The 72,089-nt window shown below is 40.4% G+C and overlaps 1 protein-coding gene and 2 pseudogenes across 1 annotated transcript; 1 reads left to right on the top strand and 2 right to left on the bottom strand.

Moving 5' to 3' along the window:
* Positions 1-3,410: 3,410 nt before the first annotated feature.
* Positions 3,411-4,012, top strand: LOC147437244 (uncharacterized; annotated as a pseudogene).
* A 30,366-nt stretch (positions 4,013-34,378) lies between these two features.
* On the bottom strand, positions 34,379-36,113 carry LOC147437243 (high affinity iron permease 1-like). Its single transcript, XM_086485886.1, has one exon. The coding sequence runs from the start codon at positions 35,790-35,792 to the stop codon at positions 34,875-34,877; it is 918 nt and encodes a 305-aa protein (XP_086342012.1). The 5' UTR covers positions 35,793-36,113; the 3' UTR covers positions 34,379-34,874.
* Positions 36,114-68,985: 32,872 nt separating this feature from the next.
* On the bottom strand, positions 68,986-69,594 carry LOC147437242 (uncharacterized; annotated as a pseudogene).
* Between the last annotated feature and the right edge of the window lie 2,495 nt (positions 69,595-72,089).

Genomic DNA, 72,089 nt, shown 5'->3' with positions numbered 1-72,089 from the left:
TCCCTTCTTTCATCTTCAAGTGAACAAGCTTCTTAAGCCATTATACCTGTGAAGCTGCACTCTGCTTCTCATAAAGATCACTCAGCGTTAACCATGCTTGATAAGCCGACATCTCGTCCGCTACATTGAAGTAAACGCTTTCTGCCAAAGTCAGCATAATGGTAGAAAGTGCCAATTCATCCATTTCGCTCCATTCATCTTCGTCCATATCTTCTGGTTTTATCCCCTTGAGCTTTATAGGTTTTATCTGCTTCTTTTGTACCAACACGTGTCAAATCTGCTTCTTCCACAATGGGAAATTGGTTCCATCCAGCTTCTTGATATTGTAAAGAGCAGTGTCCTGTGATCCAGCCATAGCTACGCTTCACAGTAGTTTAATTTTCTGGGAAAAATTCGGCAGAGTTTCCCCTGTAAACTGACCCTGAACCAATATCAACCTGTCAAATGAACCAAGAAAGCTTCAGATTCTGTAGAAATTTTGGCAGAGTCTCCTTTGTAAAATGGCTCTTGTGTACTAAAAACAGACCAAAAAACAGCTCAAAGAACACTGTCTCTCTGACACTGTAAGCTGTGGGTAAACCTGTCCTGCACCTGTACTGTCTCTCATTGTCCTATCACTGTCCTGTAAGGATAGACTACGACAATGCCTCAACGGCAGTAAAGCAAAGATGCAATCCCAACTGTCCAACTCACAGTCAATACATCCTAGCTGCCTATCTAAGGGTGCTCGAGGGATCGCTCCAAGACCTGTATCACCGAAAGGATCTCAACATTCGAGAATCCCCCAGCTCAATTAAACCTCACTCGACCCTCAACAAAGGCTGCAGTAAATCTGACAGTACATAGACTTCCCACAAAGTCATACATCCACAAATTTCCCACTATATGCTCTAACCGCTGCGGCGAATGTTTGCTGCGTGACTCACAACCAGCAAACCCTCAACAGACATACATCATCTCTGACAATACATCCCATGTGGAAGTACCTGCAATGTCAGGATGAAATCTGGAATATCAAGCAGCAAACACAAGCTACCTGATGAACTAGTGGATGTCGCCTACAGTCTGTGTGTAGATGCTCCCGTGTCGTATGTGACACGCCTCCAAGAACTGTGAGCCGTCCTTCGATATGTAGACAGCCACAAATCAACACTCTGGGAGTGTCGATATCCTCAGTACCTGCAATCGTAGGCCGAAAACCCCAAATTTGCAGATTCGGATCTGCACCCGTCGAGACCACGTAGTCGAAAAAGGCTTGCGCAGACCTTTGTTGACGCCGAACGGTGGCCGAGATGACCTCAAAATGAAATTCTGACAACAACGAGCCCTTCAAGTTCGCCCACGAGATTTGGGGCCGTGTCTTCGCTTGTCGAATTTCACTCCAATCTGAGCTGGTGGCTCTAGCCTCCTGCAGTGCTGCCCCGAGCCTCGATCTGAGCTCTAATACCAGTTGAAGGAGTACGAGCGCAAGTGCGACGCGAGAGAGAGTGCGAGAAGAAGAGCACGACGATATGGTGAACTCGCTCTACTGTAATGTGTAGACCATAGTGAGTTCTTATTAGGTTTTTACAAAAGAATATGTGTACATACCTGGCGACCCGCCCACTTACCTGGGCGACCACATTGGGCTTTATACCCCAACACTAATTAGATAAGATCGAGCTAATCTAAGCATCATAGGCAATCATAAGAAGCATGAGAGAGGCATAGTGAAAAAGAATGAATCATTGATTAGTGTTAGTCAAGTCTCATGAGCAAGGAGAATCTTAAGGACTCCACAGCCACACACCTCAAGAGCTCTCAACAAATGATCTTGAGAGCCCTAATATCTTTTACACACTGTCGTATATACCTATGGTAAAAAAATGCAATGTCCAAGCACCCGAGGCCTTTAGGGCTCCACCACTTACTGAATCAGCAATCTAGTCAAACTACTGACCTGTTCTTTACAGCTTGGAACTCCCACTGAGCCCGTAACACATAAACAATATTACAATGGCTTGAAATAAATTGGGAATTTACAATACGTGACCATTTTGGGAAAATGTGAAAAATGTGTATCTCCAATCTTTACTGCTTCTTTGTATTCATCTTCGATGTGCATCCATAAGGCTCAGGCCTTTAGCAGCTTCTGTTAGCTGATGTTGACTCAGTTAATAGTCTTGAAGAGTAGGACTCAAGGTTTTAGTACATAAGAAAAGTGGGAAATGTGGAATCTTGTTGCTCAACATCTGCTTGTTTGGGCAATCCATGATCAATCTTTAATGGAGGAGGCTGCTGTGCAGAGTGTAAATGTCTCCAATATCCGCAACACACTGGCTACTATCAGGCAGCCGGGTTAGGAGTTTTTTTTGAAGAATACAACATTGCAGATGATGTTGAATTCAAAGGAAAATATGCCTATTACAAAATTGTCCAGGGTCTTAAAAGTCAGCCGCCACACCTTGTTCAAGGCAAAATCATAGCGGGCGAAGCCTAGTGTCTATGGTCGATTGAATTCATTGGTTGCATATTGCAAGAAACACCATCATATCCCTATCACAAATGAAATTAAGAAATTGGTCTACACATTTTGGAGATTTGAGACTCGCGTTTCACCCAACAAGAAGGATGTTTGCTGAAAGAGAGGTGGGGAGGAAAAGCTACATTAAACACCCTCTGTATCTCCAAGACCAAGTTGAAGCTCTTCATCGATCATAAATATGTAGCTCATGGCAAGGACAACAATTCAAGGATTGTCTACTTTGGTTTCCAGATGATGTTGCTGTCTCAAATGTTGAGTTTGCCAAGAATTACCCCTTCAAGGAGCAAAATAGATTCAATCAATGCATTGGCACTCTAGTCAGGTAACCGTTTTTGTACACATAACATACTACCGCAAGGCAAGGGAGGTAGTCAAAACAATCCACTTCTTCATATTAGATGACAAGGTGCATGACACATTGTTTGTGTAACATTGCTTCATGCTACACCATGATTGGTTACAACAAGAGGGTGTCACTCCTATGCAATATTGGGAGTGGTCCGATGGCACGGCCTTGCAGTTCAATGGAGCCATGCCTTTCTATTTTGTTGCAAGATATGGTAGACTCACATGTATTGGGATGAGATGGTTCTTCTTTGGATCAGGGCATGGCATGGGCAAACATGATGGTGCAAGAGATGTTGCAAAAAGAACCTTGACCCATGAGCAACTAAAATCGCATGAAGCTATTTTGTCGTGTGCAGTAGATGTGATTGCCTATTGCCAGGCCAACACGTCGTAGGAAGCACCTGCATCATATCCTTCAAAAGAAAGAGAATGTGACCGTGTGTTCTAGGAGGTTAAAGAGGGGGATGTGAACAGGAAAGTCAAGTGGAATTGTGCCATTGCGGAAAAATCTCTCTCTCTCTGCATGCTTTGTGTGGTCACAACCCACATGATCCAATTTCCCTTTCAACAAGAAGCTTGGCATGGTTCTGTGATGCATGCATGCACGAAAGGTGGAATCGCTGCATCAATAAAGATCGCGTGAAATCTTGGGATAATCATATTTTGTTGCCATTATCTGATGAGGTTTGGGCAAATTTTGAGACAACAGATGAAGTTTCAACAAAGGAAGGCATTGGCTATGATGGCTTCACATATGAAGGTCATCATGATGTGTTGAGTAGTAGTCTATGTGCTGGCGACACTTTTGCTATAACTCCATATGCTTCAACCAATGACGAGGATGTGGATTTCTACCTCGTCAAGTGTGTTGCAGCAAAGGAGAAGGTGGAGAAGGGGTACATCGATGAATGGAGCAATGTAATGGACATAGGCTCATATGTTGTTCAAGTACTGTATTACAAACAATTGGATGCATACACCTTCAAGCTAGACCACAAGCAACCCATGGTCCACCTACTTTCACATCTAGTGTGATGTATCAAAATACCTATAGAGCACATCCCAAGGAGAAGGCAGGTGTACCCAATCACCCTAGAAAGCTATGAAGCAATATGTAATAGCATGCCCTTCAATTTTTAAGTTGTAACCATTGGATTATCAATATAATTCTTAATACAAACAATGCAATTTTATCATAAAATTGGTTCTATGTCACTTGTGCGCACTGTGTATACATGGCTTTGGTGTCTATAACAACCAGTAACTGAGTATGCTAGCTAGCATAAATACGTATGCTAACTAGAATATAGACTATTCTAACAAGAATACATAGAATAACTAGCATCAATGCTAACTAGCATAAGTGGGTATAGTAACTAGATTAACTGGGTATGCTGACCACCATAGCCACTATGCTAACTAGCATACATAGCATAAATAGCATGTATCCTAACTAGCATAAAACCCTATGCTAACTAGCATACAAACTCTCCTAACTTGCATACAGACTCTTCTAACTAGGATACATTGCATAACTAGCATGTATGTTGACTAGCATAACTGGGTATGCTAACTAGCATAGAGAGTACCATTCATGCTTGTTACAATGATCTATACTATCAACAAATTGGGTAAGTCAACTGGCTTATTGAGTGTGAAAAGCAGCCCTCAATATGCTACCATTGCATTTATATAATGTTAACAAGACCAAACGCCAACACAACACAAGGTATGGCCCCAAAAAATACAACGGTACAAAATTTGTAAACATTACTATTTGGAACGAAAGTCATAATAAATATGAACATTGTAAAGGCAATCTTGTCACAATATTACAACTTTTTATCATAGTGCATAAGTTTACAAGTATGCAAAGAGTCTGGACTACTCTTCAAAATGCTTGTGCTGCTTAGGGCGGTTGTACTTGTACCCAGTGTGCTTGTGCTCTTGGATTTGCTGAGCCTTTGTTTCTTGCATTGGCCTTTCTACTTCAAATTGCTACTGCTTCTCTAATATTTCCCTCTTGAGCCTTTCCCTCTCATGCCTTTTTTAAGCTTCTTCATGAGCCTTCCTTTGTTTGGGACACGTCTCTACCCTCCACTCAGCCTCATTGCTTTCTCATAGATCTGCTTGCAGCTTGTTGAAGACTGTATCAGAAAACACGTATGAGAAAATATCAAACCCATTGGTTGTTGTATATGATGCACGGTCCTCTGATTGCAGCCACAAAATCAGCCAGGGAGCCAAAGTGTCTACCAAAAACCGTTGTCATTGCTCAACAGTGTGGTCCTCTAACTTGGGAGTAATAAGCCAACTTTCTCCAAGGTTCTGGCACACTTTGTACTTACTGCCATCAATGATTAGAGTGTTTTTGGGATCGAGCTGCGTTAAGCCCCTCCAAAACATACTCATGTTCTTGAAGAAAACTATGTATCAGCCAAGGCACCTTACCACAATGCTCCTATGCCAAAACACCTATCATCCTTGCTTGTTGCAGTTTAAATATTGTGTCTAATATTGCATTTAATTTACGCTGCATGCTGGTGCTCCATATGTACACATGGAAACATTGGAGGCATTAATCCAAAAATTGGTGGGTGTCTTTGTGACAAAATACGCACCGCTATCTTCCATACAATACTTTATCATTTTCCCTACATATTCAGGGAAAACTTTATCTTGATTTGACCTACAAATTTAACCAGTAAGCCATTGAAATCAAGAACCAGAGAGCACTTCTCGTCAACCAACAACTTGGGTACCCATATTGGGTCCGACAGCAGATACTACTCGGCAAAAATAACTTCCCCTAAGGGATGAACAAAATTCAAGTACTCATCAAATTTTCTATGGTGTTTAAGGTAGTAGTCTAGGTGCTTCTGAATCTCATCTTTTTCTTTTCTCAGATGTCTGGCCTTGGTGATACATCTTTTTTGTATTTTTTTCAATACAATGGCAACATACATATCATGAAAGGCAATTTATTGTAGTTTCTCTTTCCCTGCAACACAATAAAGGTATCAAATGAATACATCATAAAGGACAAGAAAAAACTACTAAACTGTTGCACAGAGATATAATTATGCCAACAAGATTTTCTCCATTATAAATACTTAGAGAGATACATGCCATAAGATGTGCATCTTGCTAGCACCATAAAAACTGGGCACAAAAGAGAACAGATTCAACATAGTTTTGCCAAGCGCGTGAGTGAGTGGATTTGTTTTCACCTTTGGTAAGGTCGGTTAAGCCATCCTGGGTGATCTTTGGGGCAAAACAAGCATTCTCTCCAGGATCTTCTGGATTTTGTTCCAAGATACCTTTCCTCTTTACCTTCACTTTGTTTACAAAACCCAAGAAAGGGCTGTCATCACCGATGTCTTGCACATTTTTCCCACTTCCAGTCCTCATAGATTCCTCTTGCACACTCCTGACTGTTTCCTTTGAAACACTTATTTCATCAGCTGCAGTGGGCATGGGTTTGGCATGACTGATCGTGATGAAGTCATCATCGTCATCCATTTCTTTACTGTCTACAACACCCTTGGGTGAGTTTGCTTGCTGCGGTGTCACATTTATCACTTCATGCATTACTTCCAGCTCATCCAAGCCATCATTATAGGGATTCTCTTCTTCGATCCTTTTCTTGACTTGATCCTTGTCATGTATACTTCCCACATCATCAATTGCTGTGTATTCCTTTCAAACATTAATTATCATATCCAAATTGATAATAAAAATGCAAAACTGGATTGTTAACACAACAATTAGCATATTGAAAATGCTGTTATGCATGGGATGTGTGGTAGTTAACATAATGACTATGTCCATATATACAATATGCTACGTAGCATATCATTATGATTGCTTGTGTACTTAGAATGCCAATAATCATTCCAAGTTTTGCATTACATGTACTTGGAATGCTAATTAGCATAATTGGTTATGCTAACTAGCATACTGCGTCTGCTAGCCACCATACCCACTATACTAACTAACATACAAACTAAGCTAACTAGAAAAAAAAGCATGCGCCTTTAGTCTCTCACAGTATGCCAGCAAGCATATAATGTCATGACTAACATAACTGGGTATGCTAACTAGCATAAGTGGGTAACTAGCATACATACTATTCTAACAAGAATACATAGAATAACTAGCATAACTGCGTATGCTAGCCAACATACCCAATATGCTAACTAGCATACAAACTATTCTAACAAGCATACAAAGAATATCTAGCATAACTGGGTATGCTAGCCAACATATCTAGTATGCTGGCTATCATACATACTATGATGAATAGCATACATATCATAATAAGCATGTATGCTGACTAGCATACACAGTAGAATAACAAGCATAACTGTGTATGCTAACTAGCATAGAGACTATGTTGACTAGCATACACAATAGCATCTATGCTAACGAGCATACAGAGTACGTTGTATGCTAACTAGCATAACTGGCATGCTGGCCACCATAGCCAAGATTAGGAGGAGGTAAATGACAAGCTAAATGAGGCCAAAGGAGTGGATATGATGTTCAATACTAACGTGCCAAAAGTCAACTCCCTTAGGAGAGAATTTCAATGTGGTACAAAATGGTATGACTCTAGCTTCTAAACTTGAACATGTCAAATGCTCTATAACAAGTGAAGCAAGTGCACTCAATGAGCTTGAAACGATTGAATCCATGCAGCCAAAAATGGAACTTTTAGAGCAATCAAAGACTAATGAAGTGGTGGTGCATTGGCAAGAGAAAATGAAGGTACATGTGAAGGTAAAGGAGAAAATCACATTGGAGCTACAAACCCTTTGAGGAGCCAAGATCTATCAAAGACTCATGAAGCAAAACAAGCTGCTCTACAACCAATTGAGGAGTAAGGTAAGTTTTTACCCTATCAACTAGAGTCTACTAGGTCTCTAAGAGATATATTGGCTTCAAGGCCTATGCTCCACATAATTGAATGAGGGGTTAAGTATAGTTTCCTAGTGTACAAGACATGGATCCTTTGAGGTGAATCTAAGCTTGGACACTCTAAGTCTAGATCTAGCTTGGAAGATCTTCTTTATAAAGAAAGCTAGAGATTGCATTCTCCATTGGTTCTCACATTATAGGCAAAAGCTTCTAGCTCACATAACTAGGTAGCTTGTAAGATGATCTCATTCTAGTCAATGATTGTACTGATGATCATAGGAGCCTTCTTGCTATATCTGCATATCTTCTCTTTAAAAAACTTTCAACCAAGTCACTAAAACAAAATCCATCAAATCTACTACAATGAAATGAAAAAATAGGTGGTATATGTAGAAAAAGTGTTGCCTCAGAGTCCAATTTCCCTAAAAAATGCCAAATCATGGTAGCAACACACTCCTAAACAAAGGGATCTTAGTGGTCTTATCTACAATAACTCCACTTACAAGAATTTCCGTGGTGTTAGAATGTGGAAATGGAGCAAGCATCTAGTTCTTAGCTCTACTCAAATGTAAAGCAAAGTGAAACTTGATCGCTCACCAAATTTAGAACATACTCAGACTACATGCTTCAAAAAGAGTGTAATGATGACTATCCTCAACATCCAAAAGCACATAGAAAAGGTGCAAGGTCCAGTGAGGCTTACATAAGAGATAGTGGATGAAGTAGTTTTTGGGTCAAGATTGAACGGATCACCATCATAGCTACAAAGGGACCTTAATGCTACTACTATTGTTTCTTAAAGATAGTGAGCAACTACGACAAGTACCCTTACTGCAAGATGTTTAATTTAAATCTCCAAAGGCTTCTACATAAAACCTATATATATTGACAAGTGTAAAGCTAGAATGCATGCTCAACAAATGACTCTACAATATGTGCTATCTTATGCTTGTACAATGGAGAAATCTAGAGACTCATCTATCTTGAAGGCTTCATCCTATCTAAAGCCAAGGCTATCCAAAGCTAGATACTCACCTATCTTGAAGGCTTCACCCTCTCTAAAGCCAACTATCCACATCCCAAGCAAATAAATCATTACAAAAATTTATTTGCTTGGTGAATCAACAGGTAAACAGATCATGCAAACCAAGATCTATGAACAAAATTATTCCTCTTTTAGCCAACAAAAATGGTAGCCAACACAAGTTCTGGTGCCAAAAGCATTAATCAACACTCATGTGCTAAATGACACAAATGCATAGAAATCCAACCAGCCATTGTTATTGAGTCAAAAGAAGGTATAAATACTAATGTCACTAGTTGCACACGGATTTTATGATGGTCGAAGAGATTTGTGGCTACCAACTCCACATCATACAATGTAATGGAATTGGCATATTAACTTAAGAGTAGCGGAAATTAGAGAAAGTACTTTTGTGAAATTACTTTGTAAGCATAGCGAGTGAACATAATTGATGGTAGCAACATAAACATAGCATTTAGTTAACTTGGAATGAACAATACTTTTGCAAGAGAGATAATTTAGAGAACATGACAACAATTGAGGACCGGATTTATGTGGATCCGGTCCCCCCTCCAATAGACATTTGTATTATGATTTCTCCCATCAAGAGAGACTTGTTACAATACAATCTTTGTGTTCCTTGTGACCTAGCTGATGCAATGAAGATGGAAAGCTTCATGCATCATGAGCATAACATATGTCATAATAACTAATATCTAATTCTCCTAAATGATTTTCTCATGTTAAACTGATCATTTAATATGGGAAAGTACTAGGGGAGAAAAAGCTAGAATATTGGTTAGGCTGGCAGACCGATCAGAGTAGGGATCCAAAGGGGGGCCATATGAAAAAGAGCAATGCACGTGAATGGTGCTTCAAAGACCTTAGGGTTTAGCTCATTAAGACTTCCAAAAAGCTTAGGTTCCAAAATTAAATGAAATGCTTAATGGTCAAACCTTAGGGAAATTTGGATGCTTGTGGGAAGACTCAAAAGTCTTCCCGCATCCCTATCAACGAGGGGGCGAGCCATTATTGTAGGGGATGAGAGAGAAAACACACACACACACACACACACACACACACACACACACACACACACACACACACACACACACACACACACACACACACACACACACACACACACACACACACACTCTTCCAAGCTCCCTTTACACAAAGGGCATAGTGGAAACATGTTAGCTTCCTAGGCCATTTGCCCCCAACTTGGTGCATTCAAATCCTATTGGATGGCCATAGAGGTGGACAAATGAGAATTAGGCTAGAGTAAATTTAGTTTAATTTATTTAAAAACACTTGATAAAAGAACCAATAGAAGTTAATCTCTCTAAAAGACTATTGGACAGTCGACCAAGGGGTCCAATGGGCATTCAACAGCCTAATGGCTTGCCTGATTCCTATTGGCCAGAAGACTAAGAGGTCCAATGAGAGTTCAATTGAATTATTTATATACCTAAAGCTCTCACAAAAGGGGAAAGGGGGACACATGTCACAAGGCTAGCAATTATGTTTCTAATTTCGTATTGGCTAAGCTTGGCATGAGCCAATGAGGGGCCAGCAAAGGGAATTAGCAAGAGGGGTCGACCAAGAGGGAGAGGGGGCTGATTTTTGCAAGGCATTATCACACACACACTCACACAAACTCATGTGTGAAGAAAAGAAGACTATCTCCTTCTCAAGCTTTAATGGAAAGCTCATCATCTACTCCAAGATTGTGAGAAGGGAGGCCTACACCAACAACTCTTGGCTTTGTGATGTAAATTGAACCAAGAGCCAAGCTTCAATGCATGCTCATCTCTTCTACCGTGCTAATTACTAAGCTATGCTAAGATATTAAGAGTGATTATGTGAGGAGAAATACTTCTATCTCGTAAGAATACTTCTTCTCCTCTTGATCTACTCTCATACCCCGCTAGCTCTCACCATCTTTGAAGGTGTGTGAGGTCTTGGGTCTAAGACCGTGAGGGAATTGATGTTGTGTTTTCAAGTGTAAGCTTCCATCTTCATTGCACCAGCAAGTTATTGAGGAACACAAAGTATTGTATTGTAAAATGTTTCTCTTGATGGGGGCAACCTATAATACAAAGCCTTTTGGAGGGGGGACCGTCCATGTAAATCTGGTCCTCAACTGTTGTCAATAGCTTAATTTCTCTCTCTTTTTGAAGTATTGTTCATGCCAATCTAACTAGGTGTTATGCTTTTGTTGCTCTATCCATCCAAGCACTCTTGCTATGCTCATTAAGAATCTATTTTTAATGAAATGATCACTATGTCTATGTCATTTTCCGCTACACACAAGTTACTAGACCATTAAATGTTACATTGGTATCAGAGCACAAGGTTTCTCTTTTCTTGCTCAAGAAGAGAGGTCCTCAAGTTGACTATAAATGGTTGGTATTATTAATTGCAATTGAGTAAGTAGAATAGGGATTTTTCAGCCTTACAGTGCGCCTGCTTCGTGTAGATAATGGGGCATCACCGTCGAGAGCTATGGTCTTAATAGTGGAGTCCTATGGGGCTTGCCTACGGCTTAACCACTATTGAGCTATTAGAAGCTTGATAGGAGCCGGTGCTATTTTGGTGGTGAAAGCCTCTCTTCTATTCCTTGAAATTAATGATATTCAAGCCATGGATATAGGAGCTTGAGTGCTTTTTTAAAGGGTTAAGAGAAGTAGCAACTAGGGCTTGAAGTGCCAAAGTACACTTAAACATTTTACACCTAAAATTTGTTAGGATGGCTGACAATAGTAAAGAGAGTGAAATTAATGTTGATAGCTTTGATTTTGCTAATGAACAGGCTACTAATGCTGCCCCTATTCTTGTCAATTACCTTGTTACTAGGCTTCAACAAGCCATGGGCAATCCATCCCTCCAAGGTGAAGTGCATTGGCAGGTACGTACTCATGGGATTGTCCACTCCTCACCAAGAAGAGAGAGTACCTAGGAAGCCTCCTTGTGAGGCTTCTAAAAGAATCCCTCTCCAATAAGGGAAGAAGAAGAGGATCCGTACGAAGGGCTCAAAAATCTACTACTTGACAACGCATCTCCTTCCCAAAGGAGAAATCAAGTTTCAATGGTAGAGTCCCCATTGAAAGAATGAGAAAGAAGTGAGTCTCTTTCCACCTCGACGGAGATGGCTCCACGAAGATGGTGGACAAAACACTCTCCAACACGCCCTAAACGGAGAAGACCATTGCACACTTCTCTACACCATAATTCAAAGAGGGACCAGGGAAAACAAGAGAAGAAAAGGTGAAAAAGAGGTCACCCTCTTCTCCATCTTCTTCATCCTCTTCCTCTTCTGAAGAAAGTGATAGTGCAGACAAGGAGGAACAAGGGAAGAAAAAGGCGAGAAAGAGGTCACCCTCTTCTCCATCCTCCTCATACTCTTCCTCTTCTGAGGAAAGTGATGGTGCGGCTCTTGAACCACCTAAAAGAAGAGGCCATAGGAAATTCTATGCCGTGTGGAAGAGGTCGTCCAAGCTCAAAAAGTTCAAAGAGGGAGGAAAGAAAATCTCTTTCCTTACCTACGATGGCACCTTTGGTGCTACAGACAAAGTCTTGGCCTTCATCCAACAATTTGATGCGGTGTTTGGAGATGAGGGCTTCAAAGAGTCCTCTAAGCTACTCCATGTAGCTATGCATTTTCAAAAGTCCGCCAGACAATGGTGGTCTAGCCTATGGGAAAACGGTGAAGCTCCACAAACATGGAAAGCTTTAAGAGCTTCCATCATGAAGCAGTTTTTGGCTACCGATGCCAAAGACAAAGTACTCATCGCATGGAGAAGCTTGAAGCTCTCTCCCTATGAGTCTATTCACAAATATATAGACATGTTTTGGGATTTACATCTCATGGATTTTGGAGAGCAAAAACAACAATTTTGTGCGGGTTTAACTGAAGATATGGCGGAGTATGTCAACTCCCAAAGGCCACACATCATATCTGCGATGATACACCAAACCATGGTGGCTTCACAAATGAATTTCCAACAAGGGGCTAAGAGAAATCCTAAGCCCACGAAAAACAAGGACCGTAACGAGCCTAAAGGGAAGGACAATGTCCATTGAGTCTCCTAAAGGCAACACCAACAACAACAACAACAAAGCTAAGGAGACGGGAGTTTATAAAGGCAAAAATAATCTCTCTCTTGAAGAGCTCGAGCGTTAGCGTAAAGATAACCGATGTTTCAAGTGCGGGGAGCAAGGGCATGCCTATCGTGCTTGTCCCCATAAGAATACACAAAATGAGCCTCCTAGAGCTACCTTGGTTGAAATCCAAGAAGAGGATGCTCACCACAAAGGATGTCCTCTATGCTATGCTTGGGGAAAGGTAAGAGAACGTGATGTGTAACATTTAATGGCCTAATAACTTGTGTGTAGCGAAAATTAGCATGAACATAGTGGGCATTTCATTAGAATAGATTCCTAATGATAATTACAAGAGTGCTTGGGTGGAGAGAGCAACAAAAAGCATAACACCTAGTTAGATAGCATCATCAATACTTCAAAAGAGAGAGAAATTAAGCTATTGACAACAGTTGAGGACCGGATTTGCATGGAGCCGGTCCCCTCTCCAAAAGGCTTTGTATTATGGTTTCTCCCATCAAGAGAGACATTGTACAATACAATTCTTTGTGTTCCTTCAAGACTAGCTAGTGCAATGAAGATGAAAGCTTCATGCACTAAGCAAAACACTTAGTAAACACAACTTTAATTATCCCCGTTCTCAGACCCAAGACCTCACACACCTTCGAAGATGGTGAGAGCTAGCAGGGTATGAGAGTAGATTGAGAGGAAGAAGGAGTATCTTACGAGAAAGATGTATATCTCCTCACATAATCACTCATATTAGCATAGCTTTAGCTTAGTAGTTAGCTTGGTAGAGGAGATGATCATGCATTGAAGCTTGGCTCTTGGTTGGATTTGCATCCACAAGCCAAGAGTGTGTCGATGTAGGCTTCTATCTCACAAGCTTGGAGTAGGTGATGAGCTCTCCATTAAAGCGTGGGAAGAGATAGTCTTCTCTTTATTCACACATGAGATTGTGCGAGTGTGTGTGTGATAATGCCTTGAAAAAATCAGCCCCCTCTCTCTCTTGGGCGAGCCCTCTTGCTATTTGCTCTTGCAGGCTCCCCATTGGACCTCCCCAAGTCAAGCCAATGGCTATTAAGCAGCATAAGTGATAGCCTTCTGACATGTGTCCCCCTTTCCCCTTTTGTGAGAGCTTAATCAATTAAACTTAATTGATTTAAATGAATTAAATCCCCATTGGACCTTTCCCCATTCTGACCAATAGGAATTAAGTAGCCCATTGGGCTGCTCAATTCCTATTGGACCCCTTCACAGGCTGTCCAATAATCATCCAGGAGACTTAATTTTCATTGGTTCTTTTTATTAAGTGTTTTATAATTAATTAGGCTAAATTTACTCTAGCCTAATTCTTATTGGTCCACTTCAAGGGTCATCCAATAGGAATTGAGTACACCTTATGGGCATCTGGCCTAGGGAGCTGACATGTGTCCCTCATTCCCTTTGTGTAAAGGGAGCTTGTGTGTGTGTGTGTGTGTGTGGCCTTCTCTCTCATCCCCTACTTGCTAGGCTCGCCCCCTCCTATGTAGGAATATTCAAAGACTTTTTTGGTCACACACAAAGCATCCAATTTCCCTAGGGTTGACCTTTGGACACAACCTTTGAATTTTGGAACCTTAGCATTTTGGAAGTCTTAATGGGCTGAAACTTAGGGTCTTTTTAGCCCATCGTTTCACATGGCTCTTTTGCAGATGGCCCCCCCTTTGGATCCCTATTTTCCCTCCTTTGGATCCCTACTGTGGCCGGTCTGCTAGCTTAACCAATATTCTAGCTTTTTCTCCCCTGGCACTTCCCCATATTAAATGATCAGTTTAACATGAGAAAATCATTTAGGAGAATTAGCTATTGATTATTATGACATGATGCTTTTATTATTGTTGACCCTGGTTCTACTCACAATTTCAGATCCACAGAGTTGGCCACCAAGCTAGGCATCCGAGCCTATGAGATGGGAGATGTCCTACCTGCCAATGGTGCTTTCAAGGGGCAAGAATCCTCAGTCACTCCCTTAATTGGGAAACTGAGGCTCCATGTACAAAGCTATGTGGACAAGGAGGACTTCTCTATCTCTCCTCTCAAGCACGAGCATGACATCCTAGGGGCACCATGGTTTGATCGCATGGATGCTGATGTTAAATTCCCTGAAAGGAAAATCTACTTTAGGTTCATGGAAAAATATATGTACATAGATTCTAAGGAGTTGGGTAAGACCATACCCATTGTACATACACAAGCTTTCAATAAGACAATACAGAGCTCTATTTCCGTGTACATGATTTTTGTTAAAGATTCTCAAAATGAACCTAATGCTTTAGCAAAAGATAATATAAACAATCAAGAGGAATTAGAGTTATCCAATCTCCTCAAGGGGTTTCAAGATGTCTTTATTGACGATATCCCTTGTGAACTACCTCCTAAATGAGGCAATGATGACCATGCAATTGAACTTCTTCTAGGAAGTTCACCGCCTAATAAACCTCCTTATGGAGTTTCTCAAGCTCAACAAGAGGATATTATGCGGCAAGTGCATGGGTTAGTTGACAAGGGCATGGTTAGGCCTAGCTCATCTCCATTTCTTTCACTGGTTCTATTAGTGCGAAAGAAAGACGGCACATATCATATGTGTGTCGACTATAGAGCACTAAATAGGATCATTATCAAAAATAGGTTTCCCGTTCCACGGGTAGAAGACCTATTTGATAAGCTACAAGGGTCGACCTACTTCAGTAGGATTGACCTAAAAAGTGGCTACCATAAAAAAAGTGGCTACCATCAAATAAGGATAGTTGACCAAGACATAATAAAGACCGCATTTTGCATTACATTTGGTCTTTACGAGTACATTGTCATGCCTTTTGGCTTGACCAATGCACCAGCCACATTTAACCGCTTGATGGAGAAGCTATTCACGCCTCACCGTACCTTCACTGGAGTATTCTTTGATGATATAATCATCTACTCTAACTCACTAGACGAACACAAGCAACACCTCTAGGTAATATTTCAAGTTTTACGAGAGAATAAACTTTATATTAATTGAAAGAAAATTGAATTTTTCTTACAAGAGATTCAGTATTTAGGTCACATTATCTCTCAAGATGGCATGCAAATGGATCCATCAAAGCTAGAGGTAATAAAAGGATGGCCTAATCCAAGGAATCTACATGAACTAAGAAGCTTTATAGGTATGTGTGCATACTATAGACGATTCATAGAAAAATTCTCACAAATTGTGGGACCATTACATGACCTAACAAAGAAAAAATGTTAGGTATACATGGTCTGCCAAGGAGAACAATGCTTTTGAAAAGCTTAAAGAAAAGCTTATCTCTCAACCTGTTCTTACACTTCATGGTCAGTAGCATACTCATCTATCATAGAGGATAGGGGTGGATGCATGAATAGGTGGACCAAAAACCTTGTCCCGGATAGAGGTTTTATAACCGGTACATAAAACCATCTCTATTAGTTCAATTCAATATATTCTTTTGAACAGATTTTTAATTAAATATAGAATTTCCACATCTTTTTGTTAAATATAGAAGACGGCTCTGTACCTCTTAACTATGCACGTCAGCCAGCTCTTTACACCATTACTATTTCCACGTCTCTTTTTCAAATATAGAAGACGGCTCTGTAGCTCTTAACTATGCACATCAGCCAGCTCTTTGTCTTCCCGCTCTCTCGTTTTCCTGTCTCTCTCTAACTCTCTGTGTAGGAGCACAGATTGCTGTTTTACTTTGTAGGCCTATCACACATCGATTGCTGTCATATACTGCTCTTGCTCTCTGTAGGCCTATCACCTCGCTCAATCTCTCCCTCTCTAGCATGGAGCAAGAATCTCACACTGTATGTGACTGCTCTCAGCCTCACTGTGAACTGTGTGCTAGGTATGCTGTTGATGCGGTCAAGGAATATCATGCTAGGAGAAAGAGGGAGCAGCATGCTAAGAACAAGCTTGAGCAGGTAGCACGTGAGGAAGATAATGATCAAAATGGTGCTGATGATGCAAAGCATCAAAGACTTTGCAATGACCTTGTTATGCTCTTCAATCGGTGTACAAAGGCCCTCGATGTTGCATCACGCTCAGATATTTTGTGCAAGTTTGTCAATCATCCTTCTCTTGGAGACCTTGAAATGCTCAGGGCACAAACAACCTTCGTTGAAGCCATACACAACACAATAGATGCAATCAAATTACCCAAGAGCGGACACGAGCTCTTTCTTAAAAGGTTCATCACCATAATACTTATGAATGTTGAGTGTACATCTACCTTAAAAGTGAATGTTTCAGTTGTATCTAAGTTGCTAAATTTTCACAAGAGGAACTTCATAGCTGCAAAGAATCGGTTGAGGGCAGCAGGTGATGGCAATTTCCCAATCTCTTTGTGTGCTCGACAGCCCATGGATCGTGGCTTCATAACACCTGATGAGAAAGAGTTGATCTTCTCTTTTTGGATGTCTAACACTCGTGTTTCACCCAATAAGAAGGATGTGTGCAGAAAGCGTATCGGAAGAAATTCATATGTCAAACATCCTGTGCATCTTCTTGAACAATCTCAGGTAATAACTTGCTTCACTATATCCATTTTTGTTTTCTAATATTTGCATTCATGACCTATATTCTCTATAAATGGGTTGATAAGAGTAGATATGAAATCGGATATGAAGGAAGTTATAAATGGAAATAAGGGGAATCTGTATTTGGTCCTAGACTAAGAGTAGATAAATATTGGATGTGAAGGAGAATATAACTGGAAACATAGTTTTTATCATACGCGTATGTTTGTTGAAACATACGTTTGCAGACACATACTTTCACACGCGTATGATATGTATAAACTGGTTAGGTAAAAACTGGTTTACATAACCAGTAAAAGTCTTTTAACACCTATTTCTCATTGGTATACATAGTGGTTAAGTGTTCACATGTACTCGTCAAGTGTTCACATGTACTGTTTGTCATGTCACATAGGTAAAAAACATATCTGTTTGAAAGGAAAATAGTGGTTTACATATCCAGTAAATTTTTTTGTACACTTATTTCTCACTGGTATACATCGTGATTAAGTCCTCACATGTACTGGTTAGATAAATAACATACCGGTTTTAAATGAAAAGACTGGTTTACATTAGCAGTCAGAACATTTGAACTGGTTGACACTTATATACCACTGGAACGTACCAAGGACATGTGTTCATTTTTTTAACACATTTTTCTCACTGGTATACATCGTGCTTAAGTGCTTACATGTACTGGTTAGTAAATAACATAGCGGTTTTAAATGAAAAGACTGGTTTACATCAGCAGTAAGAATATTTGAACAAGTTGACACTTATATACCACTGGTATGTACCAAGGACATGTGTTAATTTCTTTTAACACTAATTTCTCAATGGTATACATTGTGGTTAAGTGCTCACTTGTACTGGTTAGGTAAATAACATACCGGTTTTAAATGAAAAGACTGGTTTACATCAGTAGTAAGAACATTTGCACTGGTTGACACTTATATACCATTGGAACGTACCAAGGACATGTGTTCATTTTTTAAACCCTTATTTTTCACTAGTACACATCATGGGCAAGTGCTCACATGTACTGGTTAGGTAAATAACATACCGGTTTTAAATGAAAAGACTGGGTTACATTAGCAGTAAGAACATTTGCACTGGTTGACACTTATATACCACTGGTACGTACCAATGACATGTGTTCATTTTCTTTAACACTTATTTCTCACTGGTATACATCATGGTTAAGTGCTCACATGTACTGGTTAGGTAAATAACATACCGGTTTTAAATGAAAAGACTGGTTTACATCAACAGTGAGAACATTTGAACTGGTTGACACTTATATACCACTAGTACGTACCAAGGACATGTGTTCATTTTTTTAACCCTTATTTTTCACTGGTACACATCATGGGTAAGTGCTCACATGTAATGGTTAGGTGAATAACATACCGGTTTTAAATGAAAAAACTGGTTTACATCAACAGTAAGAACATTTGAACTGGTTGACACTTATATACCACTGGTACGTACCAAGGGCATGTGTTCATTCTTTTTAACACTTATTTATCACTGGTATACATCGTGGTTAAGTGCTCACTTGTACTGGTTAGGTAAATAACATACCGGTTATAAATGAAAATACTGGTTTACATTAGCAGTAAGAACATTTGCACTGGTTGACACTTCTATACCATTGGTACGTACCAAGGACATGTGTTCATATATACTGGTTTACCTAACCAATTAAGTGAAAAAACATAGAGGTTTGAAATAAAATACTGGTTTATAGTAATGTAACAATTTTCCTCAAAACCTGCAGTTTTCTTCAATGTTCTTTAACATATATGTCTTTCATTGTAGGTGGAGCTCTTTCTCAACTTCAAAGAACAATACCCTGAAATTGTAATAAGGCAGCAGGCGTTTGAGTACATGAAGCCATATTTTGTGCGGAAATTGAGAGACCGATATACTTGCTGCTTCATTTCACATGTTCAAATGTCGTTCCTAAAGGATGCCCTAAATCACATGCGAAGTTCTGTATTCGGTCTGCATGGAAAAGCTTGCCATTGTCAATGCAACATATGCAAAGACAATGGTGGATGCAAGGCACCAAAAAACCCTATCAAGAGTGTAACAGCCTTATTGGACTCTATACTGTGTCCTAAATTAGATACGTCCACCTTCCATGCCCTTGCCTGCTTGAGTGGTCAATGTAAAAGGTGTGGCTCGGATAAGTTAGACTTTTGTGCTGCAGAGGCTGCATTTATTGCTAAAAAGATTGTGGTGAAGATTTTTGAGGACCTAGAAGTAGGAACTGCGCGTGACGGTCTGAAGAAGAAAAGGAAAGTCTTGTCGCATAAGGAAATATCATGCCAGGATCTCTCAGTCATGTTCAAAGACCATCTTAAGAAATACATAAATTTTGTGTATAGATGGCAAGCATAACAATATAAGGAATGTATACAAAGCTTTCCAGAAGATGTTGTTGTGTCAGTTGTTGACTTTGCTGAAAATTATAGTTTCAAAGAAAAAAATGAGATTCAGTCCATGCACTGGTATTCAAATCAAGTAACTATTTTTGTGCACATAACATATTTCCGAATTGCAGGTAACGACATCACCCTAGATCATTATTATTTCTTTTGTATTAAGCCTTCAATAATTTCTGATTTTTATATTATGCAGGTGACATCCACAAGACAATTCACTTCTTCATTTCAGATGACAAGCAACATGACACACATTTTGTTCAACAATGTTTTCTGAAACATGCGGAATGGCTAAAGCAATTTGGTCTAAATATAAAACGTCATTGGGTATGGTCTGATGGAGCAGCTTCACAATTCAAATCAAGAAGACCATTCTATTTCCTTTCCAGGTATACCATGTTCTAACAAACATTATCTGAAGGTGGTTTTAATATAGAGACCTATAATAGTGGCATTAAAGTTGTAATAAAATGCTTGTCTAACATCAGTAATATTATAATACGTGTTTTTTTTGGTAATTTTATCATGCCAAGAGTATATTAATCTTCTTCTATCCATTGAATAAATTGCAGATACAGTGTTTTTACGAGATGGAAAATGTCTTGGAACTTTTTTGGATCCGGACATGGTAAGGGAGAACACAACGGTGCGGGAGCAGTGATAAAAAGGTCTTTAACTCAATACCAATTGCAGCCAAACTGCCCAAAGATAGACTGTGCTACAGATGTTGTGGCATTATTGAGACAGACCTTGTCAGATGGTGCTACAGCCACCTATGCATCCCAGGCCTGTTATGTAAGCAGGATTTTTTGGGTGATTGAATTGGGAGATGTCGAAAGGGGAAAAAATTGGGATGTGAAGGTTGTAAAAAATACCCGCTCAATGCACTCTGTTTCTGCATATTCAGAGCATGATACAATTGCTTTGAGAACACGTTCAATGTCTTGTTTCTGTAGTGCATGTAAACAGGAAAAGTGGAGGAGATGTGTGAGCAAGTCACACGTTCCTTTCTGGACATACCTTATTTTGGAGCCTACAGAAGAAGGGGAAGACGATGACGACGAAATAAATGAGGATGCAGCATATGAAGGACACTATGACACCCTCAGTCAAGCTCTTATTCTTGGTGATAATTTTGCTGTTCCCGTACCAAATGACAATGAAGAAAAAGTGGAATTCTATATAGTGAAATGCACTGCAGCTATTCAAGAGTTTCATTCAGACGCTGAAGATGACTGGGGAAATATCATTGGGTGAGGATCCTATGCTATCAAAGGGTTTTACTATCGTATGATAAATGAGCAGACCTAGGGGCTTTTGGACAAAAAGCTAGAGGTTTTCATATATTCACATCTTGTTCGGGCAATCAAAATCCCCATGATACCCCATCCCAGCAACTCAAAACTATATACAATATCACTTGATGTCAGTGAGTCTATCTACAATAGTATGCCTTTTGAGCTGTAACCATCTTAAGAAATGCATAATGCATAATTTTGTGTATATCTGCCTATTATTGTAAACTGAACTGTCTCCCTCTCTCTCTCTCTCTCTCTCTCTCTCTCTCTCTCTCTGTCACTTCTCAGTATCATTTCTGTATCATACCAGTCATTTCTCAGTATCATACCGGTATCATACCAGTCAATTCCCAGTATCATACCGGTATGATACAGTATCATACCAATCATTTCCCAGTATCATACCCATATCATACATTCCCTCTCTCTCTCTCTCTTTGTCATTTCTAAACATCATACCAGTCATTTCTCAGTATCATACCGGTATGATACTGAGGAGTGACTGGTATGATACCGATATTATACAAGTTCCTCTGTCGCTCTCTCTCTCTCTCTCTCTCTCTCTCTCGTTGTCATTTCTCAGTATCATACCAGTCACTTCTCAGTATCATACCGATATCATACCAGTAACTCCTCAGTATCATACCGGTATCATACCAGTCCCCCTGTGTGTGTGTGTGTGTGTGTGTGTGTGTGTGTGTGTGTGTGTAACGTCTCAGTATCATACCGGTCACTCCACAGTATCATACTGGTATCATACCACTCCCTCTCCCTCTCTCTGTCACTGCTAAGTATCACACCGGTCACTCCTCAGTATCATACCGGTATCATATTAGTCACTTCACAGTATCATACCGGTATCATACTAGTCACTTCTTAGTATAAGACTCTCTCTCTCTCTCTCTCTCTCTCTCTCTCTCTCTCTCTCTCTCTCTCTCTCTCTCTCTCTCTCTCTCTCTCGTGTCACTTCTCAATATCATACCGGTCACTTCTCAGTATCATACCTGTATCATACCAGTCACTTGAAAGAATCATACCGGTATCATACATGTCACTTCTTTGTATCCAACTCTCTCTCTTTCTCTTTCTCTCTCTCTCTCTCTCTCTCTCTCTCTCTCTCTCTCTCTCACTTCTCAGTATCATACCAGTCATGCCCAATATAATACCGTTATCAGACACTCTCTCTCACTCTCTCCTTTTATTTGCAATATACTTCAAATATAGAATACAACGTATTTCCGTGCAACTTCCTTGTAAATGTATTATACATGAATTCTGTTACATTGATTGAGCCTTTTGGCTGAGTAATTCTCCATTTACATCCATCAACAAAAAAATACATCGACAAAAGTCGCCCACTTCACAGACTTTATGAAGCTTTCTTTTTATATAAAAAATCTGTTCCTTTCTTCTTGAAAAAGTCAATCCGTCATTTCCAATAAAAACGACGCACATAGGTGTCGTCAGGTTGTCCGTCTGCACAAATTACAGTCCTCTTTGTATACTCAATTCTGTCCTTAGAGTACAACCAGTGTGCCAGCCAGTTTATGACAATGGTTGACAGAAAACAGGCGTGCACTTCTTTAGACTGCTTTTCTAGCTTGGGAAAAACAAGAAATGACCCCAATGGATTAAACATTAGCTTATATCCAGAATCATCAAAGATAAGTGTGTCAGGTGGTAGGTCAGGAAAATTTTCGAGATTCTTGTGGAACACCGGTTTATCTGTCGCGCCCAATTTAAAAGGGGCCCTTGTGCACTGCGCCTGACTTACCACTCTATTGAATCTTTTGTGGTGGTCAGGGAACACTGTCGCTAGCGTGCGTTTGAGCTTCTCAAACTCGCAGCAGCTCCATATCCACACTTCGAACCATCTGAAACAAAAATTCAGAAACACTTCTGCATCGGGCCTTACCCAAAACTGTGTATCCCCTTCAACAACATACTGCATTTCTGGCCAGTGGGGCAATTCTTCAACATATTTTCCATCAAATTTCTTGAGCAGTAATCCATTAAGGTCCAAAATGAGAACCCTACGCTGGACGCTCAACGGAGGTGGTGGCCTTGGCCATATTAGTGGGATTATTTTAATTAGTTTATACCATAGAGGAAACACAAGCACTGCAGGAGACAACACACAATTCCATATTGCACGAATGTCAGCCCTGCCATTCTGCTTGTCAGCCCTGAACCTATCTGCAAGGCGCCATTCTTCAACTGAAAACATGTGTGCAGATGCAAAATTACACAAGACTCAAATTTAAATATGCAATTAGGACATATCTATAGATTGAATCATACAAATAAAAAACACAATGTTCAAAAATTAGGCACAAGATGAAAGAGACGTCGAATGGGAAAGAAAGTTATATTAATTTCAAAAGTGGTTACATAAAAAGAAACATGGGGGGGCAAACTATAATCTTTTGCAGGATCTGGGTTTAGGGTCAGAACTTGTGCCGGTATTCTGCATCTCCTTAGTGTCTTCTATGTCCATCTCCTCTTCTAGCTGCCCCTGGGTCTCTTCCTCTTCCTTGATTTTTTGCTCCATTTTAGGCTTCTCATCTCTAATCTTCTCGATTTTTTTTCTTTTTGCCTTTCTTATATGCTGAGCAAGGGTCTCCTCGGGACTTCCCTCCAGCCTGACATCTACACGACCATCAGCTTTAGAAAGCTGTGCAGCAAGAGATCACTTATTAGAGCCATAATCAATGAAAAAACTTACTCTTGCCACGTTGGCCTCGTTTTCTCGGCGTCTTTGATCTTGTCACCCGCACGCTGTCTAGCAACACATCGTCTTCCTCATTCTAGGTTTTCTCTTCAGCACCAGTCGTACTCTGCTCCTTTACCTCAAAGTTTTGTTCTTCTTCTGTTGTTTCTGAAACAGGTTTCTCAGCATTACCAGGGACATTTTCATCAAGCAATACCTCCACAGGTGTCTTGTATGCAGGCGTCACTGCATCGTTCCCTGTGTCTTTACCGGCAGTAGTTCTGAAGCAGCTTGACTCTGAAAAAACATCAGAGAAGACAAAAATCAACCACGTGATTACCCATTGAAACAATTTTCTCACCTGTTTTTGGGCATGGTTCAACTAGCTTCTTCTTTAGAAGGGATTGGTCTTTTGTAGAAATAACTCCGAGGCAATCCTTAAGTATGCACTTTCCTTTCTCAGCCAAGTGAGCATAGCAGAATGCATGGTATGCATGTGAACAAGGCAATAGAACAACATGGCTTGAGCGATTGTGATCATGAATTTTTACACCACAAGCATTGCACACATTAATGAGAACAACACTATGTCCAGGAGCTGTTACTCATGTAGGCAAGACTATGGTTTCAGGTAGCATTGGTTGACTAATCATGCCTGTCACAAACGTGACATAGAGACCAAAGGTTTCCTCATGGTCCAAGCATTTGGATAATTCTTCCTGTAGGCAAGAGACCTTTGTTATCAGACAATGTCAAACAGGTATAAAATCAGTATGAATGCTTGAAAATCGGTATAATGATGTTATCATACCGGTATGATTACATCCTGCTGGTATGATGTTATCCCACCGGTATAATGTTATTATACTGGATAGTATAACATCATACCGGTAGGATAATATCCGGTAACATCATACTGGTAACATCCAGTAACATCATACCGGTAGGAAAACAGTATACCGGAAGCATAACATCAAACCGGTTGGATCTAACCATACCGGTCGGATGTAACCATTCTAGTAGGATGTTATCATACTGGTAGGATTATCTCCTAAATCCTACCGGTAAGATAACATCCTACCGGTAGGATATAATCATACCGGTAGGATGTAATCATACCGGTAGGGTATAATCCTACCGGTATGATAACATCCTACCGGTATTGTCATCTACCCTTACCGAATATGATATAATCCTACCGGTATGAAAAATCATACCGTATGGTACTTTGCATGTATTATACTGCAATCAGATGGAGTTAAAAGCATACCTGTGCCTGCTGTAGGGTGGATTTTTCTTAGTCAAGTTTTTCTTGGAGGTTGTCAACCAAGCCTGTTGGTACATTGGCATCATCAGGGAAGTGCATTCGGATGGTGTCAAGGGCACCCTCGCAACGGTGCACATCAGCAACAGATTTGACCACTGAATCCTTAGCCTTCTGACACTCGGCTGATACATTGTCATGAGATTTTCTAACCTCAACAAGAAGTTCTTGCAAGGAAGTGGATACTTCAACACTAAAGGCAGACTGAGTGGTCGCAAAAAGTCCACTTCCGGCTGGTGTACTTCCGGATGGGGTATTTACTAAGAAGATGGCAGAACCACTTGGGGTACCTGTGGATACTTGGGAAGTCTCTAACTTCCATTGTTCTCTTTTCCTATCTAAGTGACCTTCATTGGTCACATTCTTCACCACCTCAGATGCAAACTCAGCCCACTTTACCGGGCTTGTGCATACAAAATAAACATATCCGCGTGCAAACTTGACTCCTAGCAGATAGATTGGTGGTTTGGATTGGTACACTTGCTTGTAGAGCTGGTAGAGTGTCTTGTAGTGATCCGGCCTTGCTGTTTTTATCGGTACTTTTTTCTCCTTCACTGGAAGACACGTGAAAACTTTCATCCAGTCGGATATGGGCACATCTGTATCTGTCAACTTCCTAACATCTTTCTCCTCAAGACTTAACCCATATTCCTTGTGAAAATCCTCCTTTGTCGTGCAGAATGCCTTAAATGGCACCTCCACATCCTTGGGGTAAACAAAGCGGCTGATTTTGGGAGGAGGCTCTAACTTCTGTCTCTGAAAGGAATAAATCCATACTCATTACTCAATGTATCCACACCTCAGTACTCTACTACACACAGGTCCGCTGTACACAACACAGAGAGAGACAGAGAGAGGTGACATACCTTCGTGGGAGAATGTCGGGCCTTTGTGGGGGAGACCTGTCGGGCTGCATTCCTTGGGCTCTTTCTTAGGTTGCTATCCATAGCGAAGGATAAGCAGTGTGCACAGGGAGCTGTAGAGCGAGCTGAGAAAGGCGCAGAAGGAGAAATGCACAAAGATATAGAGAAGTCACAGTCATGAAAACATTCGACTGAACATTCGTTCTGACGTGGGCTCCACACGTGTTTTTGAATACTCCACATGATTTTTAAGATTTTGTATCCTCCACATGAATATTTAATTCAAACAATTCTTGCCCATAACACCAGTTTCATACCCCCTAAATTTTAAGCCTCCAAAAGAAACTTTCAACCGGTTAAAACCAGGCCACCTATTCATGCATCTATCCATAGATAATTGTGAGTAGCTATAGACACCGCATTAACTTTTGTTCATCGTGAAAGTGCATCGGCCACTTGATTGTGCTTACTAGCAATGTGAGCAATATGGAAATTAAATTGGGAAATAAAATTTTCCCACCTCATTTGTTTGTCGGAAAGCTTGGTTTGTGTCATGAAATACTTGAGACTTTGGTGCTTGGTTCGTAGAATAAATGGAGTCCTCAATAAATAGTGCTTCCATGTGTCTAGGGAATGTAGAACATCTAAAATTCTTTCTCATAAATGCCGAAGACTTGTTAATCAGTATTGAGCCTTCAGCTCTCATATGCCATGGCATGCCCTTCTTGAAGCAAAACTGCTCCAAGGCAATCACCACAAGCATCACATTGGATTTCAAATGGCTTTGAGAGATCCGGAAGCATGAGGACTGGTTGGGAGGTAAGCTTTTCTTTGAGCTTATCAAAAGCACTTTGCTCCTTAGCAGTCCATACATACTTAATGTTCTTCTTAGTTAAGTCATGTAGTGGTCTTGCTATTTGAGAAAATTTTGCTATGAAGCGCCTATAGTATGCGCACATACCAATAAAGCTTCGTAGCTCATGTAGATTCCTTGGATTAGGCCATGCTTTTATTACCTCTAACTTTGATGGATCCATACGGATACCATCTTGAGAGATAATATGACTTAAGTATTGAATCTCTTAAAGGAAAAATCTAGTTTTCTTTTGGTTGACAAAAAGCTTACTCTCCCTCAATGCTTGAAAAATCACTTGGAGATATTGCTTATGTTCCTCTAAAGACTTGGAGTAGATGATGATATCATTAAAGAACACTCCAGTGAATTTGCGGTAAGGTCTAAAATGTTTCTCCACTAGACGATTGAACGTAGCTGGCATATTAGTCAAGCCAAAAGGCATGACTAGATATTCATAAAGACCAAATGTTGTGCGAAACGCGGTCTTTAGGATATCTTCATCCACTATCCTTATTTGATGATATCCACTTTTAAGGTCAATCCTACTGAAGCAGCTAGAGCCTTGTAGCTTATCAAACATATCTTCTACCCAAGGCATGGGAAATGTGTTTTTGATAGTGATATGGTTTAGTGCACGATAGTCCACACACATACGGTATGTACCATCTTTCTTTTGCACTAAAAGGTCTGGAAAACAAAAGGGAGAGGAACTAGGCCTCACCATCCCTTTGTCTACCAATTCCTGTACTTACCTCATGATCTCCTCTTGTTGAGCTTGTGAGACTCAATAAGGAGGCTTGTTAAGCAGTGAGCTTCTTGGAAGGAGCTCAATGCGATCGTCATCATCCCCTCGTTATGGAGGTAAGTCCATAGGGATATCATTGATGAATACATCTTGGAATCCTTTTAGAAAATTAAACAAGTCTAACTCTTCTTGATTCCTACCATTTACATTTGATGAAACATTACGATCTTTTAGAGACTCTTTGACAAAAATCATGTACGTAGAAACTGAGCTCTTCATTGATTTATCAAAATTAGGAGGATTTACAAGTGGAATAGTGAGACCACGCTCACTAGCATCTATATACATGTTCTTTCCCCTGTATAGGTGAAGTAGATTCTCCTTTCAGGGAACTACATATTGGCAGCCATGTGATCAAATCATGGGGTGCCCCTAGGATAGCATCCTCAAGTTAGAGAGGAGAGATGAAGAAGTTTTCTTTGTCGACATAGATTTGGACATGAAGCCTCAACTTCCCAATCAAGGGAGTAACAGAGGCTTACTGTCCCTTGAAAAAGCTGTGTCAGCCGTTACAATATCTCCCATCTCGAAAGCTTGAATGCCCAACTTGGTGGCCAACTCCATTGATATGAAGTTGTGAGTAGAGCCAAGGTCAAACAAGATGAAGGCATCATGGTCTCTTACCTTCCCCCAAGCATAGGAAAGTGATGATCCTTTGCAATGAGCATACTCTTTTGGAGCTTCGATGGTGGAAGCCCTAAGAGTCTCATTGCGAGCATTCTTCTTGGGGCAAGAATATTAAATGATCAATTTAATATGAGAAAACCATTTGGGTTGTTTAGATATTAGATTTAATGATATACAAAGTGTAGGAAAGAAATGATAAAGCAAGGAGATAACAATGATTTAAATGTCGACGAAGATTACAAACATCTAGGCAAAAGCCCGTGGACGTCACCTAAGAAAAATGTGACGTATCACGTGAGTTCAACAGAAGGGTATTTAAAGTTCTTGAAACTTACAAAAATATATATACAGAAGGACATTATTTTTCCAAATTTGAAAAAAACTTACAGATTTTAAAAGAAAAGGGTACATTATATTCTTAACAAAATTCACAGACAAGGGGTTTTACAAACATGTCTTGAACGCACATGATATGGTAGTTTTACACATAGTGAACCCCCCGAGGGCAAAAGAAACTCAAGTTTAGAGATGCTATATGTGCTTCCAAGGTCCACAACTACTGTCAACAACAAGTAATGTAAAAGTGGGTGCGGGTGCTTAAGGATCTACTCATGCCCAAGGATTCTCCAAAGGTAATAATTAGATTTTGCTCTCAATAAGCTCAAAGACAAATTCAACCACGTCAAAGTTGTTAGACATACAAAACCAAAAGCACAAAGAGAGAGATTAAGAACCCAAAGCTTATCAACTTCAACAAGGACCACACCACTTGTGTGATGGTGTATTGCGTAACCAACAAGGGATCTTTAAGAAGCAAATCCATACCATGGAGAGCGTTAAAGTGGTTTCAAACTCTATATGAGCTCTATACAATAAAATCAACTTGTCGAAGTAGAAAATTGGGCATAGTCGAGTCAGGCAACTGCGCTACCAAATGAGCGAAGTCCTAGTCTCAAAACTCCAAGTCCTAATAAACTCTATGTTGAAGGTTTATTTGATAGATTTATGCCCAAGGTGGAAGAGTTGAGAGAATTAATGATGTTGCTCATGTTGGTATATGTGACATAAGAGTTGAAGTCTAATCTACTCTAATTTGTGGAGCGAGTAGAGTACAACACCCACGCACAAGTGCACTATGCGATAAAAGCACAAAGCCACAATGACAAAAATCCTCTAAAATGAAGTAGCTTGTATAGTTTTTTTGATTGCTTTGATAGTGTTGCCTACATATTGTGTTCTCCATGCATTTTTTGTGTATGCATGGATTTTTGTGTATGCATAGATGCTGCAACATTGAAATATGCATTAGACACTGGTTTAGTTCCACTGATGCACTTACCTTGCACCAAATTTCTAAATTTTCTTATGTGAAAAGGCATAGGAGGGATCTATGTAAGGATTTAAAAAAAGGAAAAACCAAACACGGTTCACAACTTCACAATATATGAATGTGAGAAGATCAAACCATGACATGCTAAATACCAAATTTGCAATGAGTACCTTCAGGTTATAGAAGTAGTGTATGAAAACACACATGGACCTGGATGGAACAGGTTATGTGCGTATTGGGCATCTTTCTTTACTTGGTGAGCCAAAGGACCTTTTTGGTCTATCTGATCACACAAGCCAGGACGTGACACGTTCTCATTCGTAGCTTTTCACGCTAGCAAAAAGCTAAAACACCCAACGAAAAACGTTCGCAGATGTTGCAGTGAAGCCTCAATACCTAATTATAAGCCTCAGTAGAAACGTGCAGCTCGCATGCAGCGCACGTAATGCAGGCAGCTCGCAGGCTCCAGAAGCATGTTCCCTAGAAGCAGCAGGTTTGTAGCTTGCAAGCAATGCAGGTAACGCCAACTGATCATCGATTGAAATCTAATATTATTTGTTTTAGAAGCAGCAGGTTTGTCAGAGAGAGAGAGAGAGAGAAAGAATGACTTTTGGTAATTCGACTCCAGATTATGCCAACTGATCATCGATTTAAATCTGTTATCTTCTATTTCAATAGCGCTAGAACAGACCTCTACCATGGCTTGATCGCACGAAATATCTGAACTTTGAGAGTGCTTATCATGTCGGCAAGCATCCGAAGTACCTTCCAGCTTGATCATCTGCGAAATATAACTAGCTCTGCCATGGCTTGATCGCCCCAAATGAGGTTATGCTGGAAAAAAAATAGTGCTTTTCTTGCATCGTTCGAGGAGAGCTCTTCTTCATCTTCCTCTCTCTCTCTCTCTCTCTCTCTCTCTCTCTCTCTCTCTCTCTCTCTCTCTCTCTCTCTCTCTCTCTCTCTCTCTCTCTCTCTCTCTCTCTCTCTGTGTCCATCTGAATCGAGTCCAGTTTTATGGTAGAATAAATTGGTGCAACCCCGATGAGGTTATGTTGGAAAAAAAAACAGTTCTTTTCTTGCATCATTCGAGGAGAGCTCTTCTTCGTCTTCCTCTCTCTCTCTCTCTCTCTCTCTCTGTGTCTGTCTGACTCGAGTATAGTTTTATGGTAGAGTAAACTGGTGCAACCTTTTTGTGGGCTTTTTTGGTATGTGTATCTTGGTTTGCAGAGCTACTAGAGAGCCACAGTAGCAGTTGAATGTCGTGGAAGGCCGAAAGGAGGAGTAGGGGAGCTCAAGAGGAAATCAAAAGCTAACATGAAACACGCAGAGAGAGAGAGAGAGAGTTTTCTTTCATTGTCTGCTCCTTTCCCTGCTTCTGGTTCAGCTTCTGCGACAAGTCTGTGGCTATGCATGTCTCTTACATGAGCGGCTGACCTTCCCGAGCCCATCCTTAAGAGCTTAAGTGTTTCTTCATTCAATTGTCCAAGATGAATAGAGAGAAGCTCTTGAAGATGGCCAATGCCGTACGCGCTGGGGGCAAAGGAACTATAAGAAGAAAGAAGAAGGCTGTCCACAAGATAACCACAACAGATTACAAGAGTATGTGACAACGATTTGCAAAAATTCCCATTAAAAGGAATCTTCGTAGGATCTCTCATTCACAGCAAGGAGACCCTGCTCGACTCTTCGCGTGCTTTTTCACAACAAGGAGACCAGTAGCATGCGCGTTGAGAGGGCTCCTTCTCCGCTCACAATTCCTACATGCAGTGCGTTTGCAGATGAGGGACGACACGTAAGGCTAAGGCCAACTTTTCCTTTTTCTAAAATTTAATCCAATTGAATCAGCAGGCATCGCAACCCGATTTGATATCTCAGAATGCTGAGAGTGGTGCTCTGAGTGTCCGCATTCAAATACTGCATAAAGCTGTTTGAGAGATTGAGTGAATGCCTCAAGAAGGTGAGGAGCAAAAGGATTATTGAAGATCTCGGGAGATTCTAGTGGATTAAAATAACATATCTACCAGTATGTCCCTAAGAGATTGCAGAACACCTTGAAAAGATTGGATGTAAATATTATTCTTGGTATTGAGGAAGTCAACATTTTCAAAGATGATACGGTCATTCATTTGGTACAAGCTTCAGTTGTTGCGGCGAACACATGGGTTGTGAGTGGCTCATCATATCTTACCACGCATTATAAATTAACTTGGTCATGACAATCTTGCCAACCTGAAGAAAATTGCATAGCAATATCGAGCGGAACGCCACCCGTACTTATGTCTATGACCGTTACGTAATAGTAGTTCGTCAGATACGTGTTTCGATTATTGATGAGTGGACTGAATATAGTGCTTTCCGCTATGGACATACCGACCTCAGAATGCCCATTATCATGTGCAGTTAGGAAGAACGAAACATAACGCGAGTTAGTCAGCAAAGAGGCAAGAAGACATAATTGATGACCGAAGTAGCTAGAGAGAGAGAGAGAGAGAGAGAGAGAGAGAGAGAGAGAGAGAGAGAGAGAGAGAGAGAGAGAGAGAGAGAGAGAGAGAGAGAGATTTGAGGACATATAACATAAAGTTACATCTGCGTGTTTTTTGTATGGCAGGGAGGACATATATTCACAATACTGCACGTTCTAATTGCACAAGCGCGATCCCAGGTCGACAACACGGCAAGGTCCGTTATCTGCATCCAATTTTTCATGCGCATGCGTTTGCTTGGCGCAACACGTAAACGCTACGGGCAAGGCACGGCTTCCATTTCTTGTAATTTTTTTAGAGAGACCACAATGCCAACTCTCCACCATACTTTTGTATGGAACCTTTGTATGACGTGCACTGCATACTTTGCACTTCCAGTCTATGACGTTTCATTGCAAGATGATATGTTTTTAACTATTCACATTGCTTTTTTGTAGCTTGACTCAAATATCGGTCTGTAGATTGGACAATCAAAAAGTAATAATACAACATTGCAGGTCAGTAAAGCACCTCATTTATTGTTGCAGTTCATTCATGCTTTATCTATTTTCTTGTTTAGAATCTTCCGCATTACTTCCTTTGCTTCGGTTTATTTAGATCTCGTTTTTAGAACTATACACTCGATATCGATCAACATCTGCACATGTTAGTTACACGCAACTCTTTGCATACGGTTGCTAGCCAATACATATGATGTACTACAATACTGAATACATAAGTAGTGAATGCATGTGGTGTGTCGCAGTATAGTGAATTCATCCTAACTCTAAATAATTGATGCCATACTAAGTGTCTAAATAATTGATAATGTACTAAAATATGTCCTCGTTTCTCTCGTACTAGGTGTTAGTATGAAGTTCTCAAGACCTAGAATATTACAGTCCAAGCGTCAATAAGCTAGGGAGCAAATTGCAGCCAACTTGAAACTAGCTTATCATCCATATGGTAGGTCATTGTTTGAAATTACTGCATTGTATAAAGATTAGAGCATGCAATGTGACATCTTTTCTCACAATATAGAAATATGGCCCTTCTGCACGACAACATACCTCACATATATAGCGATAAACGAGGTCGACAGACAAATGAAACACTCCTACTACCTTCACTTTTGTATTATTGTTGGGTGCTTTGGCATCGGAATGGCATCAACAAGATTTAGCAGCATTGCATCTACACTCCAGTACCAATGCAAGATATCAACCATGAATCAACAATATCCTCTCTCTATTCATGAGATTGATGAGCAATATTTATAGTAAGACCACATGTCAACATAACAAGAAGTACATCGACAGATCCCTTCAACATTAATTGTGTTCTCTTGCTCGGTGATCTTGCCCAACTATCCCTAGTTTGTAATCACGCATGGGAGCTTTGTAACACATGCCATATCACAACCTCAGTCCACTAGCTACATGCAACTTTGTACAAGATGTTATGCTTTGTAAGACATGCAACGAACCCAAAATTATTTCAGTTGTTGGCCATTATTCGTGAAAGAAAACCATTCGTAGATGAGATTAATTGTACCTTGGGTGCATGTATTATAGATGAAGCGCATGTGCATGACTACATCAACAACTCTACTACGATAATCTGTACTCACAAATTAAACGTCCAACACTACAACAACCTTGCCTTGAATAAGTTATACAATCAAGCTGACATTACAAAAGTTGAAATGAAGACGAACGCGGGTAACATAAATGTCCTTCAGCAATGGATCCTAGACCCTAGGTTCATTGAGATGGATTCAATCGCAATTGGCATGCGCTGCATGATCACTAAAAACATCGACATGACAATCAATGCGGCAAACGGTGCAACATGCATTGGTGATGCCATAACACAAAACACAGAAGGTGAAGTTACATGTATCAATGTTCTCATTCATTGTCCCGAGAATAACTGTACAAAAGAAGAAAGGTAAAACACAAAACAAATAACTACAAAAGAAGAAAGACTAACACACTCGACATTCACCTTCAAAAATGTGAAACGACGTTCTGCGCTACCAACCATTCGATGAAAGTTTTCTTTTTGAAATACTTTCCGTTTGCAAGAATTTACATGTAGCAAGTATACTAGAAAATAAGAACACTTATTCGTAGACATAATAGTACAACTTCGCTTGGATATATTCTCAACTGTAACCATCTCTATAATCTCTAATAATTGATGTACTTAACTTCGACTCCTCCCATAAACATTATAGCATTTTTCAAATGTATATCCCTTTCCCGTAGGGCCGCCCTTGCCAAATTAGGCATGCTCTTGTTCCCTTCAATGCTAGATGCTGAATGTCACTTTGCATATGTCCTATTATATTCTATAGATGTTATATAGAAAGGCCCACCAAGCAAGACTAGTTCTTTGAAGATACAATGTGATTGTGGAAAAAATTACCTTGTAAGGTGTAGTCAAGAAGGGACATATGGCCACTCTTCCTTCCCCCGGCTTGCATCAGCACTCGGATAAACTCAACGTACTATCCAAGTGTAATGACAAAGCAAAGGATATATAGCTAGAAAAAAAAAAGAGAAATTTTAATGTACATTCTCACGAGCCCTCGATCAAAGATTTATGCGACGAGTCTTGAACTCAAAACGCGATGCGGAAGAGGTAAGGTACTAGGAAGGTCAAACGGGAGAGGGGGAAGATTGGGGCTTGACCTCGGGCTCGGCTTCGCGGCTCCACTTGAAGCGAAGGAAGAGGAGGGTGCAAAGAACGAAGACCCAATAAAGGATGTAGGCGGACAGGGTGCCTTTAGTGGCCTCGTTGCGCCACCCAACGATGGCCTGCAACAGGGACCACACGTTGTTACCCTCCGGGTCGCAGCAGCTCCACTTCCACAAAAAATGCTCATTGTCTGTGTACTCTTCAAACTCGTGCACAGAGCCCGCAAACAGGCCCGCCGCTATCACCAGCAGCAGCAGCGTGGCCGCCCCTAGAAACGCCTTGAATGCCACGTGGTTGCCCCCTTTGTACAACACGTAGCCCACGAAAACGCCACACAGCGCACCCACGACGGCCGGAATAGGGTACGCTGTGCCCGAGCCCTCCAGCCCGATCCCGCCCAAAAATATGACGGCCTCCACCCCCTCCCTCACAACCACTGTGAACGGAATCAGAAACAGGGTCCACTTGCTTCTCTTGCTGTCAACGTCATGCTCTCTGTGCAGCGCCTCCACTGTCGCCTTGGTAAGCTTCCTTTCCCATTTGGCCCGCCACGTGTCCACCCGTATCATGGAGAAGGCCATAAGCGTGATGAGCACCACTGCTATTAGCCCCAGAATGCCCTCCCAGAGTGGCTCCGACTTGTCCCATGCCTGCTTTGCCACTGTGTAGTACAGAGACAGAAAGATAGCGGCTGCCGCCATAGATAGCCCCACCCCCAGCCAAACCCCTAGCCAGACTTTCTTCTTCATCCTGGCCCTGCTGCCGCTATCCTCCACTATCTTATTGATCAGAGTTAGCATGACTGACAGGATGATGGAGGCCTCCAGGGTCTCTCTGAAGAGGATGAAAAAAGCGGGCACGCTGAAGAGTTGTACCATTGTGGAAGCTGACGTGGAGGGAGGGGAATATGCAGTACTTCTGCCCTGTTTAATTAGTTGCAAAGGAAGCTGAGAGGTATGGGGGTTTTAAAGGCAGGAGCTGCTGCAGTAGCTGTGCTAAAGAGTGGAGTACTCTGTAGTATGCACTGCAGAGGGTGGGGCCCATAAATGCGGCTGCTGAAATTAGAGGGGGCTGAGCCTTTGAGGCTTGTCCGGTGGAGGGTGGATCATTCGGGAATGTGGAGGGAACACGCAGAGAGAGAGAGAGAGAGAGAGTAGAGAGAGAGCGCTGTGTCGCAAGTTTTAACAACGCTAGCCGGCCCAGCCCGTAGTTAATTTAGCTTGAGCGTGCCATGCACCAGGCACTCCCTCCGTTCGACGCCCACCACGCTCTTGGCACGCGCTATACACACACAAGCTCGATTAGCTTTCCCGCTGGCTTTCGGGCAGGTGATATTTGCTTTGTTGACCAACCAACCTCACAGGGGGCCCACCCAGCACTCGTCCCCTCCGTCAACAGGCAATGCCAAAATACTCTTATGCTTATAACTGGCTTTACTAGGCCTATTCATTGGCCCCTTTCAAAAGCAAAGCCCAACAACAGCTCAATCAAACAAGGCTAGGGCCGAGAATGCCTTAAGCCTGGGAAGTGTAATAACTTAATTGTTGTCTGATATATTTGATGAAAGAAACAATATTGTGGTATGTGGTCGACTGGCTTTGGTGTGAACCCAGGTCCTATGTGCCAAGATAATGTGTAGTCGGTTGTACTCCCTCGTATTCTCAATATAAGGAGGTGCTCGTGCTTGAATGAGACATACTGAGTTCCATCCAATCTTGCCTTCCACTCACGCACATCACATTGGTGGAGCAGACGAGCACTAATTAGGAGGGTTTCTTGGGTCTCGTTTTCTTGGGATTTCCTGACTATAACATCACTCGCAGAGCGAGGGCGAGCTTCTTGATTGACCCAAGGTAGTAGCTCACCTTTTCTCTCGCCATCCCTTTTTCATGCTTTATCTCACCATCACTTCGAGCAACTTGGCTGGTCAACACCTTAGCCTCATCATGCGCCCATATTGTCTTCCTCGACGACGTCAAGTTCAAAGCTTCTAGGCCGTGCAGTACACAGAACACCTTCAGAAGTTGTTCTGATTCCTTTTTCTTTACCTACGATGCCCCCTTTCACATGCTCGCTTAACCCTGCCTCGTCTACTAGCAGGAGACCGACATCTTGCATACCCTTCGCACAGGAGACAACGAGAGACTCTGCGGCCATGGCCACTGCAGCAACAAGCACATTGAGCCCTTCCTCTCTTCAGTTTTTTGCACCAGCCTCTTCCTCTCCTCACACTGTTATCATCCACCGAGCGCTAACAAAGATGGATGTATGTCACCAAAAATAATATAGTGCCCAGTCCTTAGTTAATCTTTCCTCGTCTTGTCCATTACATTGGAATAGGGACCTAATGTTTGCATAAGCGAGATGTACAAGTTTCATGCCTTGATGATGATGGACATGATGACGAGTTTAGCCCCCAAGTTTAGTCCTTAGCCCCCAAGCCGTTGTATGATCACTCCCCTCAGATGGGCATTGGAGTTGATCCCTTCCTGTCGAGTCCGTTCCTAGCCCCAAATTCTAAAAAGATGTCTATCTTTTTCTCCCTAAGGGGGGAGGTGTGGTGTGTGGCCGGATGGCCTTGGTGTGAACCCAGGTCCTATGTGCCAAGATAATGTGTAGTCGGTTGTACTCCCTTGTATTCTCAATATAAGGAGGTGCTCGTGCTTGAATGAGACACACTCAGTTCTATCCAATCTTGCCTTCCACTCATGCACATCACAATATCTAGGAAGCGCCCAACAAGCTTGTTTTTTGAACAACACCTTGCTCTTATTTGGGTTGTTTGTTGTTATATCAAATTCTTGATGGTAGTTGAGAAAATCCACCATAAAAACAAAGAGGTTTTGGGAGAATTTGAAGTTTCCTATTAGCAACCTTTTCCAAAGAGAGCGAACAAGGCGATCTCTCTCATTTGCTTTTTCCTTGAATAGTAGAGCAATGTGGTGTCGCACACGTGTGTTTAAACCTCGATTGAATAGATACACAACATGAGAGAGAGAGAGAGAGAGCCACTACACAAAAAATAATGAAGAGTCTTTTTTATTTGTAATTTCAAACCACTTGCAGCTTGGACAACAAACCAACATCAAAGCTTGATTACCATTGAAGGCCCTAGATCTTAAAGAAATAGGATGGAAATACTCAATGTGCCAATTGTGAATGAGAGTTCTCCAAAAGACTGCAAGCACATTGTACTTTGTGATTTTTCTGCTAACAAGGTGCATTCAATCGCATTTTGCACACACTCATACCAAATAGTGCTCGAAGAAAATAAGCTTCTACAACCAAATAAATTTCATTGTGAGCGGAGACATGAACCCTTTAAATCCATGCTTCAAGTAAAGGGTTGTTCATGAAAGAATCCCTATAATAGTAACTTTACAACATCATGACAAGCACCCATTACCTCTGCTAATATAGAGCCATAGCAACAAGCTAGACCCTCTTCACTTAATGAACATATCACTCGATAGGACACTTCCTTATCGTACAAACAGAGTGAACACAACGACTAAGGTAGTCCCCTCCTGGACAAACAAAGGGCAATATTTATCTAACTATTTGTGCATATATTTCTTTTGGTGTTACTATCCATGATTTGTCCACTGATGAACTACATGGGGTACTGGAATAGTAAGATAATATAGATGATCAAATAAGTAGGCATGATTTATCAAATCTCAACCAAGGGCTAATCATCCTATTACTCAAGCTTGGAAGCAAGTGCAACAAGACAGTTGAATATTGATATTTTCCTATTTATCCTAGAGAATAAAATACACTATGCACATATTTGTAAGCTCTCCTCAAACATTATAAGCATAGTGTATGCAAGCTCAAAGAAAAGTGTCATAGAATTTGGAAAAGTACAACCATCTCCTGCTAAATAAAATAAAATATTCAAGAGATCTTCAATAGAGAAGAGACATTTGTATGAATTGAGAGGGAGAGAGAGAGAGAGAGAGAGAGATTGACCCTCGAAGGCCACCCATGTCTGTAGTATGACGCCCTTCTCCTTGAGTGACACCGACTTGTTTGCAGTGCCTTGACTGCACCCGGAGTTCATGAATACCATCCCATTTGCTCAAAAATATGTTCACCATATCTTTGTTGTGCTCCTTTTCCTCCCCTCGAAAAGTTGGCGTCTTGGTCTTTTTTAACCTTACTTGGGTTTTAGGGTTAATTAGTTGACCCTTATCCCAAATTGAGCTCCCTCATGTGAATCATAGGTCCAAAACAATATCAATGGCATCAACCTGTAACACTGAGAGAGAGAGAGAGAGAGAGAGAGAGAGAGAGAGAGAGAGAGAGAGAGAGAGAGAGAGAGAGCTTACATGTGGTTGCTTGTGGGGGTGCATTGCATTGTTGAAAGGTGCTCAATATGCCCTTGCGCACCCATAGAGGGATTTTTTTGTGCGATTCCAAGCAAGTGACCCAACCACGCCCCCTTCGACTAAGGGACGTTTCGCGCGTTGCCCGGCCAAGAGTTCTTCCTCCTCCATGGTTTGAATGAGCATGTCCTCTTCTTGCATGCATGCAAGAAGAGGCCATGCCTTTTTCCCTACTAAAAAGAGCTTTGATACCAATAGTGGCTTGATCGTGGCTTGACAACTAAAAAGAAGGGCAAAGCAAAGGTAGAGAGCGATATCCGCTACCATAATATGGCAGTGATGTGTGGAAACACACCGTCGAGAGGTGCACCTCCAAAAATGTGAGTTCAAAATAAGGGCTGTATTATTTGTAGAAGTTTCGTAGATTTAAAAGGATTAGATTTACAAAAGGGGTTTTTAAAGAAAATCTCGTAAGCTTCTTAAGAAAAAACAATCATGTAATTAGCTCATGGCATGTCAATAAAGGTAATTTCTAATTACCTTTTGAATGCATGTGATATATGTAATATCTTGTGAGTGAACCCGCAAGAAACACTCTTAAGAAAATTGGGACACTTATTTCCTTGCTAGGGGTTTTTCTTCCTTTTGTCATGTATATATGTCCATCACTCTAGGGCAAGCCTTATCTTTGTATTAGCAAAGTCAACTATAGACTTCTTGTGTTGTGTGATCTTGAGATTTTCCTTCATCTTCTCCATCTTTGCGTGCATTCTTGTAGTCATATTTCCAACAATTAGCATTAGATCAAGATTTATCATCTCAAGCTACTTTGCCACCATCCTTGTGGCTCACATTAGGAAAAGTTTGGACTAAAAAATGGGCCTTGTAAGAATTGTTGATGTGGCATAGCTTTCAAAAAGTGGGGATCGGTAAATTTTTTTGCAAATAAGATCCAAACTTGTCGGAGGTTGGATATTTAGAATCTACTCTTCAAATGCTATCTATTGATATATAGCATGCATGTATCAGACATTGCCTTCATGTAGATCTAGAAAAAGGTGATTTTAGATTACCATAACGGTAACAAAACCTGGCTGATTGAAAAAAAATGGCATAACTTTCATAGAAGTCATCCAAACTTTTCGGACCTTGGCTCTTTAGAATCCATTTTTCAAGAACTTTCCAATGATAGGTCATATCATGGGGTTCTAAGCAATATTTAGAGGGGTCTACGGGTTGCTTTCTTTTGTACAACGTTGATGATGTGGCACTCTTAAAAGGCCCAAAAATGAGCTCAAAATTTTCCTAATGTTGAGATGATTTTTGGTGAGCATTCATAGGGAAACATAACTATTTGAAGACCTTATAGAGGTTGGTATCTTCAAAATTTTGATTTAGGCATGACACTAAACTTAAAAAAAGGTGACTTGTGGTATCTTCAAAATTTTGATTTAGGCATGATACTAAGCTTGAAAAAAGGTGACTCATGGAGGTAAAATGATGCGGAGCCAACATGGACATCATAGACTCAACGATAATGAAGCACCAATTGTAATGCAAGAAGAACTAAATATGTGTGGCCATTAGGATCCCATGCCCATAGAACTTCAATGGCTAGAAGCTTCGAAGCTAGAATCTATAACTCAATCATACTACCAGGTTACTAGGTGCAAAGGTACAATTGATAATGATCCTTTCTTGTTCTTCTTCATCCATGATTTCATTCGTTGGAATGTGGGCTCCCTTTGAGGTTTGAGCTTACAAGCATGATTTTCTGGGTAGCTTTAGTGTTTCAAGAGAGCAGTTGATCTAGTGGAAGAGGTGCTATCATCAAATGGAATAGAAATTACTAAGTGATATTCTTCTATTTCCATATGAACAATGCATTTTAGGTTTGATAACTTTGAGCAAAGTTATATACATTTTAATGTTTTTGGAAAATTTTGCAAAGACTAAAATTCCACCTATAGATGACTATGGTGATGAGTGTGAGTGCTTGAAGAGCTGATTGGATGCTCATGGGATGCCATTGGATGGTGCAATGAACAGGCACCCTTTGAGGGCTTGTAGGTGGTGCCTAGTGCTGGCTGATTCCAAGTTGTGGTGAGATTGAGGCATGTTACAGTAAGTGCTATAGGGGTTGAACCACTATAGCATTCATGATTGTCTTTGCCCATAGCAAGACCACATCACTAGATAAAGGTATATTAAAAGGAGAGATCAATATACAATGTAGGAATGATAGCTTGTTTGATTGATTGTAGATAATGGGAGAGGTTACAAGATTTGGATAGTGGCCTTATGTAAGCTCAAGGTGGGAGTTTGGAATCAATGACTGTATGGGTATGCACCACATATGGCAATGGCAAGGTTCTTGTGAGCTACCACAAGTACCATGTGGCCATCAAGAGTGTAGTGCTCTGTGTTTGTGGAATGAGTAGCATGTGTGAGGCTATAGGGTTCCATGGGGAAAATGTGACCAGCTATGCACATAATGGTGCATGCTTGGTTTTCTACGGATTGTTCTCATTGTGAATGTAAGCTAAAGGCTAATATGCACCCCCATAAGCTGAAGCTTACACTAGAAGCATTGAGTTTAATCATGGGGTTTAATATGGGTTACATTGGATAACTACACATGGGTCATAAAGATGAATCTAATGCAAAAGGTTAGTTTAGCTCTTACCTCTAGAATATGTGGTTTGTAGCAGTGTCTAAACACATAAAAATGTGGGACATTACTTTTTATTAGGAATTTTGTTTGTGGCCTCACCTTTTAATTGTTTTTTCTTGCTTTTTGGAATCTAGAGGGATTTGATGACGATGGTGCATATGTGGGTGCACTTGGCTTTTGAATGTTGTTTGGTGTATATCCCCTTCTCCTTGCAATGAGGGCACACCTTGGTGGACACAGTGCTTGTAGGGTGGTCTTCTTCTTTAAAGGATTGTAGCATACATTACAATTGTACCCAAAACTATAAACGAAGATAATTGGGGCCATGATGAATTTCAGGCTCTAATTGGAAGGTGTTGGGAGGCTTTGAAAAATGAGTGTATTAGTGTTATTTTTCTACCATGATAGCTGAAGAATGCTGTGATAATCATCCATCAACTACCATGGTTGAAGAACTTTAATAGGCACCTCCACATGCAACCTCTATGTACTTAATTTCAAACCAAGGGGTTAGATCACCCATGATGAAACCTATGCCTAAACCAATGGGTTATATCACCCATGATGAAACCTATGCCTAAACCAAGAATGGAAAATTGTCATTATTGTGGGTAAGAAAATAATTGGAAAAATGATTACCTTGAACATGATAAAAATGTCAAACCAATCGAGGCTTATTGTATGCAATGTGACAAAAGGGATCATTATCCATAAGATTGTTCTGGAAACCCAAAAAACAAAGGAAAAATGAGTGTAGACATAGTCATGCTAACTGAGCTGCCATAAATAGTTTTAGTCAAAGTAATTATGAGAGCACAAGCCAAAAATAAAAAACAAAGCAAAAAGAATAAAGAAAAAATGAGAGTAAACATAGTCAATGTTTTGCATGCTAATTGCTCCGATAGAGAAACAATTTTAGTCAAAGTAATTATGAGAGCTCAAGCCAAAAAGCAAAAAACAAAACAATGCAGATGAGTCTAAAAGTAGTAAGAAATCCTCACAAGAAATTAAGAGAAGGATACGCTCGCATGATGAGCTTAGAAAACAATTTCAAAGAAAAGAAATCAAGGAAAAAGCTCAAAAAGTGATCAGAAATGAGTTAAGTCAAATTTGACGCAATTCAAAGAAATTATACGGGTTAATAATTGTGGATAAAATTTATGAACCTATCAATGTAGCCTTGGAAGCATTCCAAGTAGGATTGAAAGTGAGTCAAACCATGACAACTAAATGAAAAAATTATCCAACCTCTGATATGGAAGCAACTTCTATCAAACTCTAGTGAGAATCACTCAAGAAATGCTTGAAGCACAAAATTGATAGTTGAAAATATTGGAAATCCTACAAAAGGTAAAACAAAATCAGGACCAATCAAGATAAAGATACTAAGGAATTGAGAGAATCTTTAGTTTGGGAAAATGATCAAATGTCCTTGAAATAAGTGGGATCAATTACAAGGGTGAACTTGAAAGATCATTCTTACAAGGATGTTCTAAAAATCCCAATCCAAGAATTTGATTTTGATTCTTCAGCTGAAACTAAATTGCCATTGTGGATAAACAAAGATACTCCTATTTGGATGCGTGAAGCTTTGGAGGATGGGAGTTTAAAGTGAGAAGTTTGTATCTTAGATTGAGATCTTCAAAATGTATATTACGTGCAGAAACCTTTCCTTGAATATCTCTTTGAGCCATTTAAATCAACATCAATGACACCCAGATTGATATAAGAAGAAACAAGAATCCAAACTGCTAAGAACCAAGACTATACCAAAAATCATGGACAAAACTCAGTTTTTGATCATGATGAATGCTGTGATTGTGTCAAAGAAGAAAGTGATGGGCAGGTACCTCACTACTACAAATAGTGAGAAAAGTGTAAACCAATGACCAATGCCAAAACAAAAGGCACAAGAAAAACCAAAACAAAAAACATAGAACCCTTTATGACACACAGAGAGGAGAGCAAAATATAGAGTTTTGAAATGAACCTTGAAAGAGGTATGGACAACAAGAATGGAGTCAAAAAATAACAAAGATAGTGATTCCATAAACATTCCATCTCTTCTCTGGTTTGTTGGTGTGATGTCTAAATCGGCATAAGAAAATCTACACCAAGATGAGCATTTACACACTATTGCATGTATGTGACCAATAGACTAAGCAAGGCATAAAAGACAACACATATATTACTTGTTTGATACCGCATTAAAATAGGTTTGACTAGTATGCACAACTTATTGTCGACCATCTCAAATCACCTAAGCTTATGTGAGTGGATGCATCTCTTAATGAAAAATATTCTCAATAGAAATTTCATTTAGTGTAGCTACAAGCCATGAGATTAGAATCGATTGATTTCATAATAATAATGCAAACAAGTAAAAGAGCCATGTCTTGTCCGACGATATTCTACGTTGTTACAAAATTACTTGAGTGACCTTGTTGAATAATGAACTTGATGTCACATGTGAGTGATATGTCAAAAGTAGTAAACACAAATACAATCTGGAGATGCTCAGATATAGACTTGGTTAAAGTTTTTATAAACCGGTGATAATGCTCCGGAGCTATAGGATTTTGATAGCGATGAAGCTCGGTCTCTGACATGTGGTGAAAGTGGCGTACTATAACCTTGGAGACAAACTTTTTTTGATGTGTTTCCGTCTGCCATATCTATAAGACATAATTCAAAACCATAAACATTATGATATGTATTCAAACTATCAAAATTATTTCATGATTATGAACCATAAACACTATGACCTAATTTGTAGTAAAAAACACTATGTTATGATTGCAAATCATAGACACTATACAATTAATGAGTAAAAGTTTAAAGACAGACAAAGCACACGCACACACACACACACACACACACACACACACACACACACACACACACACACACACACACACACAGAGAGAGAGAGAGAGAGAGAGAGAGAGAGAGAGAGAGAGAGTAGGCCATGAATGTGAGGTACGCTCATCACAAGAACTAGACCTTGTTATGTCACTTCTTGCAAGGTGGAAAGAACATAGTATGCGGTAGCAAACCTTGTTGCAAAAAAATATCTATAATGTTTTCTTGGGCGACTTTGTTCAAAAAAGAGCATAGAAAAATTGACGCTCTCTGATAAATTTTACCATATGGTTCTCATCCAGTAGAGTTTGTTTTATGCAAGCCATTTTACCAATGTCTTTTGGTAGCAAATTAGGAGTATGTGCTGCACATGGCACCCAAGTTACAATCTCTCGATGCTTAGTTTAGATAACGTTTCCTGCAATCTTGTAATTGGATGCATTATCTATAATGATTATAGTAACATGCTTTGGCCCACCTGCCCTTGCTATTTCATGCTTGTACATCCTTGCTAGATAGTCTCTTGTCGTCTCTTTCAACGAGGTGTCAATAGCTTCTACGAACATGGGACCCTCTAGGTTTGATAAGCATCACATTGATTAGAGGTTTCTTCTGACAGTTAATCCATCCATCTAACACTATGGTGCAACCATATGTAGGAACAAAGTTTACCACCGTACACTTGAGGATGGCTTCAATACTATCTTTCACTTTATCTAGATACTCAACCCGCGTCTTGTTGTAGTCAAGAAGCACAAACTCCTTTTTGGCCGTGCTCATCAAAGAGGATAGATCTCGATGAGTACATTCTAAATCCAAAAGGTCCGACAAGTTTTGATTTCATTTGTAAAAATTTTAGTGTGTGCCCGTTTTGGACAAGAAAGTCAAAGTCCTTATAGGGCCCCTTTGAGAGTCCAAATTTTCCCTAATGTAGGTCCAACAAAGCCTATCCCCCATTTGGCAAAAGCCCTTGCCCACATCATTGGTCTTAGTGGAATTTCATCACACCACATTGGTACTTTTGTTCGTTGGCAATCATCACATCGTTTGACATAATGTTATGCATCCACGTACAGAGTAGGCCACCAGATTCCTAAAAGGAGTATTGCTTTAGCGGTTTTGTTGGCCAAAGTGACCTCTTATTGGTCTTGCACGTGCTTGCTCAAGTTCTTTGCGACACAGATTCTCAAGTTGTTGTTTATCCCTCTCTAATGAATGTTATTTTCAATGATATAGTTTTTTTCTTCTCTCTGGATTGAACATAGTTTGGATCTGCTCATGTTTGTTGGCAAGACTCCTTATTCTACATAATTCACAATGTATTTTCCCCACTTGGGTGCTTCTATTATCCTAAACAGTGTAGCATGTTTGATTGGCTTCTAAATGGCACAAGTTTCACATGAACTAATATATATTCATAGACACTTTTCTACATAAGAGACCAATACACCCCAAGTCTCATCAGTCTTTGGTATGTCAGCATCTTTGTGTTTTGAAATCTTATCATTTGTACGTGAGCTTTCCTCATGTATAGTTCTTTCTCGGATGGCTTTACACATAGCCTAAGTATTCAACCTTTCCCTTGATTATATAGCCATCCTTCTATTAGCATAAGTAAGCGTGATTTCTCAATGATTGATGGTTTCCTTTTAATTGCAAAAAAGAACCAATGGTGAGTAGTGGTATTACATGTTCGCTCCACCTAGGTACCATCTATATGTTGAAAAGGTACAAGTCTGGAAAGTCATCCTCGTCAACTTCGATAGGTGCTTCCTCATGTATCAATTGCAATAAATGGTCCACCCTTTGATGAGTAGCCCATTTCTTGACCACTATCGTGAAATCAAACTCCAGCAATATAATGAACCATTGAACTATGCGGCCAGTATTGCATGGTTTGTTCACTAAGTACAATAGTGCCTGATGATCAACAAAAAATACAAATTTGTTTGCGAGAAGGTAATGTATAAACTTTTTGATTACATACATCATCCCTAAGCCTTCTCTTTCTGTGGTCATATACTTTTTCTCTGCATTATTGAGTTGTTTACTGGAGTAAAAAATTGGAAAATTCATATTGTTCTCTCGAGATTGTACTAAGATTCATCCAATAGCATAAGCCAATGCATCTACATGAACATGGAAGATTTTATTCCAATCAGGAGCTTTCAAAATTGGAGTAGAAATCAATCTCTAATTTAATTGTTAAAACGCTTTCTCATACTCTTCACTCCACTTGAATTTTGTGATGAGAGCATAGAGGTTTAGCAACAACCGCATACATGTAAATAAACCTTTGATAATAGCTGCAATGGCCCATAAAGACTTGTATCTCTCTAACTTTCGTGGGTCTTCGAAGAGCAACAATCACCTACATCTTTCCAAGATTAGTAGAAATGCCATTTTTGGACACAATATGTTCCAAAATCTTACCTTGTTTTACCATGAAGACACATTTTTCAGGGTTTAGGAAAATGCGATAAGTCATTAGGAAAAATGTGGACTCTCCTTGGGCCATATAGGATTAAGATTAATTAAGCTCCAGCCAATAGGAAGAGAGCAATGTATATAAGTTTAGAACCTAAGAAAGTAGAGAGAATAATAGGGTTGTCCACTCATTTATTGCTTTGTATCCTAAAGGGAGGTGGATGGGTAAAAGAGGGAGGGGGAAAAAGGGAGAGGGGGAGTGGTGGGTCCACAGATACGTTTTTGAAAAAACCCTAAAATTTCAAAAATTTCAAATAAAAAATAAATTCAAAATATTCCATCCAAAACTCCCCCCAAACCTACCCTATGATCAAAAAGTCATTTTCTCACTCTAGAACCTTTTTTCCAAGACTCCCTTCCTCCATAGCCCCTTTCCATAACACAAAGCTCTCACTCTCTCTCTAAACTCTTACACCTTCCTCCTTCTTCAAGCTCTCCATTGCAACTTTAAGCTCCCACTCTCTCTCTCTAAACTGTCTCCCTCCTCCTTCCTCAAGCTCTCCATTGCAACTTTAAGCTCCCACTCTCTCTCTAAACTCGTCTCCCTCCTCCTTCCTCAAGCTCTCCATTGCAATTGTAAGCTCCCAGTCTCTCTCTAAACTTTGTCTCCCTCCTCCTTCCCCAAGCTCTCCATTGAAATTTCAAGCTCCCACTTAAGCATCCATGGCAAACAATGGTCAAAATAGACGCCCCAAACCCATCATTCAAAGTATGGTTCTCCACAACTCGAAGAATGAGGAGAAGCAATGGGAACCTCAGGTTTTTCAAGAAGGTGGGTGGGTCTACATGCAACCATCGTGTTCGTGAAAGAACAAATGTTGATCTCCATTGGAAGGGAAGACTAATAGGCTTCAAGCAAGTAAGAGACAAGGGTACGGTGGCAATCGTTCAACATGTTTTCATGTTTGGACACATGCGTCTACGAGGGATCACCAACCCAAGGGATTTTCCTTGTAATTGTACGTCCCTTGCACTTCAATGGTTTTGGTGGTAACAAAAAAATGGACTTTTTACATCTCACGGACTATTTTGTTTCTATGTAGATGTTTTCCCTTCTAGCCTTGTGGAGGAGCAACCACTCTCATGCCTTTCAGGCACATTTACGGCCATGCATGCAAGTCTTGGGGATATGCTCTTCTCCAACACAACTTCATCAAACCTTGCACGACAAAGGGTGTTCTTCTACACCCACAAGTACATTGTACCTACAGATGAGGAAGGCTACGGAGAGCTACAACCTTTGGAGGCTACAACCTTGCGTAACACGGAGTGGCCAAAGCCAGATGCATTCACTGTAATGTCTTTGAAAGCCAAGATTGTAGCTGATGTGAGAGCATCATTAAAATTTGGAAAAGCCTCGCGTTCCGTTGGGCTTGGATGGTGTTGTCCTGCTCATGTCTTCGCTAGCATCTTTGGATCTTTTCCTTTCCATCATACAAATACTATGTATGTTTGCAAAGATCTACAATACGATACATTGGAAGCCATCCTTGGCGAGAAGTGGGGGTATCTTGAAGGACTTCACAATGGAGATCGCTTTCGGTGTCAGGTTGGAAGTTTCAACATTGCTATCAGTTTCATCAAGGTGCGCTCCACCCTTTACGTGAGGTACTTCTATGAAAGATGGATGTGCAAGCTTGGTGAATGGATTCCATTGCAATCACCGATGCTACAATTGAGGTATTTGATATTGCAATCAAATTGTCGAGTGGTGCCATTGAAACCGTCCAAGTGAACAGGGTGAAAGCATGAATAGGTGGAAAGCTATATATGTGATATAATTAAATAGCATAGCATGACATTGGGGATGTGGTCACTGGTGCCATATTTCAGACGTCCAAATTTATATTCTAAAAAATGTTTTACTAAAAAATTCAGCCTTCACACACCCACTTTGTTTCATGAGTAGTTGGCAGTTTCAAACACCGTGCCCCCGACCCCCCGCCTGCCTCTCTCTCTCTCTCTCTCTCTCTCTCTCTCTCTCTCTCTCTCTCTCTCTCTCTCTCTCTCTCTCTCTCTCTCTCTCTCTCTCTCTCTCTCTCTCTCTCTCTCTCTCGCGTGCGCGTGCGTGCTCAAGGTCTACTGTGCTTAGAGCTTCTACTGTGCAAGCTTGGGTGCTTCAAGGACGATTGCAGTAACCGCCCTCTTCTCTTCGAGGTATGTCTCTCCCATTGAACATGTACACTCTCTATTGCTTGAGCACGCGCGCCCCATCTGGGATCATTTAGCTACATTAAGCTGCATTTGGAGCTGCATGAGTGCCACACCTTGCTCATTTGCAACAAGAGGCGAGCTCCCGAGGTAATTTGCTAGTCCACAAGGTGCATGCAATCTTGGGGCAAATCCCATAGCACATCACCTTGAATGCCTTGCTTACAAGAGCAGGCCCATGAAGTTCTTGTTTCTTTTTAGCAGGGATGATAAGTGAGGGCACACCACGTCTCATGAGTTCATTGGATGATGTGCATGTATATCACTTGAGACTGCATCATGGCACCTTCTTCAAAGCATCCAATTCAAGCAAGCAGCAGTCTAGTTAGGAACATTGAACCACCTCTGCATAAGAAGTTTTGTCGTCTTGCCGAGGAATTTCATATGGAGCGTGGATTGCCATTGGAGGGAGTTGATCCGCGTAGCTTGACAGGAAACAATGACATCTCTGAGGAGGACTGGGAAGCTATCTTTATATGCCCAAAGCCTGTTCCGGGTACCCAGAAGAAAGTGAAGGCATACCATGCTCGGTCGGAGTTCTTACAAAAGCTTGTGTGGAGACACTGGGATGTCTACCAGGAGGGTCCCTTCATGTATGAAGTAGGGACTCAATTTGCAAAGGCCTTTGCATTGGAAAACTGCAGTGAATCTGGCAAACATCATATGGAGCGTGGATTGCCATTGGAGGGAGTTGATCCGCGTAGCTTGACAGGAAACAATGACATCTCTGAGGAGGAATGGGAAGCTGTCTTTATATGCCCAAAGCCTGTTCCGGGTACCCAGAAGAAAGTGAAGGCATACCATGCTCGGTCGGAGTTCTTACAAAAGCTTGTGTGGAGACACTGGGATGTCTACCAGGAGGGTCCCTTCATGTATGAAGTAGGGACTCAATTTGCAAAGGCCTTTGCATTGGAAAACTGCAGTGAATCTGGCAAACATCAAATTTCTTGGGCTATCTTTGCAGAGAGGGCAATGAGAGCCTCAGAAGAAAGACACAACTTGCAAAACAAGATCAAGAGGTGGGAAGAGCAGATGAGTGGTGGAGGGAGAGGTTCCAAAACCACTGCTGCCTCTACCAGATCATCATTGAAAACAGAAGGTATGTCTGTACCATTGTCAAGCGTGCCTACAGGAGGATGCCTGGTACAATTGGCAGAGGAGGATAGCAGGGCACTTGCAGAAATGAAGAATATTGCAGAGGGCAGATTGCAAGACTATAAGTCAAGACTTGAGGGTGCAAAGAAGCAGGTAGAGGATCAAGTCAGAGAATTGCATAGGGCTGAGGGTGCTCAAAGCTCAAACACTTTGGCCATAAAGTTGCAAACGGAGATTGATTGAGTGCAAGACCCTGTAGCTCGACAACGCCTGATTGATTTGATTGGACAGTTCTCGAGTACTACTAGAGAGAACGTTGCTGAATTAGAAGCCAATGTGGCTAAAGCAAAGGTGCATACCCTCCTACATGTGCTTCACTTTGTTTTGGAGTATGTGGTTCGCTTCCATGTGGTTATGTGGTTAGAGTGTTATGGATTGTATGGTTATGTACTATATGAGCATATTCTATTTCTGCTATGTGCTATATAGCACAAAATATGTGCTATATGGCCACAACATAGCCATCATCTTCATGGAGTGGGTGGTTATATTCTATGTGCTATGTGCTATATGGTCACAACATAGCCATCATCTCCATGGAGTGGGTGGTTATATGCTATGTGTGGTTATGTGCTATGTGCTTTATAGTTCAATCTAGGTGCATCATGTTCACAATAGTACCCTCATCTATTTGGAATGTGTGTGATTCTATGCTATGTGCTTTGTGTGGTTATGTGCTATGTGATACATAGCACAATGGACATGTGTAATATGTGCTATACAGTATACCTGTATGCTATATGCTCACAGTATAGCCCTAAAGTGTGTGTTAAATATTGATATGTGCTACATAGCACAATCTTTTTATGTGCTATGTGCTAAATAGCACATTTTGTGTGTTATATGTTCACAATATAGCCCTGGAGTGTGTGGAATAGTGAATTGTGCTATATAGCACAATCTCTATTTTTGCTACGTGCTACATAGCACATCACTAATTGTGATATGTGCTACATAGCACAATATTTGTGCTATATGCTATGTGCTATGTCTCATATAGCCCACTGCATATCATATACCCAACAAGCTTGTGCTATATAGCATATATAGAGAAAATGTTTGGGCTATATCTGGTATTTTAAAAAGTCTCTCTGCTATGATCTACAGTGCATACTCTATGTAGCACTTATAGCACATTATACTTGGACTGTGCTATGTGCTATATAGAACAGTGCATATCATATACCACATCAAGCTTGTGTTTATAGCATATAGAGTAAGTGATTGTCTTATATGTGGTATTGCAAATAAGGGATAAGATTCACGCTGCATATTCTTTTCAACAATCTGCTTTTGTTGGGTTATTGAGACTTAAATTAGATGTGTTGTCTTCTTTGTTTCACAGGCACTACTTGCAGAAGTAGAGACCAACATAGCACAGGAATCAGAGCACTTTAAATTTTGTGTTACCATGGAGAGGACTTCACATATCGTGGGAGCCAGTTTGATGAAGCCTTTTCCTCCTGTGGATTTTAAGCAGAGCATTAGCGAGGTGGCACTTAATGGGTTCTACCATTGTGTAGGATGTGGATTCCCGTTCGATGCCAGAAGCTTGGATGTATTCTCCCTACCTTGCACCCATGTGTACCATATGCTATGCTTCGCGCATGTATGTAGGGACTATGGCTATTGTGTTGCACTAGATTGCAACATGTCTGTTCCCCCTAGAGCTAAGCATATGATTGGTCTGAAGGTGAAGAGTGAGATGAAAGAATAAAGTGCAGGTAGTCACTGTGTCACTACTATTGCAGGCCCACTTTCCATTGGTAGTTTAAACTCTTGCATTTAATGAAATCATTTGCAGGTACAGACATTGCAGCAGAGACCTGTATACAAGAATCATTGAGGACAAAAACAGAGAGAGTCTCTACGCAGGCCACTGGTAGGTACCAAAATCAGTATTTATGTGTGTATTTTGGGATACTCCAAGTGAGACTTTGTAAATAGCTTGCTTTGTAGAACAATCATCGCATGCTTTCTCCAACAAGACGATGCATTCCACAAGGAAGAATGGCCTGATTATCCCATGGATGCAGCCAGGCCTTGAAGTGGAGTCTACCCGCAGGATGCAGCCAGCCCTTGAAGCGGAGTCTGCCGTAGGGGATGCACTACGTGGAGTAGTTGAAGACATCTTGATGGCAAAGTCTTCTGCAGTCAAATCACCTAGGCAACAACTAACTCCAAGAAGGATGTTGCGTTCTCCGTTGAGTGCCAAAGCATCACCAAGTGTGGACACTAGAGATGATGCATCAGATGAGGCAGTTGCAGATGCGGTGAAAGCAACACCCCCTCCAGCGGGGAAGAAGCCAACACCAAAGCGCAAGAAATTGACTCCCAAGAACTTAGGTGGAAGTCCCACAATGGATATACCTCTTGATTCATTTAGGAAGAGAAAGAAACCAAATGCAAAGCAATGAGTGTGTTTTTTTTGTAACTTCATGCAATTAGAAGATGTATTTAGAAGGCATGTGCAATCCATTGCACCCCTATTGTATCCATGCTCATTGATGAATCAAGTGTTTGAATTTGTTAGTGACATGTCTCTTAATTCTTTGCATCGAAACTATTTGATTTATTTTCTGTACATGTTTAGTAATATGTTTCTACTTTCTCTTGTCGTAGATAATCAAGAAGCTGAAAAAAGAGGAACTTTCATGAGACACACTCGCTCTTCAGGGTTTCTAGATGAGGGGTCTGTAGGTTCACTGACTCAATCTTATCCTGTGAAGAATCCAAGAAGGGGTGCTACAACTTCCAGGGGTGTACAGGAAAAAAAAAAGTGTCTTTTGATACAGTTGAGGGGTCTGTAGGTTCACTGGCTTAGTCTTATCCTGTGAAGAATCCAAGAGGGGGTGCTACAGCTTCCAGGGGGGTTACAGGCAAAAAAAGAGTCTTTTGATACATTTGATCCCTGCACACCTACTAGTACTGCTGAATTTGTTCCAAATGTGCCTAATGCAGTTGATGTGCAGGTTGTGCATGATGATGTGCATACATATGTTGACCGTGCTATACTTGAAAAGGGTACATTACCCACCCCCACCACAATTGAATCTGGCACAGATGCCATTGATGATGCTATGGTATTTGATGCCTGCACAGATGCCATTGCTGATGCTACGCTAGTTGAGGCCTGCACAAATGACATTGTGGATGCTATGGAAGTTGATGCTCGCACAGATTCTGCTGCTGATGGCAATGTTAATGATGGTGGAACAGAAAGTATTGTTCATGCTATCATAGATGCCCTTCTTGATGCAGTTGTGGCTATGGGTACAGATGCCACTGTTGAATCTGGCACAGATGCCATTGATGATGCTACCACAGTTGATGCCTGCACAGATGCCATTGTTGATGCTATGATAGTTGATGCCTGCACAGATGCCATTGTTGATGCTATGGAAGTTGATGCTCGCACAGATGCTGCTGCTGATGGAAATGTTAATGATGGTGGAACAAAAAGTATTGTTCATGCTGTCATAGATGCCCTTCTTGATGCAGTTGTGGCTATGGGTACAGATGCCACTATTGAATCTAGCACAGATGCCATTGATGATGCTACCACAATTGATGCTGCACAGATGCCATTGCTGATGCTACGATAGTTGATGCCTGTAAAAATGACATTGTGGATGCTATGGAAGTTGATGCTAGCACATATGCTGCTGCTGATGGCAATGTTAATGATGGTGGAACAGAAAGTATTGTTCATGCTGTCATGGATGCCCTTCTTGATGCAGTTGTGCCTACGGGTACATATGCCACTGTTGAGGATACCAGAGGCATGGGTGAGGAGGTCCTCATTGAGAGAGAAGCTGGAACACGTGAGGCAGTGGGTGCAAGTGATGTCACAACTCAAGCCCAGGTGGTCTGTCCAAGTGATGCAGCTGATGACATTGTTGATGCAGAGGAGACAAGGGTACAGATGCCGCTGTTGAAGATTTGGGAGGCTTGGGTGAGGAGGACCTCACTAAGAGAGTACCTGGAATAGGCTTAGCAGTGGGTAACGGTGATGTCGCGGCTTCTGCCAACATAGTTGAGGCATACGACAGAGCAGTTCAATCGGGAGAGGCAATGGGAGAAGTTCTCATGGCTGCTACGGACATGAAAGAGGCAAATACACATAATACAACTGAGACATGTATAGAGCAAAACAATGAGGCAGGGAAAGGCGCAGAGGTGCCCACTGATAGAGCAGCTCAATCGGGAGAGGCAATGGGAGAACATTTCATGGGTGCTGTGGACACGAAAGAGGTAGTTGCACATGATACAACCGAGTCTTGTACAGATCCCACTGTTGGGAATACCAAAGGTAAAAGTCCAGAGGTCCCTATGGGTCGAGAGGCTGCTACAGATACAGATGAGGCAGGTACAAAGAATGCTGATAAAGAGGCCAAAAATGGACATGAATATGAGAGGCAAGAGAGGCCGTGTCTTGTGGTAATGCTAGTACAGATTGTTGCACTGCCTCCTGCGTCTTTTGAGGACAAGAAGAGAAGGGACAATTTATGCATCATACTGGATGTGAATGGGCTTCTCATAAGGAGGTATAAGGTCTCCTTCTACAAAGGAATAGCGAGAAGCAGTATTCCTAATTGGGCAAGATCAAGGTATCAGGTAGTCACTGCGCCAAATGCTACAGGAAAGATACAATTTGAATATGTGGTCAGGCCCAATGCATCAATCTTTTTGCATGCACTGCTGCAAAGAGCACAAGTTGCACTGTGGAGCTGCATGACCCAGGACAATCTAGCACTTGCTTTGAGTGCATGCTTTCCTAGGCTGAACAAACAACATTTCCTCAATATTATCGGTCAAGAGGGGTGTAGAGAGGCGAGCTTCAATCTAAATGAAGTTCCTGGGATCCCTCCATGTAGAGATAATGCAAAGCCCATATTTTTCAAGTGTTTGAAAGACTTTTGGAAGCACCATCCTAAGTTCAACTCTGATAATACACTGGTGGTGGATGACACACTCTACAAGTGTCTACTCAACCCTCCCGGGACTTGTGTCTATCCTACTTCATTTGAACCAGTAGATATTTGTCAGTCCCCAATTTACCTGGTTAGCACATTGTTCCCTTGGTTAGTCAAGTGGACAATCTCACCCAGCCCTAATGCTTATGCAAAGATGAACCAGTTTGAAAATCCTTCGGACAGTGTGTCTGCTTGTGTCATCAGCCACTATAGAAGTCAACGATAAGTATGTAAGGAAGGTTGATTGTGGTTATGGAATCATGTATACAGCATTTTGTGCACTGAATGTACTTGCGATTACTATACAAAAAATTGACCTGTTCAAAGTTCTCTAAACTTAATGATTGAATGATGTAATTTTATTTTGCTGATATGATGTTGTCATACTCTGATAGAGTCTTGCTACATGGAACACATAATAGCATAGACATGACCATCGGGCTATTATTACACATAGTTATGCTATATAGCACTCATACTGCAAGAAATACTATGACATAATAGCATAGATAGGGAGATTGACCTCTTATTACACACACTTACGCTATATGGCACACATAGTGCTCTCAATATGTAATATAGATCTTTCACATACCACACATCATATCATAGACAGGAGCATTGTGCTATGTGATACACACACTTTTACTGTATAGCACACATGTTGCTATCTTACTACAATAGAGTCCTTTTATATCATAGACAGGGACATTGGGCTATTATTACACACACTTGTACAATATAGCACACATAATAGCGTAGGTAGAGACAATGGACTATCTTGACACATTACTTGGCTACATATCACATATAGTAGCATGTACACAACTCCATAACAACCAATGGGTAGCTATTCATAAGAGTGAGATGAAGAATGAGACATGTTTACCTGAAATTCATCAAGAAAGTGAATGGGATGCTCTTGATAATGTTTTCTTCCCAATCGTTTCCAACAAATATCTTGGCTAAATTTTTTCAAGGTGCAACATGTTCACAATAGTAACCTCATTATCTGAAATGTGTGTGATTCTATGCTATGTGCTCTGTGTGGTTGTGTGCTATGTGATACATAGCACAATGGACATGTGTAAAGAGGTACTGAATGGTGAAGGATATATAGAACATAATATAAGCTTGTTAAATAGGTATCATGCTGCTTCATAGGGCATGGCATTGTAAATGGTTTCATGTAGTTCCGGAGATAAATAATTTGTCTTTGAGGTAGCATCTACCAAAGGCATGTCAAACTTGATTGCCCGAACAAGGTGAGAGTACAGGTTAGTAACTCCCCTATCATCAAGTAGAGTGTAGTGATTTGGGTCCCCCTCTTGCTGTTGATAATAACACCCTGTGAAACAGTTGTTTTTCCACTTATCTCTTAAGATGCAATCTGTCATCCACTTTCTCTTTGTACATCTCAAAAGAAATAACTCTACACCTTCTGCATTGCCAGCGTCTGCATTGACTACAAAGTTATCACCTTCAATGAGATACTCACTCAGCATATCCAGGGATCCCTCAAACATTGCAGCTTCATCTTCTGGTACCTCAGTCTCTTCTACTACCTCAGAGAGTGGTTTCAATGCCTTATGTGTCCACTTCCCTGCATATGATTTGCTGGAACAAGTCCTCCAATGGCCCTTCATGCAAGCATCACAAAAACAAGAAAGCCGCCTGGTCCTTAATTGAGTAGGATCATGATGACAAAAGCCTGAAATGCAATGGAGTGATCGAGATCCTGGTACTCTCTCACAACCCCATAGATTAGACCTGTCCACTTCTGTCTCTTTTACTAGCCAAAATTTCCTGTTTATAGTAGGACCTGCTTTAGTGGATTGTGCATAAGAGCTACATGCAGCATTGGACATTGTTCTCGTAAAAAATGCAACCACGTCTGCAGCTTGCCTAAGAACAACTCCATTACTCTTGAGTTGTTCATGTGTAAGGGCTCTCTTTATCACAGCGCCAGCGCCATCATGCTCCCCCTTGCCATGGCCAGAGCCAAAAAAATTCCATGTCATCTCTGTACCTGTTAGTTGGTAATATCTAGCAACAAAGTAAAATGGCCTTGCAGCCTTGAATTGCGAGGCTGCACCATCTGACCACACCCAGTGCTTCTTGAAATTTAGCCTCTGGTCTTTAAGCCACTGATCACAAAGAAGAAAACAGTGCTGGTCAAATAGCGTATCATGTTGCCTATCATCGGAGATGTAGAAATGCATATGCTTGATAATACTGTCATCTTCGTTGTCACGCATATACGTTATGTGAACAAGGATGGTGCATTGATCTGTATGCCAATGCATGGATTGTACTTCATTTTGCTCTTTGAACGAGTAATTTTCAGCAAAGTCTACTACAGATATAATGGTATCTGAAGGAAACACCTTCAAACATTATCTGTATTGATGTGCCTCTGTAAGTGAAATTGTGCTCGATGAAGATTCTGATGTCGTCTTTTATCCTCCCTCTCAGCTCACTTAAAGCCACCCGTTTGAGTGACAACATCTTTCTCTTACTTAGACCATGGTTAGTTTGAACTTTAATGTCCTCGAAGACTTGCAGTGGAACTGTCTTTGTCATCTCTGCAAGTTCTCATGGACAAAGGCTGAGCTTTTCCACACCACAGTTTTTGCATTGGCCCATCAAGAAGGTGTGTTTATGGAACATATCCCCCTCAACCTTTGTACATACGCATGATTCCCACAACTTCGTGATCCCTGAAAACGAGTGCTCAATGGCAAGACATTCTGCATTCACCCCATCTGATTTGCAAACATTGCATTTACATGTACATGACCTCCCATGAAAACCAAAAGCAGATGAGCGCATAACATTAAATTCATCTTTGAGATACATCAGTTTGATATGATAAACACAACAACAAGTATTTCGATCTTTCAACTTTCGCACGAACCAAGGCTTCAGCTTCTCAAAGGACCTTTGCCCAATTATCACATGTGGGTGGCTATCTTTAAACTTCAAGAAATACACTCAGTCTGCTTGAAAAAAAATTGCATTAGAATTACATTTTGCTATATATCACACATAATAGCATAGCTACAGATGCATTGGTATAAATACACATAGCTATGCTACATAGCATAGATAGATAACTCAGCTTTCATTACATGCTCAATTTTGTTATATAACACATAATAGCATAGATAGGGATTTTTAGCTGTTATTACACACACATCACACACGTCTGCTATATAGCACACATAGTGCTCTCATATTATAACACAGTTCTTCTACATAACACACAAAAGAGCATAGACAGGGATATTGTGCTATTATTACACATATCACACTCTGCATAACACACATAATAGCATAGACATGGATACCGTGCTACTATTACACTAACATATGCTATGTAGCACACATAGTGCTCTCATAATATTATAAAATCTGATAGCACACATAATACCATAGATAGGTATATTGTGCTATTGCTATATAGTAGACATGATGTTGTCATACTCTGATAGAGTCCTGCTACATGGCACACATAATAGCATACACAGGACCATCGGGCTATTATTACACATAGCTATGCTATATAGCACTCATACTGTAAGAAATACTATGACATAATAGCATAGATAGGGACATTGGCCTCTTATTACACACACTGCTATATGGCACACATAGTGCTCTCAATATGTAATATAGCTCTTTCACATACCACACATCATATCATAGACAAGAACATTGTGCTATTCTTACACACACTTTTACTGTATAGCACACATGTTGCTATCTTACTACAATATAGTCCTTTTACATGGCACACTTATAGCATAGACAGGGACATTGGGCTACACTTGTGCAATATAGCACACATAATAGCGTAGGTAGAGACAATGGACTATCTTGACACATTACTTGGCTACATATCACATATAGTAGGATGTACACAACTCCATAACACGCAATGGGTAGCTATTCATAAGAGTGAGATGTTTCACTTGAGAGTTATTCATTGTAAGAATGAGACATGTTTACCTGAGATTCATCAAGTAAGTGTATGGGATGCTCTTGATAATGTTTTCTGCCCAATCGTTTTTGACAAATATCTTTCTTATTTGGAGACACCCTACTGTGCTCTATCCAAAATGTAGTAATTGTCTGCTTCAATTCCTCCGATAAGGACCCAGCATTTCTAGACTTCCTTTTGCATAAGTCGAACCTCAGTGTACTTGACATAGGATCACTGTCAAGTCTACCCAAAGCTGAATATAAATTCCTTGGATGAACATTTAATAGCTTTGCCACTTTATGTAGAGTAACACCTCTACCTTGGATCCCATTATCATGCAGTAATCCATTCACCAGCATGCTGAATGTGCTTCGTTTTAAAAACATCTCGTCAGCTGATTTTGGAATCTTTAATTCCTGTAAGGAGACCTTGAGTGCAGAAATAAGGCCATTTGCACGAAGATACAAATCTTCACAGAATGGAAAGATTCTATCATCATTGAAAACACCTTGAAGAATTGCATTCTTATCTTCTTTCCCGTAACTATGCAACTGTCTCACAATGTGCTGAACAATATTCTGAATAGTATGTTGCTTCTTGTCTTCCTTTGTGTGTACATCGACGTCCTCCCTATGAAAATCTTCCGCTCCAATGTTGACGCTTGGATGTACATGCTTTCTTGCACGACATCGCTTTCTGTACTCACGTTTAGCCTGTGCTTCATACTTCCTGACTGCAATAATTTCATCCTCATTTAGACAAGCCTTTCTCTTGGAGTGCACCTGTGTATGAATGGTGTCTATTCCATGTGCCTCATCATAAAATCCGTCGTCCACCATCCTGGAACAGTCTGCAGTAGTTTGAAATGAATGAAGTCGTACAAAACTTCCTCATTGTAATAGTGAACTGAAATCCAGTTGTGCTGCATTGTTGAGTTCAAGAAGCTCCATTACTGCTTGTGAGGAGGTATGAGCTGGAACCAAAGCAAGAGGAAAGGAGTTTCCATCATCCATATTATGAACAGGAGAGTAGGAGAGAGAGAGAGAGAGATGGAGATGGGCATTGGAGGCCATCTGAGAGAGAGAGAGAGAGAGAGAGAGAGAGAAAGGGAGAGAGAGGGAGAGGTCCACGCGTGCTAACCGCTCCATGTATTTCAATCCGAGTAGTGGAGTCGTGAAGTCAGTTATCTTACCTATATTCTTTTAAAAATTATTGACTTAAAAGCCCAGCTATGGTCCCATCCATAGCATCATACTTGGTGTCCATGGACACCAAGTATTTAAACACCATTCTATGCTTTCACCCAACAAGCATTGGACATTGGCCAATGTGTGGGAGCACTTAGTGATAATGGGTTTAGAGCATGGAGAAGATACAAAATTTTGCATCGAACGACGTAAGGTGAATGATTTTTCTCTCTTAATTATGTTATATTTATGTTCTTTTGATTATTCCATGCTCTAAGTTGGGTATGCTATTTCTTTTTTTTTTTTGCTGGATTGGTAGCCGCATAGAGAGCACGATTCAAATTGAAAAGGCGTGGACGACGGAAGAGAATTTGATTTTATCATTAGAGTAGTTATGTTTTGTACTTAAATTTCTCATAATATCACAATTGTAAGTTCAAGCAGATGGTTGTATCAAATTTTGGCAATGCACATTATCTTAAAGTCGTAGTGATGTGTTTTTAGAGTTAAATGATTGTAATTTAGTTTGTAAGTTTTTTATAACTTCTTGTTATTTGTGTTACTTTATGAAAATTGTTTAATATTTTAATTATTGTTTTTTTTTTTGGGGGGGGGGGACGCGTTGTCGTGCTGTGACACGTACATAGTGGGAACGCATGCTAGAAGATCTATCTTGTATTTTTTTAGATACATAATTATATTTCCTATAGTGTACATATGCATATTTAAGTATAATAATAAGCCTTCTATCTCATCCTATTATTTTTCTCAAGGGTAACCTATCCTTACTTTACCATTAGAAAATACTATGGGAAAAGCATCAATAGCTTCGCCTTTTTAACTTGGGGCAAAAAGCATTGATTCTTTATTTCTACTATTTCATTATCATCTCACACCCTAGCTAGATCCTATAGCTAGGGTAAACTCCAATATATATATATATTCTATGTATTTTTTATACTTTTCTTATATTTCTTTTTAAATAGCTACTAGGAGAGAATCAAATCCTAGTGGGACACTAGGTGGCATGATTTCAAAGATACACTTATTTTAATGCATTATTGCAAGCATGATTACAAAACTTTGTTAAGGAGCAATGTCATGCTTTCATATGGCATGAGGTGTCCTTTGGAATTAAATGAAAGTCTAGGCTAAGGAGACCACATGAAGACTTTTGCTGCCATAAATGGACCCTATTTTGATGAATTGTTTACACAAGGTTCCAATCCGAATTGGAAAACGATTTTAAAATGAAAATCGTAGCTAATGAGCTGAAGTTTTTGCCCATATTTTTACTTTTTTATTTGGAGCCACGGTTGAGGAGATATGATCAAAATACTGGACCCCAGTCTGCTCACATCATGCAGGGACAGCTCATTTTCAACTTTTCCAATTCCTATTCACACTGGCTCCTCTCTTCTTGTGTAAACCCTTGTGGGTTCCCTTCACCTATAAAAGGGGACCTCTTCTTCCTTGGAAAGAACTCAAGCATTCAAGCCATTGAGGAGAGGAATTATTGAGGGAGTGAGTAGTAATGCCTAATTGTACTTAGCCATTAACATAAGCCCAAGCCTACACTTTCTCCTAGGGGAGACTAGTCATTCTTGCAACAAGCTAACCTTGGAAGATCAACTCTAATCAAAGAAGGTCTTGCACTTGATGTATCAATCAAAGTGGAATTATCCACTCTTCTTCTCTCTCCATCAATGATGGTGCCGAAGGGTTTCAAGTAAGATGTGTTCTACATTGATGTTTTCTTGATTTCTTGTTGTTTTCTTTTTCATCTCTAATCCAACATATATATATATATATATATCTAATATTATCTCCTTAACCAAATCTATCTCTCTCACTCTTAGTAATTCATCCTCTCTACAAATTTTAGGTTCTCTTTGCTACAGGTACATCTCTCCCCGCAGTATCCTTATTGTCTACGGGCAAGAATAGGGCTTGGGAGGGAAAATTTTCATCTCTTCACTTCTCTCATATCTACATTTCTCACATACTATCTTAGATGAATAACCCACATGATGATCATTTCTATCGCTTTCACTCTGTACAATCTATTAGAATTAACGTATGGATTAGCCGTAAAATACACTTTTAACAACGTATAGTGTTTCTCTTTGGCCCTGAAAGGCTTAGTGAAATACTTCTATCACCGGATCCCATCATACTACCTCTCATAGACTATAATTTTTCTTTTGATGTAAGCGTAGTTATCTTGCTATGAACCAAGAGGATTTGTACACACAATTAATCCCAATCACTAGACAAAATATATATATTATGGTAAGCACAAAACTACAATTCCAAAGAACAATTCGTAGCCTATTTGGTCAGCCAAGATTGAATGCCATTAACTCATCCATTAACCCTTTCATATTACCCATGATACGATATGACCATAGCCTTGATGTTTTCATCTTCGTATTGTTTTGACATTCTCTTTTGCGTTCTTTCTTTGTGTGTGTGAATGCAAGAGAGAAAGAGTGAGTCTTCTTTGATTGCACTTCTTTCCAAACCTTAGTCTTCATGGCATCTATGGTTTAACTCCTTCATATAGTTTTTGTTGAGTTCTCTCACAAACTCTCACAGCCATAAGCCCGGTGCTTTCCTGGCAAGACCGCAAATTTCTCGACAGCGTGCTATATAAAGCCTCATAAACCCTATCATTTTCACACTCTTTGCGTGTTCACACTCTCATTTGAGCTCCAACACTCTTTGCATTCCTACCTTAAGAGCTAGCATTATGGCATCCTCCTCCACCCCTCTCGAAGCCACGGCGTTACAACGCTTCCAAGCATTTTTACAAACAACCGAGTGGCAAGATCGTGACGATCTTCACAATTTCTTCACCCAATTCCCTGATGTGAATGCAACTATTCACCTAAACAGCCAATCTTTTTAGCCTATCTTAGATTTTTTTGAATTTTACATCGACAAGTATGCTGTACCAATTGTCGGACAAGGGGAATTGTGGATTCCATGCGATTTGCTTCGCTATATACACAAAGGCGATCGGCCTTTCACCCAGCGACTTCAGCGATTTTGTGTAATTGCGGGTGAGGCAGGTCAGTACATTGAAGATTCATGTTTGAAAAAGAAGAAGGTTGGTACCCAGTTCCTAAGTCGCTTGGCGAATTTTGTGTTTCTTCTTGCGGAGGAGCCTGAAAGATCTGAGGTGAGTTTACCTCATTTGTGCCTTGGGGGTGTCGTCAAGGACAGAAAGGAGCCCATTACAACGCCCTGGGATGCAAGCAAAGAGGGCAATATTCTTGCCTTAACCTACCCAGGAGGTGTCATGGATGCCGCCAAATCCATGGGTGATGAGGGTGCAGAAGCATCCTTTAAGCCCGCTGCAGATGCGCCGGAGGAGAAATTAACTCTGGAGGTTTTTTTTGAACACCTCTCCCCAATTGTGATAAATGGGGAGGAATATTTGTTTTTACATGATCTTGAAAAGACTTTTGACATCCTCATGGATGAGTGTCTGTCCATCCTCTGTGCCACTGTAGAGTCCTCTGCCATTGACCCCTCTTTCGATCCTTTGGATCGAAGCCTCCTTCCCCTTGGAGAGAGTGTAGTAGATACAGTGGAGTTGGCAATGGTGGCGGTGACAGATGCACCGCACTCATCTGTGTCGGAGGATGAGTTTGTAGCTACACACGCATTGCTTGAAGCCCAACGCACTCCTATGCCTGTTCATATAGATGAACTTGAGAGTGTCGCTATGGCTCCCAATTCATCTATTTCTCTTGACAGCAAAGGCATAAACGATGAGGACGACAAAAAACAAGAGGTATTAATTAATTTTTGTTTTGTGATTACGTTAATTTTCATTGTTGCATTCTGAAATCTTATTTACCTATTGATTTCTTTGTAGAATGTTGTGGAGCTAGATGAGCATGTAGGTCGGGGAGGAGATGGTAGGTGCCAAGCTTTTGGATGGCAGTCGTCTCTTGCGCATTACCTTGGCAAGCTTCCCCAAGACGGCTTTGCGATAATCCACAAGGAGTACACTTGTTGTGGTCAATTTTGGGTGTCAATGATGAAAGCAATGAGCCGCATCCTATGCCTATCAACCATATCTCAAGCCTCCCAAGTTATATATCTTGTAAATAAATCTCTGGCCAGTGCTGCATTTGCGACACACATTTGTGGTCGTATGCTTTGTACCGTGGCCTTAAGCCAAGCTGTAGGTCTAAGCAATGTGGAACAAATTGCTTGGGATGTGCTGCACAAACAGCTTCCCTGCGCCCAAGAGCGCTGAGAAAACATTGCTCGCCATATCTTAGATGGCTCAAGCACTCAATAGCTGCATAAATCTTGTAATTAACAAATATGTAATGAGATATATCACATCTTTGTACTTTGTTATTTCAAAATTCGAATGGGAATTGATTTTAACTGTTACTTTCCAACTTATGTATTGAGTTTATGGTACGATAGACAGTACGTGATTGGTTCTATCTTGTGATACGATTGTGCAATTCTCTGAATCAGATTATAGAGATTTTTTTATATAAATAACATAAAAAAAAGCATAATATCATAAAATTCTTATAATTTTATCCTAAAACAGGTTTAAAAAGGCTGTCTAGAGGCCTGCCCCGCAGAGGCGCGCGAGAAAGCGAATGTAACTTCTACTTTTGCCTTCTCGCGCACCTCTGCGGTAGGCCTCTAGACAGCCTTTTTAAACCTTTTTTAGACTAATACTATAAGAATATAATGCCTTTTTTGGTTATTCAATCAACCACACTTGGTTGACAGCTCTTCTATCCACATCTCTCTCTCTCTCTCTCTCTCTCTCTCTCTCTCTCTCTCTCTCTCTCTACTTAGTTTTACTTATATCACTTAAAACACAAATGTACACGACTCGTTATATTTGAAAAAGCCACGACTCGTTATATTTCAAAAAGATATCTATACATTGGCAAAATTGCATAAAAATCAAATTCAATCTCTTTCTCCTTTGATTCGATGCGCAAGAGCTAAATCCTTGGGCATTATTGTCACCCATTTTGCATGAATAGCACACAAGTTGGTGTCTTCAAAAATAGAAATTAGATGATATTCTGCCATTCGATAACTTTGCATGATCTCTTTCACCAAACGTGCGAATGGTGCCTTGCGGATGAGAAGGTCTGGAGTTTTTTGATAGTGACGAATCTCTTGCAATGCCTTTGGAATGCGTTGCTTCACAGCAGGAGCCCGTTGTTGAGGGATGGTAGGATCTGGGACATGGGCCTTGCGAGGGCGAACCTTGAAAAACTTTTTCTTTTTACGAGAGGGCTTGCGAGGAGGACCTTGCGCATCTTCAAGGCCACCATGTGCTCCGACTGGCTCTTCAACTCCACCTTGCGCTCCAACTGGCTTGTCTACTACATCCTCAAAATCCTCTTCATTTAGTAACCCATGATCACCTCTGGGCTGATCTGACGGCAGAGCACCGAAGCCACGTGGCAATGTCTTCCCAGCCGGAACTCGATGATTGCTTGGGATCTCCTGTCCGCTCCATGGTGGGCTTTGTGCTTCGTTGTCCATTTCGGTTTCTGTGTCTGATGTCACTAACCGTTTCTTCTTGCGTGAAGGTTGTCCATCTTGTTGCTCTTCACCTGACCATTCTCTCTCCATCTCTTCTAAGAGCTCTTGTTCGTGTATCCAAGGTGGTTTTTGAGCACCTTGGACGGTTGAGTGAGGGTGAGCAAAAAAAGGTTGATCTTTTCTTGCTGTTTGCTTTGTGCATGCCATGTTGTAGGAAGGGACAATATTGAAAATGAGACTCCCTCTTCTCTAAAAGCCCTCTATTAAAAAAAAAAAATGTCTCTTCACACTTGACCAGGCCACTTAAAAAAACTCTTAATATCATCAAAATATTAAAAAAATGGATAAATGGAGAAGTATTATATGCAACTCAACAAAGACATCTACAAACATAAACATTACATTGCATAGCATCATTTGTTTTACATGTTGGGTAACCAACGTTTGCCCACTCTATGGCGATTTTCACGCCACCTAGCATGATTAAGGGGTCCGGTGGAGTTTCTCCATTTCTCTTTAGCAGTAAGTCGAGATTGTCTCCTAACCTCCTTGGCAAGACTTGACTTTCGCGCTCGCTCTATGGCATGACATCTCCCCAAAGAACAACGAAAGAACCAATCAAACATCTCCTTCATGTAGTTGGATCTCGTAGTTCCACCACCGTGACGTGTATTTTTAAAGTAAACACCTTTGGCTCCATAATGTGATTTTTCCATTTCTTGAGTGCTCCACATGTTTAATGAACCATATTTTGACATAAAGAATGCTCCATGCGCATACAAAATATGCTGCATCAAGAAAAAATGCTTAGATCAAATAAATATTTATGTATAGCATCAAAATTTGAACTGAACAAAGTAACTTACCATGTAGTGTGTGATATTGCTCTCTCCCCACGCTTGCACAAATGCTTTAGTGAAATTTGAAATGTGATCTTTGAACAAATTTTGTTGCTCGCTCGTGGTTTGGGGTTTCCAAATGATTTGAAGCACTAAGTCCAAGTGGTGCCACACTTGCCTACGCAGATTTACAAGCACGGGATTTGAATCTTGATCGGTCGTACACTTGCGAAGCGCTTTTCATAGCTCCCATGGAGCATCCTCTTCACCCCTCTCCTTTCGCATCTTTGGTTTCTTGAAAAACCTACGTACTTTCACACCATTCATAGATACTTTTTGTGGCACTTCATGCATATTTTCCACCTCACCAATGATAGAAACATTGCCACCATGACATCCAATCGAATTTAGAATTGTTTCAACTATTCCAATGGCTTCCATGGATCTGGAAAGTGGTTTCATTGTGAAAGCATAATCTATGTGAAGCTTTAACAAGCGATCAAATATACGCATAAAGGCATGCAAAGTGCAAAAATGTACATTTGTAAGTGGAAAATTGATAATGGGATGCCATGTTTTATCTTTTGTCGACCAATTGGGGAACTCCATGATAGGACACTTCAACACCGAGCACACCCAATCCCTTGCGTCATCATCCATAGACCCTGTTGCCTGACTTCCCTTGACATTTTTCTTTGAAGACGTGGAGCCACGAGTACTCTCCTTGTATCCTCGTACACAATATGGACAAGGAAGAAGTGATGAAGCACCTTGTTTACACCCAAGTATACATTTGATTGTTTCTAGATCACCTCCTAAGTGCCACTCAACATCAAATGTACCTACTCGATCTACTTCTAGCTTTTCTCCCTCTAGTTGTGCCTTAATAACCTCTGTGATCCACGGGATCATAGAGAAGACCCATGCCAACACCTCATGAGTCTCTTTCGGAACTTCAAAAGCTCCTAACCACCATATTTCTTTTTCCGATTGTACACTAAATGATGGTTTCTGAGAATGATCACCGATAGCATCGACTTTTGCAAAAAACATTGCCTCATTCATGAGTGTCACACTCATACGTTCCAATCTCCGTCCTTTGACAATTTGACATTCATCTAGCTTAAGAATAAATATGAGCTTCTCTCCAAGTACTGAAACAACACAGGAATTGAATTGTTATACTAAATGATATTCAATACAAATAAAAAATGACATTACAATTTGTATTACCTTGTGGAGACAAAGCATAAAATTTAAACATAGCTTGTTGTAGTCGTTTCAAGTCAACAAAAATATTGTTGAATTGATGATAACTAAAAGACTTTGCCCCATTAGGAATAGTATTTCCTTCCTTTATATTACCACGTGACTTGGCACTCGTGGAAGAGTACACTATGGATCCTTCAACGTGTTTGTGTTCGCCAAGGGATTCCCGAACGAGATCATTGTTTGCTTTTTTTGCAAGTCGGACCCTATGTGGAATAGGAAATAAATTCTCGGTGATGCCTTGCTCTCGTAATGCATATTTCATCAATCCATGAAGTGCATGGTATGCATTTGTGCTGATCCCAACCTCATCACAAGCTCTCTAGACATCATCCTCAGACACAGGGTTAGAGATCTTTTTTAGGATCTCCTTTGTGATGGCATCTTTCATGTGTTTGGCCTTTTCACAACCTATGATGTAAAGTATATCTTCCTTTGAGATGCATCCTAGGAGAAGATTGCAACGGTCCTCTTATCTAAAACTTCCACACACATCTTGTATATATGTCCTATTTCAAAAGGTGAACCGAGTTACAAATTGATGAACATTATTTGAGAGTTATGAACACTGTGAATTTAAAAAAATACCTGGTTGCCGTGATTCGCTTCTTACGTGCTCCTCCATTAGAGGCTAAGTTTTCAATGGAAGAGAACTCCCTCTTACGCTCACGCATGCCAAATGGAGTGGCTTTTAGGTGCATCATTGCAATCTGTAGCTTAGTTACCTCTCTTTCTGTAGCTTTAAGATCTTTGAGTTGTTTCTCTGTGGAATGTAGTTGTTGTTGGAGATTTGCCGAATGAATGTGTAACACTTGACATTATTGTCGGAAATATGCCGACGCACCTGCGTGATTGGAGTCCAATCTCTTACAATACCCAAGAAGACCACGTTCTCCTTCTCCCACATATTTGATTAAGCTTGGGAGTGTACGGAATGTCGTATGACAGCCCACGAGAGGATCTTTTGGATACAACCCTCCATCAAGCCACAAGTCAACATTGGTTTCTCCTCGAAACCGTCGTACGGATGCTGGTTGAGATGCTTTCTCGTCATTTTTTTTTGTGGGAGCAAATTCGATCGGTAGACGCAGACTGACATTAGTTGACCTAGTAGATGACGGCGCAGGTGATTCATTGGTTATGTCGCGAAGAGACATGGTGAAAAGTTATGATGGGGAAAAAAATTGATAAGATATACTTTTTAGGATAAACATACAATTTTTGGGATAAAAAGACTTAAAAATATATTTTTTTATATATAGGTTCAATTTTTGAGCTCAAAGGAGGGAAATTTTTAAATTTTAAAAATTTCAATTTTTAGGCTTTATTAGATGGACGTTTTGATGATGTGGCATTATCTATTTATTCTTGGAGTTAATGTAGAGAGGGACACAAGGAATTTTAGATTTGGAGCTTATAAAAGTTAGATTCTTCTAAAAAAATACTGTTTTCTATATATATATATATAGGGACCTTTTGAAAGCTTAAAAGATCCATTTTGAAGATTTTATTAAAAATTCAATTTTTGGGGTGAATTGATGCACGAACTGAAAAGTGGATTTTGTCATAACTACTTACTCTCTTTGTTTGGTGATAGGTAGAGAGAGAATGGTTCTTCTCTCTACTTTTACTCCTCTCTCTCTTTTTACTCCCCTCTCTCTCCTACTTTATCCCCCCTCTTCCTCCTACTTTACCACCCTCATTCCCTAGTTTCCCCCCCTCTCCTATCTAGAGAGAAGTTAGAGAGAGAGCTACAAAAGTAGCCCTATTTATTGTCTTTGTTCCCTCCATCCCCTACAAAATTATCTTTAATCCATTAAAATTAGGAATCCTTACATGGACCCAAGGGGGTCCAATTTTTTCCTAATGTTCTATACTTTTCAAAGATCTTCTTTAGGTGCTCGACATATTCATCTCTGCGTAGATAATGCACACATGTCATGCATATAAATATCTAAGAATTGTCTTAGATACTCTTTGAAAACGTGACTCATTAGTCTCTGGAATGTGACAAGGGCATTGGTTAAGCCAAATGGCATCACCCAATAAGCAAATATGTCCCATTTTGTGGCAAAGACCGTTCTGTGTTGATTCTCTAGCTTTATGGTGAGCTGGTTGTAGCCTCAAAAGCCATCAAGAAAGTTGTAATGTTCCTTGTCCGCGACTCTCTCAATCACATGATCTGTGATGGGTAAGGGATGGTTATCTCGGATTGTGGCAGCGTTCACTTGTTTAAGATTTATGCACATTTCCAATTTACCATTCTTTTTGGGTACTACCATAATTGGTGACACCCTCTGTGTGCTCTGTCTCATAGATAAACTCATCTTCCTTAAGTTTTTCTATCTCCCTTTTGATTTTCTTTGCAAATGTTTCATTATAGGTATAGAGACGTTGTCTGTGCGGCTTAGCATCACTCTTAAAGGGTATCGTATGTCGAGATATTCTTGGATCCACTTCCTTAATATCTTTGTATGACCAAGAAAAACTCAAGCAAACACATCTCTATATTGCTTGAGAGTAGCTATCAAAAGATGCTCATTCTCTTTTGTGAGATCCATGGCTATATAAGCCATTCTTGGTTCTTCCCTTGGTTCAACAAAATCAATTCTCTTTGCATTTTTAGGCCATCATATGATATTCTTGGTTGTGTAGGTTCTTGCATTGGTTCAATCACTATACATCGGTCCTAAATGGTGTATTTTTCGTAGTGAGAGAGCACGTCAAACTTTTCCATGTTATAGTCCCCTTCACTTTCCATTTCAGTTGTCCAAACCTCTTTTAGAGTCCATTTCAACTTTTGGTATTCACTTATGCGTTCAATTTTGGACATTTTGGTTGATGCTTCACCTATGTCCTTGGTTTTTCTTTTGCTTTGCTTCTTTGATTCACTTAAAAAGTTGTTGGTTTCAAGGAATTTTTGGTGATTTTATCTCGGACATAGTCCTCTTGTTCCACGAGCATGAGATACTGTGTTTTGGTCATCAATTTCAGCATTGGCTTCTCGAATTTGTTCTGTCGTTTTCTTGTTCATCTCACTTGATACCTATATTCTTATTCTAGAAGCAGTTATATGATTTCCTTGTACAAATAGCCTTCTCTCATTAAGTATTTTTATGAGGTCTCTCCACATGTCCATATGCTAGTTGCAATTTCATGTGCATTTTCTTGAGAGTTAGTCTTCCCCATTTATCCCATATTTCTTTTGTAGCAATGTTTACTCTTGTCATAAAATCTAATATCTAACCAACCCAAATGATTTTCTCATACGGATCATTTAATGTGGGAGAATAAACGGGAACAAGGGTTAGAATATAGACATGTGCTTATGCATGTGTCTCAACACGAGGCCAAGGTTAAAGGGGTCCAAATGAGAGATGGTCTGTTAAAGAGAAATGCTACCTAATGGAGCTTAAAGACCTTAGAGTTAGCTTCATTAAATACCTCCAAAAGTTAGTGTTAAAAATTTCTTTGACCTTAGGCAAGCTAGGGTTGACCTTAAGGTGGGAATCCTACCCAAGCATGAGGTGCTTGTCCAGTTGCTAAGTGTTTGTGGGAACCTTGCCCAAAGCTTGAGGTGATTGTTATGCCTAAAATGACTAAGGTTTGAAGTGTTCAATTCAAAGATAAACTCTCAAGAGGCATAAATGGT

Source organism: Adiantum capillus-veneris, chromosome 17 (assembly GCF_014529385.1).
Source record: "Adiantum capillus-veneris isolate H3 chromosome 17, ASM1452938v2, whole genome shotgun sequence".
In the NCBI taxonomy this organism is placed as follows: domain Eukaryota; kingdom Viridiplantae; phylum Streptophyta; class Polypodiopsida; order Polypodiales; family Pteridaceae; genus Adiantum; species Adiantum capillus-veneris.
Note: the sequence above shows the minus strand (reverse complement) of the source record. Positions and strands in the feature narration are given on the sequence as shown.

Coding starts and splice junctions, on each gene's coding strand:
- LOC147437243 (XM_086485886.1), bottom strand. CDS start 35,792: ATGGTACAACTCTTCAGCGTGCCCGCTTTTTTCATCCTCTTCAGAGAG.